This window comes from Pomacea canaliculata, linkage group LG2 (genome assembly GCF_003073045.1).
Source record: "Pomacea canaliculata isolate SZHN2017 linkage group LG2, ASM307304v1, whole genome shotgun sequence".
NCBI classification, from domain to species: Eukaryota; Metazoa; Mollusca; class Gastropoda; order Architaenioglossa; family Ampullariidae; genus Pomacea; species Pomacea canaliculata.
In genome coordinates, this window is record NC_037591.1 from 14,695,556 (window position 1) to 14,755,226 (window position 59,671).

The 59,671-nt window shown below is 38.7% G+C and overlaps 2 protein-coding genes across 2 annotated transcripts; both read right to left on the reverse strand.

Annotated features, from left to right (window-relative positions):
* Positions 1–3,567: 3,567 nt before the first annotated feature.
* LOC112554568 lies at positions 3,568–58,551 on the reverse strand. Its single transcript, XM_025222400.1, has 38 exons — positions 58,464–58,551; positions 57,996–58,064; positions 57,538–57,682; positions 57,100–57,269; positions 56,817–56,994; positions 56,146–56,327; positions 55,750–55,943; positions 55,167–55,302; positions 54,719–54,909; positions 22,917–23,100; positions 22,029–22,207; positions 21,621–21,759; positions 20,975–21,153; positions 20,586–20,748; positions 20,033–20,267; positions 19,727–19,857; positions 19,169–19,183; positions 18,820–18,941; positions 16,812–16,920; positions 16,160–16,326; positions 15,568–15,784; positions 14,081–14,352; positions 13,308–13,551; positions 12,673–12,915; positions 12,354–12,485; positions 11,708–11,905; positions 11,049–11,297; positions 10,735–10,942; positions 8,935–10,046; positions 8,456–8,575; positions 7,922–8,047; positions 7,540–7,668; positions 6,808–6,930; positions 6,151–6,402; positions 5,816–5,932; positions 5,193–5,321; positions 4,882–5,016; positions 3,568–4,441 (listed from the first exon to the last, which is right to left on the reverse strand). Exons 1-38 carry the CDS (start codon positions 58,495–58,497, stop codon positions 4,284–4,286), a joined length of 7,086 nt encoding a protein of 2,361 aa, XP_025078185.1. The 5' UTR covers positions 58,498–58,551; the 3' UTR covers positions 3,568–4,283.
* Positions 40,738–48,078, reverse strand: LOC112554715 (mucin-like protein). The gene is made up of 13 exons (XM_025222691.1): positions 47,935–48,078; positions 47,497–47,740; positions 46,873–47,115; positions 46,552–46,683; positions 45,862–46,059; positions 45,209–45,457; positions 44,899–45,106; positions 43,273–44,381; positions 42,794–42,913; positions 42,221–42,345; positions 41,846–41,974; positions 41,136–41,258; positions 40,738–40,756 (listed from the first exon to the last, which is right to left on the reverse strand). Exons 2-11 carry the CDS (start codon positions 47,699–47,701, stop codon positions 41,846–41,848), a joined length of 2,718 nt encoding a protein of 905 aa, XP_025078476.1. The 5' UTR covers positions 47,702–47,740; positions 47,935–48,078; the 3' UTR covers positions 40,738–40,756; positions 41,136–41,258.
* Positions 58,552–59,671: the final 1,120 nt, after the last annotated feature.

Genomic DNA, 59,671 nt, shown 5'->3' on the forward strand with positions numbered 1-59,671 from the left:
GAGTTTCTCATCTATCGTTTGACACACGCTTCTTGTCGTCATCATTGTTTTGAGCTTTTTGGTTTTCATCTACTGTTCTTTACTTAGTTAGATTGACTGCCAGTCTCTTCTTTAAACTACTACGACGGTTTCTTTGGGAAATTGTTAGGTAAGAAGTATTGCGACAAATCACATACCACCAGTACAAAACGATATATGCAAGCAAATAAAGAATTTTGACAAGTTGAACTTTTGTTTTGATAAAGTTGCATGTGTTTGCCCATAGCTCGGATATGAAGCTGTGCAAGTAAACATTATTATTTATTGTTTATAGTGATTTACTGTTTTGCTGTTTTAGATAACAACTGAGACACATTTTATTGCAATCTTAAGTGGTTAGTTTAGCAAGAAAAAGTGTTATTGAACTTTCAAACTGCCTTTTATCCTTTCACAATTGAAAGAAACCCTACGAAAAAGTGCAAACCACTTAACTTAGCTGACACTAGAGATAGGATTGTTCAGCATTAACAGAATGTTTAACCTCCTCCTACGTATAAAAGGGTGCGCTCTTCATTTTTGACAGCAGGCATTCATAAAGCCATTCATTATACCCCGCTCCCGCTTCAATACATTCACGTAGATTCGTTACATGTAGACAGAGAAGAAAGTAAAATAAAGTTCCCCTTACAAGACATATTATACAAAAGATGTCTGGTTTCTAAGTAGCTTTTGACATTTCTTACCATAACTCGGAGATAAGTTTTTGGGGGTCTCGATACCATTTGCCCTGTGTAAAAGTTATTTGTACTTGTGAGCTGTCGAGCACGTGGGGGACTCGGGGGACTGTCGGTCGGTGACAAGGGTCTTACCTGTGAAATGAAGAATGCATAGTCAGTGCTGGTTAGGTAATCTCCTTAAGATCTGCGTTGCTGAGAAGCGCATGTGAATTAAACTTTAGAATGCTGTAATGTCCACAGCTTTCTACAGACATGTGCTCAGTTTGCTTTAAACTTGGGGAGTCGAATGAACAAAGTGGCTGTTAATGCAGAAGGGTGTGTCTCTTGTGTCTATGGACATGCACATAGATGTTATGTTTATATATATATGAGAAAGAGAAAGTGAAAAAAATGATATATTCCGTCTCCGCCAATCTGTCTATCTGTCTGTTTGCCCTTCCAGTTCCTTCTTTCTGATTTTATTTGCAAATGTTGCAGTAGTATTAAATTAGAAATCTGTGTACAGTGTCACTGGATTTATTTTCTTAGATTTACTTACCAGCATGGTCATTTGAATTATTTTACTTTATTCATACGTATCTCTAAAAGTACAGCAGAACTTAATGAGAAAGAAGGACAAACACACGTACACAGTCCAAATTATAGAAGTTGGTAATTTTTACTTTATTCACAACCTTCCGATCCTCCATCCTCAAGTCTCAGATCCGATATATTAATAGTTCTGTCTTATTTTAATAGCATGGACACGAGTTCCACTTGAACATGAACTATTTTATCAATTCCAGGTGAAGGCATTCTAGAAAACCACACCTATTACTAGTTGTGCATAGTTCATATTGTGCATTGTCATAATGTCACATAAAAATATTTGAATCCAAAGACATGAGAGGCCCCAAGTGTCCTTATCTAGAAATTTTAAGTAGACATTGCCAATCCCAACGCGCAATAAGCTGCCTAGAATCAATGTAGGCTGTTATCATTAGATTGATTGAGGAAGTGCACTTTCATGATCAATGTCCCTCCAAGCATTTATCTGATAACAAGTGTCACACATCAAATCTCATGTTTGTTCTGTCCGTTGGTGGTGCCTCTCCTACTTCTTCTACATATCTGTTGGTGTGTTATTTGTACACTGATATCTGCGTTTGTCGTTTAGTTTCTGAACATTTTTTAAAAAATCGAAGCCAATAAAGTTTGATGCCTCAAAGTATTAATACACAAAGTCTAATAACTTTCATTCTCACATCCAACATGTGCTACAACCGTCAAGGATTGTTTATACAGCCTACAGTAATATACTACAACCTTCAATGGTTCTTTTTAAAGCCTCTACTATAATCGCGTGTCTATTCGTTTGCTTACTTGTCTGCCTGCCTACATTATTGGACAGACAGACCAACTGTCATTGCTTCAAAATTACAACAAATTATTTTTTGTTTATTGCTATATGAAGCACGTGATGTGAACAATTTATGGACCTCGCCTCTACACAGATTGTACTCGTGACAATTAATCATGAGATTTTGTTATCTTTTCTGTAAGTTTGATGACGCTTGGCAATCAAAGCATCGAAATATTGTTTGTCTAAACAATTTTTTTATGTAATGGAGGAATGGAAAAGAGAGATACATTACTCAATGTCACGCCACACTAAACTGGGAAGACAATGTCATCACGTGATCTGTCATGTACCAAAACACAAAAAATTGCCAGGGGGTTCGCTGTATCTTTATGCTCTACCCAAGATTGAAATTCGTTCTACTTTCTCTTTCTTTTTGATAGTGGGTAAACATTTAGTGGGCTCAACATTCAAGAGTCAACGATACATATTTGGATACGTCAATGTTCTGATAACGATGGCCGTTGCAGAATACATTATAGATGTTATCTCCCTTGAAAACACATCGCCGCACACAGTCTGAAAATCCGAGACTAAATGCTCACACTACAAGTCTAGTTTTCGAACATATGAATATCTTCCTAGTCGAGAGTTCAAGGTTAAATAATTCGTCTAATTATCCAATAACGATACACAAAGATTCATTAATCATTACTAATAATACTAATCCTAGGTAGAAAATATATTGCGATGTTCGCTTGTAGAATCGTATCAGCAGCGGGTCTGTTGCCTTTCTTAGAAAAGCTCCAAAATACAACAGTTTTATTAACTACGACAGATCAGGTCTTCCTTTAAGTCAGCTACAAATTAACCTTCCTGTGAAGTTGTACCTCGAGCCGCTTTGTTGATCCACACAGGGGTGGAGGTTGCACCAACACGTATTCCACAACTTTCCATCCAATGCAAAAAGTACAGACAACGACGATATTTCACTCCTACTGATGGGTGTGTGGTTTAAGGAGGGTTTTCCGTTCACGGTGAAAGTTCAGGCTTGGTCAGGGCAGGGCAGGGCGGACTCACCAATGCTGATAACATCACTTTGCCAAACTCCAGCAGGTTGTCATGTCCCAGGGTTGTACAAGGGAACTGAGACAGATGTTCAGCGACTACCACTCGTGGTGAGCTCAGTAAAGATTTTCATTCATTGACGAGTGTCACGTTCATATTAACTAACATTTAAGCAAATATCGCTAATCTTTCCACGTCAATACATAAAGCAGTGTCATACAAGTATCTCTACCCAGAGATACAAGTATTTCTACCCGGGGTTGATAATCCAGCAGTCATTTTGTATCTACCATGTCTTACTCGTAGTCATCAGTACATCCTGATTGAGATAAAGTGTAACCTGAAGTAGTAAACTAGTAGGTTAACACTACAGACACATTTCTTATCTACAATCCCCTGACATACGTACACACAATAAATAACACAAAGTTCATAGTGATTAAATTTTTATTGTAAATTTCATTGAATAATTTTGTATGACATCATTTCATTTTCTATATCTACAAACACTTATTTGTTATGACAATTTTTGATTATATACAAATGTTAAGAAAAGTCTAAGAATAACAATTTTATTACAGCAAACTATGAAGTGCTGAATATGTCGATATTGTTTGAATTTGTACATTGATTGTATTGTGTGATTTACATTATTTATTTTTAACACACGTAAGTCTACAAGTTCATTATAATATTAAACATCTGTGTATTATGTGAAATTTTTTTACCACTGACACAGAAAACTGAGTAAACAAATTTAGTTTACTTGAAGTCTAGAAGACACACTATTAGACTTCTTTTGTATAATTTCACCATAATTTCTCCAATCACCATTTTACAAGGATACAGCCATTTTGATAAAAAAATTAAGACGTTTTGCTTTGATCAACACTTTATAAATACTTTATTTAATATTAGTTTATTAATAATTTATAATTGCATTTAATACAAAATGAAAAAGCATCGATTTGTGTGGGCCGTAAGTATATGTACGTGAGTGCAAAAAAAAAAAAGTAAAAAAAATGGTAAAGTTACTTTTTGTGTTTCCTTTGTTAAAGATTTGAATATATTCATTACCTTTTTAGTTCATGTTCAAGTAGAATTAAAACCAGACATAACAGTCGAGGTAACATAAGTCTCTCAATGCCCTGTCACATCTTTTAATACAAAACCATCAGCACAAAGACCAGACAGGTTATCAAACTGACTTGCTTCCACGACAAAACAGTCCGTGAACTTGATCCACTTGACAGATTTACTGATTCCGTAGTTTGCTGTCTCAGGACAGTGGTTGTGTCAGCTACAGTGGTTGTGTCGGCTGTAACAAAGATGTAATCATGAATAGAGTTAATTTATAACTTCAATGTGTCGCGATATAAACCTAAATGAATTACATAATACAGTATGAAATACAAGCTTTCTAAATATATTTTTTTAAAGCAAAAAATAAAGTGCTGCTAACCGATATACATGAAGCCTTTAAAGAGATAACAACTAAGGCAGCCATACAAATTAATTACATCTATTTGCTTTTGCTTTACGATCATATGCCTTTTATAGCTGTAGTATATTACAGACTGTCATTATTGTGTATACTAGTTCTGTAGAATTCAATAAACATATCAGTTGCCTCCTTTCGAATATCGTTTATTCCCTCATTTTCGTCAACAATCTATCAGGAAGCAAGTTTTCGGAGTACCACCAAAAGCCAGAATATCTACATGTAGAGAAAGAAATAAAGATTCGCAAATCAAAAACCTGAGATCAAGGCACATGATACACCGTCGGGTAGAAGATGATAGTTTCTGTTGCAGAAGCAAGTTTCTTCTCCTTGTGTGACGGCACATCCGCCATTTTGCGTGTCACAGTCAGTGCGCTGACACTCTGTCAAGGCTGCAATCATTGACACAAGACCAGATGAACGCTTCCTGACAATAATTGTCCTAATAGGGCTTTAATAAAAACTTGTGGGCTTCAGTCTGTGAAAAAACTAACGGTTACTTCAGGATTATTTTTAAATCTTTTCTGAAATTATTAAAAAGCCTTTTTTTGTGCGCATGTGCGCTGACCTTTGCACGTGAAGCCGTCGTTGTTCAGGATGTAGCCTGCAGCACTGCACGAGCATCTGTAAGACCCCGCCGTGTTGTCGCAACGTTGTTTACACTTGTTTGTCTCGTGTGAGGCGCATTCGTCAACATCTGTGAGCCACAAGGATGGTCAAATATTCACAACTACAGACAACCGAACCAACAGCTTTCTCAAGATTTTTAGTTATGATGGGAATTGTTCCTGCTGTCTACAATAAAACAACTTAACGCTCTTTTTTTTTAATGTGCTGACATGAGAGCATGATGACATTTTGCCTCTACTATCACCGTAAATTCCACATGTGGCTACTAAATATTTTCTCCTGTTCCAAAAACTAGAGTAACTCTGGAACGGCCAGTGTGATGAAGTGGTGAAGTCTGCAGCGAGAAAATGTTTTCTTAAGTAATACACCGACTTAGAAAAAAAAAAATAAAACCTAGTGCGAAGTCTGAGAAAGTGTATTAAAGTGTATTTTGTAGAAGAAAATAGTTTCTTTTATCTCAATACGATATCTTTTACTGATTGGTTTTTTATTTAAGTGGAGGAAAACCTTACGAGACTACTTTTTTATTTCAAATTTTGCTGGATGTGTCTTTGTACTTACCTGTACACTTCTGGGTGGTTTCGTTCCAGGTAAACCCATCGTCACAGTAGCAATGAAAGCTACCAATAGTGTTGGCACAGTGCTGGTCACATACCGAGGCTTCACATTCGTTTATGTCTGACAAAAACACATGACAGTAATCTTGCTTAAACAATTCTAGCTTTGTGCATGGCGATAAACGTAAAATTAGCATCCTGAGGTCTAAACTGGATCGAGAAATAAGATCGGAAATGCTCCAGTTCGTTCAATAATAATAATAATAACAACAACAATAATAACAATAATCATCATCGTCGTCATCATCACGATTTATCATCAACCAATGTAGTCTTTACCTTGACAAACGCTGTTGATCACAGCAAACCCTTGAAGACATCTGCATGTGTAGTTTCCGATAACGTTGACACATTCCACATTTTCCCCTTTACAGATGTCTGCTCTCTGACACTCGTCCACATCTTGGTCACACTTGTCCCCTTGCCAACCATCGCGACACACACAACCGGATGTGACGTTACACTGCTCTGCACCTTCACCACATGCGCAGACTTGAGTACAGTCCGGTCCGTATGTACCATTGGGGCAGACTGCAGTTGGACGGATAGTTATTTAATATGTTCAGGGTTCATCGTAAAAAAAACCTTATGTGGTATTTTTCCCCTTAGAAAATATTTTTAGTTCCTAGAAACAAAAGTGTTTCTACTAAAAATAAAATAATTTGAATGAATTACGTTTATCTGATTATCAAATAGACGTCTGGACTTAAATTTCTTTGGAAATGTTTCCATTTCAGAAACGTGTTCTCTAATAAAGAAAACTGATCCATATCTACCTTTACACATATATACTTAAATTTTAGTATACCTCCTTTGAAAATATATTAGGTTCGATTCCTGATGCCGAGTTATGAGATTTGTGTACAAACCTAATTCTATTGTTACTAATCTTTTCCACTCATCGAAGATTATTCAGAAATAATAAAGAGTGATTACCAGAACAAGTCAGCCCGTCATTGTCCAGCTTCATACCCAGAGGACAGCTGCAGTGGAAGCTTCCATCCTCATTGTGACAGTCATGTGAGCATTTGGCTACACTGGCTTGACATTCGTCGATATCTAGCGATAACAGAGCAAATACAGTTGATAACAGAAGATTTATTGTATCACTTTGCTGGTAAATAATCCTATATATTTATCTTCTGTTTAGGTTTGAAACCATTTAAACTTCTTCTCACTTAGAGGCCCAGCATCATATTCTATATAGTCGAAACAAAGAGGAAAAAATACTTTATCTACAGTACAGGAATATGTTGATTGCAAATATTCACAATGCAGTACTTTTTTTAATAATTTTAATTACAGAGAAAAATTATTAATAAACCGCTTTCTTAATAACGACAGCACTGACACCTACCCACCATATCAACTCATTTAATAAAAGAAGAAAAGTGAGTCTTTTCGGAAGTATGAAAAGGAAGAGCACTCATAACAACTCAAACTGATTTAGAGGTTTCTTCCCTTGGACCAGCATTTGACACGTTGAAGAATGTAGATTAATTCAGATTGTTTCTACTTGTCTCATTTTAACTACAATGTTTGACAATGTATGTGTTCTTCCGTATAACTGTTGGTTTACTCTACATAGGTTGTTAATGAATTTTTTTTTATAATTTTGAGTAATATTTTAAAATATATTGTCTTTCAAAGGACTTTCTACTAGATTACCTATGCAGGTGTTGTTAGCGGCAACGAGATGATATCCACTATGGCAGAAGCACTCTGGGTTGTTCTGTTTGTCAAGTGTACAACCGTGGGCTTGTCTACACACAGTTCCATTGGTACAGACCTCTTGTACTAACGGAAAGATGAAGGGATACACACATAATTTTCAAATGATCCACTAATCATTACCACAGACGGCGGTTTATTAATGCAAAGGAAACTCAAGCTGCGGCTTGTGACCATCAGTCAGGGTTAGGGTTAGGTCGACAGTTTCTTTCAAGTCAGTCACATTAAACACATCCTGCACTCTTATCTTTAAACTTTAAAGTGATTTGCGATGGATATGAGAAAGTGAAAGAGTGTTTATTAACTCTTAAACTCCTACCTTTAGAACAATGTCTCCGGTCAGCATTGAGTCTGTAGCCATATTTACAGTCGCAGTTGAAGTAACCAGGGACGTTGACACATTCTTGCTGGCAGTCTGATATGTTTAGTTTACATTCATCGATATCTGCCAGTAAATAAACAGGCAAATGTGTTAATAAGAGGATTGTACGAATATGCATTTTGCTCATGTGTCTAGGGGAAACAGGGGTATTCTAAGGTGCTTCAGATATTTTATATTGTGTGTGGGTTAATAATAATATTTAATAAACAAATTGTGTGATTTCTAGAGCACATATTCCCAATAACAAGGTTGGGGTAAAGCGTCCTAAAAGAACAAGAATTACAATAATATTCGCAAGAGAAATGGAGACAAGGGATCAAGAAAAAAAAGGAAAAAAAAACAAAAAATCCTAGATGTCACAGAGGAACAATTGGTTGATGTAATTTTCTTGTGTCACAAGAAAAAATTTATTACCTGAGAGCACTGTAGTCAAAGTACATCCCATACAGTGAAGATCATAATGTGAAATACCTGTACAATTTGATCCTATCTTGATGTAACCCACTTTGCAGGTGCAGTAAAAGCCGCCAGGAATGTTGGTGCAGTCTTCTTGCTCACTACACGGATTACTGGTGCTGCATTCGTTAATATCTAAACACACAAATCACTTATTAAAACACACTTTGGGAGGAGATCGAGAGCAATTAGAATCTGTATTAGATAACCTTTTCTTTAATAAAGTAATACTGAGATACTCTGAAGTAGTTCTCATGTTTAGCTGAAACAAATTCATAATCCGGTTACCTTGTCCTCTAATAGAGTAAGGGGTTCTGTAAAACAGGGACATTTACATACATTCGAATCAGAAAGTGCCGCTTTCCAAAGAAGTGAATTTTTAATTTTTAAAAGTAAGAACTGAATATTAAGAACCAGTAATGTTAGAAATAAGTAATAATGAATAATACGTAACAACTACTTTAATATGTCACTGCCATCATCCTACTCAGTACCTTGACACACTCCATCGTCAGTTGTGGCATAGCCTGGCCGACAGACACAGGAGTAGGACCCCTTGTTGTTGACACATCTCTTGTAAGTGCCACACACACCCGGGTTCTCTACACACTCGTCCACGTCTTCCTCGCAGCTTTTGCCAGTCCAGCCGTCCTGACAGACGCAGCCCCGTACAGGATGACACGCTACGCTCCTGCCACTGCACGTGCACGTCTCGCGACACTCGGGGCCGTACTTGAGATACGGGCAGGCCGAGCACGTGCGCTCATCCTTGTTCAGGGCGAAGCCGTCGTAGCAGGAGCAGGAGAAGCCGCCCGCCGTGTTGTTACACACCTGGTCACACACTTTGTCCCGACATTCATCGCGATCCACGCACGTCACGTTGTCTCTGGGGTCCAGGTCGTAACCCTGATAACAGAAACACTGTGGGATGCTGTTGCTGCTGCTGCTTGGGTCTGTGGCAACACCGCAACCTTGCGAACAGCCGCTGGCCTGACACACGCCGGACCGGGAAGAGTCCATGATGCAGTCTTTCTTGATTTCGTCATAGGAGTACCCAGGCTCGCACTCGCATAGGTAGCCTCCCTCCGTGTTGTTGCACACCTGCCTGCAGTCGTGCGTGCTCTCTAGACATTCATTGACATCAGCACAGGTGCGGCCGTCAGTACTGAGTCGGAAGCCCTCCTGACAAGAACACTCGTAACCGCCGTAGGTGTTGATGCATATCATGTCACATTTGTCTAAGGCTTTGTTGCCGCACTCGTCGATGTCAATGCAGTCCTGGGAACCGTTTCTGCTGGAGAAACCCGGGGGACAGTCACTACACCTGTACCCGACGTCGCTGCTGCCCTGCTGACTGGCCGGCACGTCTGCGCATGTCTGTAAAGGGTGGCAAGGGTTGTCGCTGCACCCGTCCTTGTCCAGTTCACAGTTGTTGCCGCTCCAGGCCGGTTGGCACTGGCAGACAGCGTACTGGAAGTAGGAATCCCCCGACACGTCTCGGGTGTCCGACTCATTACAAAGGCCGTGACCTTCACAACCGGAGCAGACGACGAGCGGCAACGACTCAACTGTTGACTGTCCGCCTACCTCGTCTACGACGTAAACTCTATAAATAACAATTGTATCAACGCAGGGTCATTAAATGTAAAAGAACATAATAGTAAAATATTTTATTGTACAGAGCAGTTTAAAGTTTTCAGCTGACTTGAGCAGGATTTTATACGGTGTTTTGTGTGCAGTAGCTCACATAAAACTATTATGGTTCTACAAGTATAAATATCATTCAGCGGGCTGTTAAAAAGCTCCTTCTCTCTCTTCCATCCATGATGGCTAGAAGGGATTTCAGTCCATGAATATGTTAGTTTGACCTGCTAACACAGGTGATGAATTAGTTAATTATTTTTAAATAAATAAAGGAAGTAAAAAAGTTATGCAAAGAAAGTATATGAAGAAGAAAATGTAGTAGTGTGCCTTATCATTTCCAAGAGGAAATTGCTGACTTTGACCTTCTTGTAGGCTGGTGCTGTATATATATATACACACATTAATGAGATGCGCATGAAGTAAGAATACGTAAGCCGAATAGTTCGTAGCCAACAGCGAATTACTATAATGGATTTAAATGTCTGTGTACAATAGATTTCGACAGGTAAAAACAGCAAAAATGTTACGATTCAAAAGACTTAGTTTTTTATCCTGTTAATATGAACATTGTAAAGTTTGCATTTTTTTTTTTTTTTTTTTTTTTTTTTTTTTTGGATTCCATGCTCTATTTTTTCGAATGATAACCTTACTGTATTTTGATAGGGTCCAAGGTTTTCAAAAAGATGGTGATTGCACCAGACGATGAGTTGATGTTGACAGCACCCTTTGCATCATCAACAATTCGATAGGTCAGTCGGTCATTATCATCAGGGTCAGACCCGTTAATGAAAACAGTTTTCTGGACACCCACAGTGACGTAAGCTGCTGCTGGAACTTTTACCGATGGCAAAGAATTCTCTGGAAAATAGTTTGAAAATTGCATTAGACAATAAAATAAGCTGACAAAAAAAAAAACACCAAATTACTGAGTGTACACTGATGAACATTTGCACATCATACTGACTGCTTTGCTTCATGAGATCATCTGACAGCTTCTGCTGGTCTGCAGTGGACAAGGCGAAGTCTTTGTTTCCTGTGGCGAGGAAGTCATAGATGCAGGGAAGATTCTGGGCTCCACACAGACCCTCGGCTTCGCGCCTAACAAGTGGGTCCAACTCGTCCAGAAAAACAGGTTGAAACTCAGGATGGTAGTAGTCTTTGGGACCCATTCTTGCTTCATATCTCATGACAGTGCTACTGTTGTCAACAGCCCCTGCAAAAGACATTGTAACTTAGTCATTTAATCAAATCTGTATTTAAAAGCCCCTATACTTTATCTGGAATTTAAATAACTGATACTAACCAAAACGTTTACTCTCACGGGGAATAACATTCGCAGTTAATCGTTTCATTTTATGACTAAAGTGGTTTTATTTCAGTATTAAACTTTTGTTCTAATATCATAAATTATAAAGGTCGTTATTAACTGAAATAATAATAGAGTTACAAACGTATTAAATGTAAGTGCTTAATATGCTAATGTGTGCTGTTTATGTTAGAACTTCTAAAACATCTGTTAAAGTATAATAATGAGTATTATATTGAACATGTCTGTAGTTGAGTTTATAGGGTAGACGGGTGGTGGGTGAGTAAGTGAGTAATAATGTGTAATACATCGCTTACATTGTAGACAAAACATTTTCAAAATTTCCTTTTCTGTCAAATTGTTTCCCAGCACTTGACCACCAGGAAGAACAAAGTCGTCGGTGTTGTCGCCATTGAAATTTCCCAGCAGCCCCTTCGTCGAGTTTCGGAAAATCGTAGGAAATGAAACACCTATAGCCAGAGCCTTCATGCTCACTGAAATCTGTAGGCCTATGCCTAAAACACGAAAATATTCAGTACATTTCACAATTTTCAATATAAGATAGCCTTTACTGGTGTATTTTTAGTGTACGTGAAGTTCGTGAGTTACAGACACACGCTTAGTGACAGTTTGCGTTTTATGTTTATGTTCGACCGTTATTTGTTTAGAATCTATATCTTACAAACCTCAGACATACTTACTTTTCTCTTCCATCGACGATGGAAGTGTTACCAAGGTATACAAATTTTTTAGATATACAGCCAGTTGCTGGATTAAAACAAAGCAGGTTTTATATCTTAAATAAATTCAGAAAAAGACGGTATTTTCCAGCAGTAGAATTACGCACGCACATGAGCAAGCGATAGACTACACATACACAACTGAATGACTACTTTAAATCTGTCGATCAAACATACTGTGGCTAAGAGAGCATTAGCACCACCTGTATACATGTGAACTCACCTGACGGAAAGGTAACTATACAGGTGTTATTATCCTGCACGATCATCACACCTTCGTGATCGAGGACAAAGTTGTCTCCCTCTTGCTGAAGCTGACGAGTGTAGTCGATGTTATTGGCGAAGAGAATAAGTGCTGACACGACACAAAATACGTGGTAGAGACTAGTGTTGAAAGACACAAATAAATAAATAAACATTCATTTGTTCATTAGAGGACATCGTGGCTTCAAAAGATTTTTATTATTGTTTTTCTGTAGATGTATGTCTTACAAAAAGAAAAAAAAATTCACACGCACGCGCACACACACTGCTCTTCTTACTGGTATTTGTGTTGGGGTCGATCTGCAGGAAGACCCTCATTCCGTTCTCCTCCGCCCCGACCGCTGTAAAGACAGTCCCGTTGGTGGGCGTTCCCGGCCGAAGCTCCGCCCTCTGTGTCCGGGCCTGAAGGGTGAAAGTGACATATGCTGTTCTTACTGTCGCCATGGTGAACTCACCAAGACCGTTGAAGATGTACTGTCTCCCGTCTAGTGTTGTTACATGAGGATCGCCATACAAGGGACCTTGATAGAAACAAAGTACTGCAATACAAATCTCTCCACACGTGCAAACACGTGAATACATTTTTCTTTCACTTGATTATAAACGTTCAGCCTCCATTAGAATATCAAATCAGTTAACCAGACGCACATAGAAACAGATTCTTCATCTTCGTCTTGTCTTCTTCTTTTGTAATGATGATGATGATGATGATAACTAATTACATCATGTCTTATTTACCTTATAATATGTCATAAAAGATTAACTGATTTCATTATTTTTTCTCTGTCTCTCTGTTTTTTTCGTGTTTCAATATTTTTGTTACAGTTTTAACAAAACATTGTACATAGGTTAAGGCTCCTGACAGAGTGATACGTCTCACGTGCATCTCACGACATGACTACCGGTCACTTACTCCACCCCAGCGCGGGGTTAGGGTCACAGTCGCCGACAGGTCGAAGCTGATAAAAACGACGACAGAACCTGTCCGGGGAGTTGAGGCAGCAGGCGACGTGGGCCAGTCTGTCCTCAGTCTCGTAGAGGTGCGTGTGATTAAAGATGAGAGGGTTGTACGCCAGCGACGCTCCGGCGAAAGGACGAGATGTGATCAGCATGTCCATCTGCTCCGGCTTCAGCGGGTCGGTGGAGTAGCAGCACTCCTGTGTGATGAGACATCCATTTACCTTAATCTTATTGATGTCTCTATTCATTTTCAGAGGTGTTCATACATAAATCACAAAGAAATATAACTACATTTTAATGAAAATCAGATATTTTCAATATAGTAAACGTAAAGAGGTCGATATCAAGAGGTCACAAAGGGCAAATAAAGGGGTTCACCCTTTCTAGGGCATGGCATGCAGGGGTAGGAGCCTAAACCACTCCCGTCGTGCGTTGCTGGGTGGGCTCAGATAGTTTCTCGCCACAGAATGGAGCAGACAATGAACTTACAATCTTCAGCTTCGGTATCAAGTGCACTAATCTAGTAAGCTTTCCTGCCTCGTCTTCCCCACAGTATATCACTTAATAAAAAAAAACTTTCATAAATCCATGGTAGTACTATCAGAAACTGATGCCAATACTTTACTCAATAACTGTAAATGTCGACTAAGATTTAGACATGTCTTGTAAACTTGTATAGCTCCAATTTTTATCGTCTAAAAAAGAAATACCAAAAACCACGGCTACCTTGCCAAGGGGAGCAAAAAGCCTTGTACGAGCCACATTAAGAATGTAGCACTCAAAGTGGTTCTCCTCATCACTACGATGGAACCTCCACTGGTTGACGATGTGACGGAAAAAGCCTCGTCTGGAGCAGGGGCACTTGGGTAGGTTAGCAAACCCTGTCTCTCGCTCCTTTCTCTTCTCGTACACCTTGTTTCTGCTGTGCCAGTCTCTGCACACCTGGCGGTAGTCGCTGGGAATTTGTCCCAGCTCGTAGATCCACCAACCCTTATATCCTTAAACCGGAGCCAAAACCACGGATAAGTAAATGATGGCTGAGCTTACATACACTTGTGCAACTATCCGATACGAGAGTGGTTAGTGACGGCTAAAGAATGATATGATCACAAGATACAAAATTGATGATTATCTCTTGCAGACTGGTGATGCACTGTTGCGTGTATGTGCATACATGTATGTGTGTCTCAAGAGAGAGATGGGGGGCTGCATCAAAATGAATACAAATGGATAAAGGGAATTTCAATATTAAAAGATGGCATTAAGAGTTTAAACATCAGTAGCAATGGTGTGTTTGCATCCTTATAATGATGATAAACGTAAATGGCAAAACAGATAATGATGAGGTTCTGCCACGAATGAACCTTCTCCTTTTAGGTCTTTTAGGTCTTTTAGGTCTCTTTTTTGCATTGTTACTAATGTGCCACAAACCTGCTGTGTTACTTTTTTTATTGTGTGTTTTCTTAAAGCTGCGATGGGGACAGGAAACGTAGCTGGAGTGGGGGAGGGGAGGTGTGGAAGGCAAAGATCTGTGCGTTTGTCGGTGTGAACAGTGGTTTTTGGTTTTCGGCGTGCCGAGCCTGTGATGGCCAGCAGCCTTTTTAATCAACTAGTGTTCATAGATTTATTTATTTTTTTTAGAGAGAGAGGAAAGGAAAGAGTGTTGGGGTGTTTTGGATTCTGTTGCTGGGACTAAGTTTTCCTTGACGGGAGCAGGGAGAAGTGGCTGTCTCCTCGGTGTTCTCAGTGTGTCCTGAGCGGACGAGTTTGTAGCAAGTCCTGAAGCGACTTGGAGTTTTAGTCCTGAGTGGGCTGTTATTGTGTGAAAATCCTAACAAGATTTGTATCTAGTGAATTAGTGTAACATTGAACCAGTTGAAGTGAGTGTTTATTTTGTGTTGATATTTGTTAAATCAGTGAGTTTTCTCTTTTGTTTGTTCTTCTTTTATTCATCGTTATCCTCCTGGGGTTCATCGACTATCGTTGGATCATCATTAGCTTCATGAAAGGCGTCGGTGCCTGTAGAGACTATCGTACTAATTCAAGTAGTGTTGTTGTTTTTTATTTTTTTCTCTTCCTAGTCTGAAAGGCACTGTAGAGTGTAGGTGACATAATGCTACGACAACTTATACAATAATAACAATTATAAATGCTGAATATTACAGCATAAGTAAACTATTAATATCATTAGAACGATACTCTAAAATTGATACCTGTATTTCCAAAATAATTGTCAATATTGTAGGCATATTCAGTTCCTGAGTACACGTTTGGTTGGAATAAAGTAGGTGATCCTTTAGCGACTCCCATCTCGATTTTGTACCAACGGCCTGGATAACGCCAGGTCATCTGACCCAGCTGGTACTGGACAATGGCGAAAGACGTCACGCCGTCAGTAACTAATGCCACTTGAAACGTGGCGTCACCCATCTGTGAAAGGATAAGATTTAAGACGAAATTTTTATCTCATTCTTTCTTGCACAACGCAATACAACAAAACTGTCTTTAATATGTTTTACGTAACATAGATAAAGGATAATTTTAAATGTTGCTTAAATGTTGGAAACCCCGCTGATTTACACAAATTCAGTAATCCTAATGTTATTTAAGGACTCACTATAGCTTAGATTGTTTATATTATCGAACTCTTTGTGGTTAGCTTTATTACGAAACTATGCATCTGATAGATAACATTGCATGAGCTATTTTTTAACAATTGAATTTCATTAGACGATCTTTACTGAATGCAATGCACCCTTTTCGGCATGCTGTGAGTACTATTAGTGGCAGTATGAGAGTCCTTACACCAGAAGACCTGTCACTGACAGAAGGGAAGTTTTGCTGTACGCGGTCCCACGTGACCACAAGAACAGTACGAGCGCTGAATGAAGCCATTGCGGTAAAGTCCTGAATCGCAGAAGTAGCATTCACCAGCACATCGCTTTTGTTATTGTACAGATGGTAAAACACACCTGTATATTGTATTCACCAGAAGTAACTATGTTGTAAATGATTGTGCATGACTGTTCATCATTATACACAAATAAATAAAACATAAAACAATCAAATAACAGCTAATTATATATATATATCTTGTAGAACTTTTGAAAGAAACATCAAATGTGACTCTAGATCTTTATCAAATTTAGCGAACCAGCTTCCCTCATAGTGAAACTTAATGAACTATCTGCCAGTGTATGATATTAGATGAAAGAAAGACACGCATATTTCCTTTATGGTTGGAATAATAATAGATGTAACGTGTTTTTGTCGATGTTTGTCACATACCTGGTTTTGAAGCTTGTTAAATAGAATAAATTATTAGTATTTATTTTATAATCAATAATTGTAAACTTATGAAATGATCGAGAATGATTGAGTCGAATTTTGTTTGTGAGAGAGCTACTAAGAATTGGACAAAGAAATAAAGACACACGAATAAAATGAATAAATTCACCTCCGCTATTACTGATGTCGGCGCAGTATACACATAGAGTCAGGCTGCTGGAGTCAAGTCTCGGCCATGCAGTCCCTTTTTGAAAGGAAATGACTCCATTTGTCCCAACCTGGACAATAACATAGAAGATAAAAACCAACGCGCATATATATAATTTATATACACACACGCATCTATTTTGATACATGCTACCACCATTATACCATCAGTCCAGTTTTAGGTGGTAAAAGAAGACAGATTTTTCTTCTCACTCTCTCTCTCTCTCTCACACACACACACGTGTGTGTGTGTGTCTTTCCTCTTTTCTTTAATTCACATACATTTACTTCTATAGACACTGTATTAAAACGTATTAAAATCTGGTAAACAAATGTTCAGAATAGAAGCATATCAAACATGTGGCAGCTCCAAACTGTTCCTAGAATTCAGAAAAAATTACGATTTTTGCAGATGATCCCCTGTGGGACCCCGGGGTATGCTTGCCTAGCGAGCATTGTAAGAATAGGGTCACTGCCATCCAGCCAGGCATGTCGTAAGAGGCGACTAAGGTGGACACCTCACCTAGAGGTAACGTAGGTTGTAGTAGGGTTAACAACCCCACCATGTAAAAAAAAGCCTGTTTCAGAAACTAAAACCAGAGTATTCGTCACGGAAGATGAAGGTAATGAAACACGCCAGGAGACTGGACTTATGACGGACGACAGCCAAACCCGAAAGGGAGCTGGCGCCCCGACAGTGGATTTACTGAAGCCGAGGCAAAAGTTGAGGGTGGGGTGCTGGAACGTCCAGACCTTGTACCAGGCTGGCAGGATGCTCCAATTAGTCAAGGAGTTTGACAACTACAACTTGGACATCCTGGGAGTCAGTGAGGTCAGATGGACGGGCACGGGAAAGAGGAGACTAGCGTCAGGACATACCATCTTGTTCTCAGGAAGATCAGACGCTCAGCACTCTGAAGGAGTAGCACTACTCCTCAACAAGGAAACTGAAAAGGCACTGCTGGAATGGAAGCCTTATGGACCCAGGCTTTTGAGAGCAAGATTCAATTCAAAGTACACCAAGCTGACAGTGCTAGCCTGCTATGCACCAACAGAAGACTCTAAGGCAGAAGACAAGGATGCTTTTTACGATCAGCTCCAGGCAGCCTTGGAGAGCGTTCCAGCCCACGATATGTTGCTCACCATCGTCGACCTCAATGAAAAGGTGGGAAGTGACAACACCTGCAGGGAGCATGTCATGGGCAAGCATGGAATTGGTACCATCAATGACACGGACAGCAGAACAATCGCCGACACGCGACAAATAACACAGACAAAGATATATAAAACTAAACAGCATTAAACTAAATGGAGAAGAGATTGAGGAAGTTGACAGTTTCACCTATCTTGGGTCCAAAATGTCAAACACCGGGGATGCGGGGATGGAGATTTGAGCCCGACTGGCGAAAGCCAACCACGCCTTCGCCTCATTCAGTGGCACATGGAAGGCAAAAAACATCAGCCAGATAATCAAGCTGAGAATCTTCAAGTCAAATGTGATCAGCATCCTCCTTTACGGATCAGAATCATGGAAGATGACCAAAACCATCAGTAACAAGCTTGACGTCTTCCAAAACAGATGCCTCAGGCGCATACTTAACGTCTTTTGGCCAAATACCATCGCCAACGAAGAACTCCACCGAAGAACTGAAACCGAGTCCATCACCACGCAGGTTCAACGAAGGCGTTGGCGATGGATTGGACATGTGCTCCGCCAGCAGACAGCAGACCTCTCCAGAGTCGCCCTAAGATGGACTCCAGACGGCCGAAGAAAACGAGGCCGCCCAAAGGAAACTTGGAGAAGAACAGTGGAAAGGGAGATGAAGGGAAAGGGCTGGACATGGGGTCACCTAGAGCGGGTTTCAGCCGATCGACATCGGTGGCGGACTCTGGTTGAGGCCTTATGTGCAACCTGATGCACGAAGAGGAATAGATAGATGCAGACGATAAACTTGCACATCATGTCTTACATAAACAGCGTCTCTTAGGCTGTCTCCGAATGGAAAACCATCTTCTATTGCAACTTCTGCAGTTTTATAGGGATCTGTTTCAAGTGTGTGATCTCCGTGTTCAATTCCGTATAGGTAGGGTTCTGTAATATAAAAATAATGAACGTTACTGGCTTATAATTTTAACAGACTAAATAATGAAAAAGGTTGATCGTTTTGTGATATCAACACTTGTAATATTGTGTTACTCCAAACAAGGAAAATAAAAATTGATAAATTTAATGATAAGGGTAATCGTTGACAGGAAACTAAATCATTAAACTAAAAAGTAGCAGGAAAAAACAGTAAACGAGAGATTAAAAATAATTACCTCTCGAAAATCCAGCTGAAAAAGACAAAACGTTAACGATATATATATATACACACACCAAACCTAGCTTTCAGGAACACGGGTAAGCAGCTTAGACATCTGCATAATCATGAATGAAACTTTGGTTATGGAACACACGCGCGCTTACACACACACAAACCGTTTACTCATTAAGCTGAGGAAGAAGAAGAAACTTGGTTCAAGGAGTATGAGAGTTTCCCAAAGATTTATTATGGTTTAATGCAGACTAAGCGTGACTTCATTTTTTTAATAACCCCTTTATTTAAGGTTGGAGCTATTTCCCCCCTTTTTTTCATTCTTTCGTAGTTAATCGCTGCATCACGATCATCATCATCCCACATCATCATTAACAAAACAACACACACATCATCGTGGACGACAGTATTACCATCATTGTTGTCAATTAATGAGCACCATTCACATCGAGCCGTAGAAGTGAAAGCAGGATACCTATTTTGAGATGTGAATGTCATTGTACATTAGTAATTTATGACCTTGACTTTGCTACACTTTATGACCAAGTATCAGTAAAGTTACCAGTCGGGCTCCTGCCAGCGTACGTAGCAAGAAATCCGTTGGCATTAGTCAGCGACCCAAAGACGTTGAGTACCACCGTCATGTTGTGACCTTTTGACCTCAGTTTGGGCGGCAAAGTCGTTCCACAGAGCCTGCAATACACCAAAGAAATAGTCTGCATTATTTTAAGGTACAATATTAGTGACTATAATCCAAAGTCGATTATACAAATTTAATGATAAGCACAATTATTTGTATGATTTGTATGATGGTGATGAAGATTACGTTGTTCAGATGGGGTTCTTAAAATTGAAAGTTTGCCCTCACGTTGCCATGACTTTACTTGCATCCACTGTAGCGGCATCGTAGACTCTCACAAAGGCATATTGACACTGCGTTCCTTGAGTACCAACCGAGAAGTCATTGAAGGTCAGTTCGACCTGTTGTTTCGTCTGGTCCAGATTTATTGTCCACACACAGTAGGTATTGCTGGGATACCCAATAGGGAAGCCTGGTGACGTGAAACTCCCATCGATGTCTTTCATCAGACCGCTGCTGCATTCTAATAATTAAAACACAAATAACGTCTCATTGTCTAACGACTTAGTTTTAAACGAAGCATACGTGCAATGTCGAATATTTAGCTGTTACCGATGAAAAACCTATATATCTATATAGATTTAAATAAACTCATCATACTATACTCTTTAAGTGCAATATTAAAAATAAAATAGCTTAAAAGGCGCAAATCAATTGCTTGAGTGAATACAGATGTGTTTGCATGATTTTTCGTGAGCGAGCAATTTGTTCCATGTTTGTATTGTCAAATGGTTCGGTCTTTGGTGTTAGAAGAAACGTCTAAAAAGCAAGATAAAAATACCTTTTGGGTGTGAAGAGTAACGCAAGCTAAAAGAGTTTTTGCCAGTCTGTGTCCCGAACTTTAGCAAGACAATGTTCTGGGTGGAATTCAAAGTTGGTGGAAGTGTTTGACCGCAGTAACGTTCGCCAAGCAGGGGGAACAAATCTGTGCTGCCATCATGTATCTAAACCATAAAACGTAGTTTTTTAGTCCCAACAAAGAAATTAGTTATAGACAATATTTTAACGCAGTATATGAATTTATATTTTGTGTAGCTGTAATAATAATGATACTACTACTATTAATTTATTTTATTGTTACTATACCATTGGAAACTAAATAAAATATAAAGGCCCAAACCATGGATACAGCATAATATTTAAGAACACACACACATACGAATATCTGACCTCTATGTAATTACTGCATCTCATGTCCCTTTCGAAGTTGATTGTAGAAAACTGTAATTTAATGTAGTAGCCTGGCTGTTGTCTAATGATATAAGTACAGTCAGCTGACGCAGAGTCAAAGGTTGGGTCGTTAGGAGACATAATGGATCCAGAGGAGGCAGTAAATACCTGTCGGCACTCTGTAAACGTAAAACCTTCCGTAAACACCCACACATAATTATTGATTCATTACCGAACACACTCATCTGTCTAGTAGATAATTCTGTAAAACAATGTTTTCGTACGAAAAATTGTGAAAATAATTTATCAGATATAGTCTAGGAAAGTCAGTGACCAGTCTGAGAAGCAGCCAGTAGAGGATGAACTGAGGTCTTGTCCTCATTATCACAGCCATCGTCACCATTACAACTCGAAGTACAACGAAGAGCAGCATCGTTAACGCTTTTTTCTTCGGTAAACCACAATTATCATTTCATATTATGTAAATAATCTTTATGAGCTGTATAAAAATTTTATAAGCTTTATTTTTTAGGATAACACAGAAAATATTTTTAAAGGACAAACATACGGTCGGCAGTCTCGCTATGAAACAGGAAATGGAAGTAAAAAGAGCCATGCTCCAATTTGACATTTTGCAGTGTCTTACCCGTTATCCAAGATGCATTGATTACATTCATTTCGTTGTCCAGTGAGGATTTCATTGTTACTTCCACAGAGTTTGTGTCAGTGGCAAAAGAGGGAATATTTCCGCCGTAATAACTGGTTGACCTCACTTGGTCGTAAATCTTAACGAGTAAAAAGCAACATATCACGTGAAATGTATGCTTCCTTAAACCTTATAACGAATAAATGATCTATATAATGTGTTGTTTATATTCAGCCTTCAATAATTTACCAAAATACAAGGCAGCTTGGCAGGTAACATGCAGTTTTATTATTTTTTTATATTCTTAAAGTAATGCGTGAATTAAAGTTAAATACTTTATGCAAATCAGAATGTCTCTTTGTTTATGGACTATGTTGCTTTAAGACCACATCAACTTTGCGCTCTTACCGTAATATAATCATCGCAACATCCTTTTAGCTGAACTTGATGAAAGTTAATAGTAATAGTCTTGTAGGGCTTTGTGGTGATGGTCCAGATGACGTCTTCTTCGCCGTTGTAGACGCTGGGGTAGCCGGGAGTTGCGAAGGTACCGCTGTCTTCAGTGTAATTACCAGGTCTGATCGGATCTGTTTTGAAAACAAATGTTGGAAATAGGGGTATAATTATTTCACATTTTTCATCAGGTACACATTAGGTGTACAGATATGAAAGGGATAAAACTATCGTCATGTGAAAAACAGGGACATTGTATGGTCAAATCTCAATTAGAAGATAATTATAATTTTTATTTTTTTATTTAATATTTTTATAGCTATCGCAAATCAAATGAAGGGCAGTCGACAGCAGTACGGAACATGTACAGCCAGCTTTACTTTCGGACGTACCGATATAACATCCGACATGTCACAATGCTTATTGATGTAAAAAAAAAAAACTTCTGAAAAGTCAAAAAGTTTTTGGAAAGGGCACACAACACATGTTACAATGAGACCGTATGGGTACAGTGAGAGTGAGCGAGAGAAAAACAGGTGTTATTGTTTAGGATGCGCGTGCCCACAATTCCTTGATTCACGAACATGCGAACTATCCTGACGCTAACTTTAAACTTGAATCCAGTCCTTACGAGCTACTTTTGAGCTTAACAAGTTCATTCCTGTCTACCAGCGTTCGTAACTCGAACGTTTGTAAGTAGGGGACTAACTGTAATTATGTATGTACAGACAATTCTCCAAACTCTCCCACACACACTCTCTCTCTCTCACACACACACACAGAGAGAAAGAGAAAGAAAGAACGAGAGTTTGTGAGGGCTGAAAAAAGACATGACGGACCTACCTGGCTCCACTGAACTAAAATAAGCTTCAAATCCATTTTCAACTGACGTATTAACAGCGTCTGATGTGAACTTCACGATGACCTTTGTAGAATTCACGTTGGTGGTTGTAATGGTTGCAGGACTTGTCGTGTTACACATTGGGCCACGGATAGATGGCGAGAACTCTGTGTCCCCATCGAATACCTTCAGAAAGTCATGATGCAGAGTTAACAACAATAACAACAATAACAACAGAGTTTACTAATCCCAACGGGCAATTTAAACATGGGAGCCGTGCCCTGTTTCCAAAATATATTTATATGAAAAAGAAAAAAAACAACACACATGAACACCTACCCATCACACACACACCGCTGATAGTTCATCTATGATTGAGTAGCTGGACTGCGGATGGCACAAAAGATTTCATATGCCTATTGCTTACATTAATTTTAATACTTTAAGTGACTTCTTATTATATCTTGCATTCTAGGCCCTTTAGTACTAAATACCTTGCTTTTCATCGCTATTTAAGAGAGGAACCAGAGTTGTCTTTATTTTTTCCCTGTCTGGTGATTTAATAAATTTCCTAATATTAATTAAATTTCTACTAAAAGTAGAAAAAGCCGCAAAGGAAAACGTGATTTCTAGAAGTGATAGATCATGGCGGGTATGATGGTGGTGATGTCAGGAACATCAATAAAGAATCTTCAATCAGACCTTTTTCAATAGTTTAGCCTCATGATGTCATGCTACCTTTGAAGACTTTCCGCACATAAAATAAGAAACCTCTTTCACGGCTATTAGTTTTACTTGTATACATAAATATTTTTGCACCTGTAAAGAATCTCCACAAACTCCTTGCACCATGTTGCTCAGAGCAAAGTTCCTGAAGCTTATACTGGCGTGTAAACCTCTCCTCTTCAGTAGGTGATATGTGCAGTTCAAGTTTGTTGGGTATTGCTGTGGGTAGCCCGGTGACCGGATGTAACCCGAAGAACTTATACTTTCGAAACACGGTGCAGCGTCTGTTGATTATGTCAAATATTAAAATTAAATTAAAGCAAAAAACGGGAAGACAAATTTTCCATCTCTTTTCCGTTTTGACAATCTGAATATGTGCAAAAATACTCTTATCGAAATCAATTTGGTGATCTTTCTCTGTCTTGCTGTATCTTGATTGTCCTGTATTTTAATTATGTTTATTATGATTTCCATTTCCTATATTCTCTTTGTTTTCTACCTTCTTCATTTTAAACATATACGTGTACATGTACCCCAGTTAGCATGGAACTGGATTCCTTTTGAACCAGCTGGAACCTTCAGCCACACGTATATTTCACTGCTGGATGATGTCACGTTTGTGGATGATGTTACTGATGAGAGGCTCAAATACCCATTACTGTCAAATACCTGCAACCATTAGAGACATGACCTTAAACCATATTTTCTATCGCTAAATCATTATCAATACTTGCTTAAAATAGTCGAGAAAGATTGCACTGAGGTTCATTTAAATTATTTCAGTTGTTTTATTTTTGCAACGCATTTCTACAAATAATTTCATTACATCCATGCATTCACACACAAAATAGTCCATGCATGCATGTTACCTCTAGACGGTTTGATGTGGTCAAGGTGCTACCATTGAAGTCAACTTTTGTAAAAGACAGGCGAATTTTAGCGACTTTGTTGACGATTTTCCACACGCAGTCTGTATCAGTAGTGTACACTGTACTTTGGGGGTAGCCTGGTGACGTCAGGTTTCCAGTGGCAATCTCTAAGTACCCGTTGCAGCCTTTGGGAACTGAAGGAAAATAATTTACTTTAACGTAAATAGTTTTTTTTTACCCAATTACGTCAAGAACTGTTACTAATATTTGTAATAAATAATACCCAGATATATTTAATGTATACCTTCTCGATGTTGTGGTCCTGCTACTAAAACCACTTTTGCTAATAATAAAGTTTACTTATATAGTGTAATATTCCAGCGCTGCGGGAAAGCTCGTGGAGCTTAAAAACCTATAATCAAAGCTGTAAATGTTCCTATTCACAACACTGTTTCAGTCACAGAGTGGGTCGGATAGGTGCGAATCGTTGTTTTATTATTTTACTGCTCGAAGGATTGTTTTTGGAATACCTCTTTGGAAAAAAGTTTACTAATCAAATAAAAGGAATTAGTGAAAGTCCATTCACCCAGTACTTTTGACACAGCATCATAGATCATTCTTTTTAAACCAGTGTTCTTACGTGTATAGTTTTGTTCTGGAATTGTATGAGTTGTCAAACCCGACTGTAATTTTTTGCAGAAAATAGTAGCACTGAAGGCTATTTCTTTTTTGCAAGGATAGCAAATCAGTTAAACTGATCACAACAGTCCAAAATGACAGCAGCTTTTCACATATTGGTTAGGAGTTACAGTTCTATAGCTCGTAGTTATACAAATTTACAAAGTCATTAATAGTCTGCAATAAATCTTTTACATTACACCGCTTACCTGTCTTGCAGACAACAGAAAGACTGTCTTCAAGAGTAGTGCTTGTATAAGTAGTAGACCACTGGCAGTCGAGCAGACTTTTTTCGTTACCGTTGCACACGATATTGTTCATTAGTATTGCCCGTCCTCTCGCTACTCCAAATCGTACAGACGCTTCTTCCTTCGGGACCACCGATCCACCATAACTGTTAAAACAAATTCATTAGTGCAGTTTGTTTGCTTGTTTGTTTTTTTTGTGGGGTGTTACAAAGTGTAGTTCTGGATTAACTAACTGAAGTGTCCTCACCCTTCAACTACCACCAGTTTCCTTTTATTTTTTATTTTTTATTTTTTGAATAAAAGAAAACTTTATAAGGTAAATGATAAATTACGACAAAGGAGAGAACTGAAAGCCTAAAAGAAAAAATAAACGCCGCACCATGCTGGCTTTAGAGAAGAGAGAGGGGGTGTAATCAATAGAATGAATGAAGGACTGGCACTTCGCTTCGTGATTGCGGCTCCATGAGCTGTTCACCAACGACGAAACGTGAGTCGTCGTGAAATTTTCATGGCAAAGGAACTCAGAGATTCCAAGATATTAGCAACATTAGAGGAGGGCTGCTCTTTTTTACGATGGCGTAGAAAAGTATTGTGGCTTTCTAAGTACACCATTTCAAGACATTAGAGAGTAAACTATTTCATCACCGATAAAAAATATTCCGACAGAATCTATCCTTGACAATTACCACTTTTCTGGATGATTTCTAGAGCATTTCAGATTTTCCAGGACATGTATAATAGCCATCAAATATGAAAGCGGCTTGCGAATGTTCCGAAATCTTGGTTGCACATTTAGTAAGCATATGCCTAGTTCCAAAGATTAATTAGTTATAAACATTAAAATTCAGAGACTTAAAAAACATTATAGAGAATGGCGATATAGTTGGTCTTTACATCCTTTCTAATGTGTTTTGGTACATGTACAGTTGTGTCTTAACTACAGGAGATCAACGGTACCTGCTACATGCTCTTATTATATGAGGTTTCTGAAGCTTTAAAAGAAAACCCGCAATGTAAGTAGAGTTATAATTTTGCAAGGCAATGCGTCTTCCCCCGCCAGCTAACATTAGCTGTTGTCATACTTTGGAGGAATAAGAAATTTGTGACAGAAATAAAGCAAATGTTTCTATGACACAAATATGATGACAGTGACGAAAGGAAACAATACTAATACATAAACAAAACTAAGATACAGAGCCTGAAAGGCGTGATAAACTTTAATACCAAAAAATGTGCATACCCAGGACCAAAGAGAAGCCTGCAGGCAAGACCGGCGGCAATGGCGTTATAGAGTGGTCTGTCAGGATAATAACTGTAGTCTGTGACTGAGCCCCATACACCCTTGGTGAAGACCTCTATTCGACCTTCATAAGGTGTTGTGCCATTAACAAGACGTATTGTTGTGTTCTCATGGTCTAACCCTGAAATAAAATACCATTATAGACGATGAATGAATTTCAGTAATGTTGTCACAAGAGCGTGCAGCTATGCTAACTGTTTACACCGTGTGTATGTGAACAACCACTTGATTATATGCTTTTGAGTAAAAGGAGTGGGTGTGCTGAAAATATGGCAGTTTGGGAGGGGGAGGGGGAAGTAAAAGGTGGAGGGTTAAAGGAGGCAAGAAGACTTGCCTGTATCACAGCTGACTCCAAGAGTTTGTAGTGGGTCGCAGTTTCCATTCTGACTGGAAAAAGTGCATTCTGATAGCGTAGCTTCCTTTCCAATGCAGGATATGTAGCCTCGGAAAGTTTCCCCTGGGGCTGGGCCATAGGAGTTTGCATAGTAGAGAGAGGCACCACCTCTGACAAAAGGCAAACATGAGATAACAAAACATATATGCATGCATCTCTCTCTCTCACACACACACACAGACACACAATCCCACGTGGTATCGACGTCCTATCAGATCCACTTGAGATCTTACTTTTGATGTATGCTGATGATATTGTCATTGTTGTTGATTCCTCTGTTGACCTTCAACGTAACATCTACTCTCTAGAAACATTTTGTAACAAATGGGGACAGTTAATATGGATAAAACAAAAATATAAGTTTTTAAAAATGGTGGTTTTATTCAGGATTGTGGAAAATGGTACTATTCTGGAAAGAAGATTACTGAAGAATATCGCTACAATTATTAGGCGTTACATTCACATCTACGCTAAAGTGGGTCAAATGTACGAATAATTTATTGGTAAAGGCATTAAAAGCCTTGAGTCAAGAAAATGTATTTTAGACTAAAGAACCTTCCAAGAGACATAGTCCTCAAAATATTTAATACAAAAATAAAGTCCATTCTTCTGTATGGATTTGAGATTTGGGGATGGAAACAACACAATGATATAGAGAAAGTTCAAATAAAACTCTGTTAATTGATTTTAAATGTCGGCAGTCTTCACTCGTTTTTAAGAATTATCCAATACTGATGCAGGTTACTAACGTTACCTGAACACAGGTACCCAAATTATTATTACAATATGCTATGTTTACAAGATTAGGCAGGCAGGTCTAAGTGGGCTTCTCGTTAGAATTTTACTATGTAGCTGTGGCTTTGGGTATGCATGGGAATGGCAGATATTTGGTAATTTTCCTTATTCATTACCACAGTAAAAGAAAAATTCAAGGAATGTTTTCGTCAAAAATGACACAATTCAGTATCTACCTGTGATTATTGTGACTATCATCCAGACCTAATTATAGCAACATACATAAACCAGGTATCACGATGTGAACACAGACGTGTCCTGTGTTTTGTTAAGAAGCAACTGTTTACCGGATCACTCGTTGTGATCACCAAACCAGCAATAAACCTGGAGGGAACAGTGTGATAGTCAAAGTGTAGAAGACCTGTACCATGATTTGCTAATATGCCGCAAATATACAGCCTTACGTAATAGATATCTTCCACTATTTCATCATAAATTCCTCTTACCCTCTAAGGTTCACCGTTTGTGTAAGAACTTTAAGGGAAAAGAACCCAGATAATTTTTTTTCATTATTATTACACACAATCACAATCACAAATTCATTAAGTGGAAACACGCCCACGCTTAGAACCTACGTGTGTCAATGTGACATCAGAACATTTGGACACTGAGCTTTAGTGCATAGAATACTTTTAATAAGCACAAAGAGAAAAAATTAAAAGCAGGCTCACTCGGGATAGTTAAGCTGTCTGCAGATGACATCACCAACGAGGGTTGAGGTGTACGAACGACAAACACTAAACCAGACTCCATCCTTAAAGATTTCCACTCGTCCTTCATGGGCATTAGAACCGTTCATAAGCCGGACGTCGTTCTCCACTGTTAAGAAATAAAATAAAGCAGTCAGCAGAAAATAGAAGAAAATAAGAAAAGAGCGATATGATAGAAAGCGTTATCTTAAGTGTATATTTAGAAAAAAAAACTATGTGGAAAAAGTCTGTATAATTACTTAGCTTGGAAATCTAAATTTTTATATTGATGTGCCAACTAATATAAAGAGCTGATATCTATTTTTGCTTTCTATTTTTTTTTATTTCTCCTTCATTCTCTCTGTTTTCTGTCTCTCTCTCTCTCACTGACACACACGCGTTTAAATAGTCTCTATAATCATTAAACTATATTACATTATAAATGTTAATACTGCAGTTAAATATATAGTCGCTTAATCTGTTATTTCATACACCCCTTTATATACTAAAACAAAGAATCTGTCTTTTAAAACCTCAAAAAGAAAACAAGACAAAGAAAACAAAATGCTGTAAAAATGTAAAACAAGCAAAATTCCCAGCCACACTAGAAACGGGCACGCTAGATACTAAAGATTTGGAAAGACTGCAAACGGATTGGTATCAGCGAGTGACTAAATTAAATTTTCTGTTCATGAAACAACACAATGACTACAAAATAAGCTGGGTTTAGAATTTTAAACACCATTGTTGCGTTAAGCAATCAGGAGCCACACGTTCCACTCTCAAGATTCAAGATTCAAGATTCAAGATTCAAGCACGCTCACAACCACACAGACTCAACAGGCACTCAGACCTGGGGACGCGCACCTGCTAATAACATTGAAAGGAAAAAATCAAGCTTGACAGACGTGGCGAGATTCCAGGTAAGGGCTGAGCACTAGCCGGTAGCCTTGCACGGGGAGGTGCGAGTAAAACCAAGTATTACAAAAAGCAGGCGGCAGTCAGCGGACAACGGTGCTAGCGGAACTTTTTAAGGAACGCACTTGGTGGGCCTGCTAAGCGATAACATGGGAGACGGGGGAGTTGGCTCATGGCCCAAGGACTTTGAACTATATTGTGCATAGTTTTTCTATAGGTCCAGATGCCCTTCCGCGATGATTTGACGATGAACGATTGATCCTATTGAAGACAGTTGAAGAAATGTTATTAGAGGCGTCGAATGAAGAAACGATGAATTGAAGTAAGGACGCAGAAACGATAAGTTGAAGTCTTGACGGAGCCCAGCGGCTCGTGACGTGGGTCCTTTTGTCGCTCACATAAGATTCGGCTCAGAGACACCAACAAACAAACGGCGCACAATGTCCTCTACGCCATTTTTTTCCTATCCATCTGTTTTCCAACCGAAAACCCTCCACCATCACCGCACGTGGCAATTACGTAAAAAGGAAAGAAAAGCTTACGTAAAATGCGGTGATGTAGAAATTCCTCCCCCTCCGGCTACCTTCTCTCGCCCCCACTTTTACCGACAACCTTAATTAAGAAACTCTCTCAAAATAATAACCTAAATTAAATGTGATTTTATTAAGACAAAACTACTATCCGTTACCGTGTTATACGACTTTGCTAAGATGTGATTAACACCTATTGATTAATTATTACTTTTGCAAGTGTTTGGAGACTCATACAAGTTTGCAAAACCTTTCAACTGTTCAGACCGTTTTGGCCGGCTCATTTTTAAGCCGATAACGCTCATAGAAAGAAATTACTTTTTTGCACGAAATATTTACCGTTCAGCTTATATCTCATGACACCTATCATTACTGCAAGTAGAAACATTTGTAATTTTTTGGCCTTATCCCTTATCCTTGATCTGTAATTGTCAATTTATTTCTTAGGTTTATTAGATTACTATTGTCTGACGTTTGCTGTTCAACAGGCACGTTTGCTTTTTTTATTCGCCTTGTCGGAGTGAAGCATCCGGAGCTGTGACACACTGCTGTATACGACAGGTTGTGACAAACTTCGAGACAGAGGCATTTGGCTAAGGTGGTACAAAATGATCGTGCTAAAATGGGTGATTAGTCACGCCTGATAGTTTTCAGTACCACAGCATTACAGTTGTGCTTGTCGTGTTAATATCCTGTATATTTAGATCTTAAAACAACTAATTCAAACCTTCTAAAGCATTAGTTTGAGTAAATATCCAGCTTATGCGAGGCTGTTAACGGTACCAGCTTTTAATTCAATATTTGAGTTACATCACAGACTGAAATTCAACTTCCAGGTAAAAAAAAAACAACAGTTAACCAGTGCAGATAATATTAGCTAGAACAACATGAGAAAGATAGAGAAATAAGGAGCTGAAAGCTACCCTAATTGTAAATTTCGGAGATGTAGCCTATAATATTTTCATCTTATCCCTTTTATTGTAATTTATAGTCATTTACCTAGTTTGTACATATCCAGCTTCCATTATTATTATTATTATTATTATTATTATTATTATTATTATTATTATTATTATTATTATTATTATTATTATTATTATTATTATTATTATTATTATTATTATTATTATTATATGTCCAGCTCGACAAGTTCAAAGATACTCGAGAAACTCATTCTTGTAGGAGTCTTTACTGACATTGAGCGCTTGCTGCTGTAAACATGAAGACGACAACGAAGACAGCTGCACGTCGCTGCCATGATGAGCCTGTGACGAGAAGATAATCAAAAGTTATGAGAGCTCGAAAATTAGCACATAGCAAAGTCATAAGACTTTGGTCTTTGTGGCCAATTTTTGACCCAATGACCAGCGTTTAAATACACTACAAAGAAATATATTTTTTCAAATACACACACACACTGCTTTGTATTCACTTACCAGTGTATATTCTCCGACTTCCACGCATCGAGAGAACGGAGTGGAAGAGTTTTACAAACAAATAAAAAAGGACATCAACGTTGTACTCGATGATTGGAACGCCGAGTTCTCCTAACACTCCTACCCGCTACAGGTAGGAACGGTGGGGAAATTTGGCCCCTGTAAACCACAGAACCATTGACTCACCTTCAAGTTCTAAGGCGACAAAGAAAAAAAAAACAGCCATGAGTCACGAATGATACTCTAGATCTCTGTGACCAAAGGATGGACTTGAAATAAACCCGAAGCAGCTTTCAAATACAAAGAAGTGAGTTGTGCATCAGGAAAGGGATAAAGGCAGCTCGGGAGAACTGGATTGAGAGCCAGCGCATGGACATGGAGAAAGGAATGGCACGAGGTGACAGCAAAATGGCCTACAAATACTAAGATACCTTATTAGGACAAGCCATCACAAGACCTCAATAATAAAAGACAGCAAAACATCTTTTCACAGAAAGCAATGTTGTACTCAACCGACGGACTGAATACTGTAAAGACCTGTATAACTTTCAGCTGAAGACAGACGCTGACATCAAAACAACCAGATAAGAAACAGTGAAGCTGAAGACTTAAAAGTCTTACGGCTGCCACCTACGAAAATAAGTAGAAACAGCTGTACGCAGTCTGAAGGGGGCAAGTCACCAAGCGTTGATAATGTGCTTGCTGAGCTGCTCAATCAGGGTGAGGACAAAACTACAAATGCCATCACTGTTCTGTGTCAAAGAGTCTAAGAGCTCAAAGAGTGACTAAAAATGAACACAGTCAATAGCTATAAACCTCCTCCCAAAAAACGGGAACAACAAACAGTCCCAGAAACACATAAACTTTATGAGTTACTTATGCAAAGTCATGATAAAGGTAATGCAGAACCGCATCAGCACCACCGTGATTGAACTGCTTGTAGAAGAACAGGCTGGCTTCAGACCATATACATTATACAAGCACAGATATACAGATCTTCATCTGTCACATCCTTATAGAGACGCGGGACCTTTATCACTTCATAGACTTTAAGAAGGCATGTCAAATCATCGAACCACTGTTTGATAGCTCAACGAGTCCAGTACTGTTGGATAGAAGCTTACTTTCTCACCACAATAGGGGTATGTCAAGGATGTACCCTATTATCTGTGCTATTCAATATCTTTTTGGAGGACACCATGCGCGAATCCCATGACTTTCAAACTTCCATTTCCATTGGTGTAAGGTTGATCTGCAACCCAAGCTTTGGAGACGACAAAGATCTGTTTGAGGCATTTACAAAGAACTGCAAGACCTCAACAACAGACTGTCAGTTCGGAAGCATATGGACTAAGCACTATGCCTTACGAAGAAATTGATAAATGTCTTTAAAGTTCGGCTTAGGTGATCGCAACCAAAAACTAAGTCTTTTACATTGAAGTTACTGATTGTTTGTCTATACAGCGCATTTTCAAAAATCAGAAATAAATCTTTCATACCAGGCTCCAAATGTATAACTGCTGCACCAGACATTTCGTGCTGAAGCAACACCAACAAAGTGGCTTCTTAACAAATCTGTTTAGATTATATAGCTTGTAAAGAAAGGAAGTCAGATGGAATTTCACCCGCCACCCTGAGCGTTTGATTTGTGGGTGCCAGACCAATGGCTTATGCCTGCGGTGTACGGTAAATATAATTTGTTATCGCTGTTTGACAGGTATAATCGTTTTAATCTCACTAGGATCATGTCAGATTTATAGAACTTTACAAACATAAATTTACAGAGATAACTTTAACTTACAAATGACACATGTATCGCAACAAAAGTGAGAATGATGGGAAGAAAAAGATTTCTTAACCTTTTTCCATCAAGCATTAATGGTTGTAAAACATTGGTGAGGGTTTTTCGAGTATCGCTTAACGTAAATCTCGTCTAGGCTTACACACACTTACCGGTGTCACGAAAGAGTGGGGATAGGGCTATAGTGTGGGTTTACACATCTGTTCTTTTCTCTAGAAATGACGTAACTTTTCTGTAGAAATGACGTAACACACGCAAGAGCTGATGAGAACTTAGTCTCGTGATAGCCGTCTAGCGTGATTGGTTGTGGTGTGTCATGTGGCGTGACTGACCAATTGAACGCATGTTGTTTTGGAAAGATCTAGATGCAAGCTCAGCGCTTTTCGCTGGAGACTTTTGGGGACAGGACATCAAAGTGAATTCGCAGTTCAAGTCTTCGCTTGCTCGTGTTCTACCATTAGCCTCAGACGACAAAAAGATCTTGAAGGAATAAGGACACAATCCAAGAGAGTGATTAAAAGGGATTCTAAAGGCAAACTAAAACTGCTTAGAATCGCGTAAAGAGTATGATAAATTCGAATCTCATCTATTTATAGGTTTTTATGTGGAAAACGTTGAAGGTGTTTAGTAGAATGTTGTGTTTAATAAGAGAAATTACACGGCACTCTTTTTTTTGCTTCCACGAAATCTCGTTCTCCATCACGTGACCCTATGACGTGTGGTTTCCATAGTGAGAACCATGCCTCGAGAATGTGCTCTACCCGATTGCCACGAAAAGATGGAAAAGATTCAAAATTTTATTTTCATCAGTTTCTGAAAGACAGAGCCTTACAAGCCTGACACACAGAGTGCGTCATTAGAATAAACAGACGTCAAATCTTCGCAATGACGTCAGACACTTCCTGTCAGAGACTGACGTCCCAATAAGACTGACATCAGAAGAAGACTCGTCTGATTGATCACCTCGGGAAGCTATCGTGGTTACTCGGCTGAAGGACACAGAGGGTGATTTCACTGGATTTTTTCAATTTTTATAAACATCGGCAACCGAAATGGTGCTAATAAGTGGTAATTAAGTGAGAAACGAAACTTTATTTCTCCTGTATTGCTCTCGTGCTCTGTAATTGTAACTAAATATAGGTTTGAAACGTTTGACCGTCGCCAGAGCCTTATCATAAGCCTTTAGAATCCCTTTAAGCCCGCGTACCGGGAGAGCAGTCTTCGACCTGCATAACAACGTGAGTTGCTCTGGCCACCGGGAGCGGCACTGATGTTCGTGTGAGGAACGTCAGGCCTACTGGCGACCGTTCAAGGTGCACAGGGTCCCAACCTTCTTCTTCGTACCTCTCTCGACGCGTACCCGACAACAGAAGACCGACTTCCTAGAACACTATTTCTTCTGCTGCACGATGAGAGGGTTCTCCCTACGAATGATAGCCATTGGGCGAAAACAAGTGACAGAGTGTGTGTCCTGCAGAGACTAAGACTCCACACAGCAAAGGCACTTGAACAGCGATAAGTGGCGAGTGCATGAGAATCGTACGGGAAGAGTGCTTGTGCAGTGTTGTGAGTGTGACAGTTAAAGATAGATCTGACTCACTAGTTATCTAGATTAGGATTACGTCAAGGAGTGTAGTTAGTAAACGGGACGACCTAGGTAATTCTCCAAGTTAGGGAATCAGCTCATTTCAAAACTTGCCTGTTACGTTTACGATTATAACCATGGCAGCGATAGATGGTGCCTAGGAAACAACTATAATATTTATAGTTGACTGAAGCTTTTGAACAACTGCGACTTATTTCCTTTTTTTTTCTTTCTCTTCGTCTCTTCCTTTTTGTCCTTCTTTTAAATAATCTTCATGGATTAGTCATAAATAGCACGCTAAAATTACCTAGAAAATTATCTGCGGGAAAACAACTGTCAACCGAAAACTTTCATACACTTTTGAGAATAGCAGGAGAAGATATGTTTCCGAGAAATAAGAAATGGACACCATCCCCGTGAGAGTGTGGTTTCTTACACCTCACTCCCCAATGCCAGAAAGATAAAAGAACTACCTTTACCGTATTTTAAAACTTGATCGTGTCTTGAGAGTTTACAAAACTATAAATTTTGGGCTCCATGTGTATGGCCAGGACAGAAAATCGTTTGTTTGGAGGCAGTGTGCCAAACTTAAAACTTCTACGACCATATTTTTACACGGTGTCCAGTCACTTAATCCCCAGATACTTAATCCCCGACACTTAATCCCCAACACTTAATCCCCAGACGCTTAATCCTTTATTTTCACGAAAGAGTGAGGATAGGGCTGTAGTGTGGGTTGGCCTTCTGTACCTCCGATCATTAGCTTACCTGTCATATTGATTAACAAAAATTACCTCGCGGACACTTAAGAACAATTTTCATATCATATTGTTGAAGAACATTGAATTTACTAGCGTATATGAACTTTAACTAATGTTGTAGATGTTCAAAGGACGTTGAAGTTAATAGTATGATTTAAATATTATTTATGTATTTCAATATTTATTTTAACTGTAAAACTTTTTGTGATGTTTATGGGAAATAATTATTTGAATTTCAATTAAATTTTTCGCTGACTTCATAATTTTTATAGTTAAGGTTTTAGTTTATGGATTAAGTGTCGGGGATTAAGTGTCTGGGAATCTTTTACACACCCTTAACAATCACGACTGTCATAGTGCTGTTGTCGGGGTGTTCATCTGGTCGATGCATCCATGCAACTCCACAACCGTTATGCTAGGCAGGTGTCGTAATCAAGGAAGAGATAAAAAAAAATAAATCATGGAGATAAAACGTCAACTGTGATACTTTGGTCGTGCTGCAAAAGTGCCAATCCTTACTGTACTGGGGATCGGCGATAACCGTTCCCCCAACGGAAATATGTTTTGACTTGTTTCCCATCAGTCACCACTCACACGATTAGCAATGGAGCGCAACCGGTACAAACAGAAAATCACAGGCGAAAAATGTGGAGATTTCACTACTAGTTATTCTCGATATGTTCACTTTGGGTAGGCAGGGGTTCACGTGTGAAGAGTACACATGACTGTTGAGGCTTTTTGTGAGAGTTTGGTACTCTGGTACCAGTCATTGAAGTTCGTGCGCGTCGTCTATAGTCATTGTCAGACGACCTTCCAGTGTGTTCTTAGAGTGAAATCTAGTCACTCAAATCTCGACGTTGAAAGAGTAAGGGTTAATTAAAGTTGATTTACTTTGCTGTATCCTTCTCCCACTTATCACCTTGCCAGTCAGTAAGGCCACTCTAAACAGGGCTAATATGGACAGAACTTGCCGCTACCTGAACTAAGGGACGGTAACACTATTGTTAACACTCCTCGCGGGTGTTTGAGTTACACACCCTACTTGTAAATAAAACTGTGACTTAATTAAAGAAAGTGTGCATTTCAGTTTAAAAATCACTGTTTTCTATTCTTCAGTTACCAACCAAAGAGAAAAAAAACTCATGTCAATTTCCTGTCATTTGTCAATTATGCCACATGTTTGCAGCGCTTCAAAGAGGAAGAGTATTGTTATTAAATGGCATGACATATTTAATGACAATGACTCACTGTCTTCATGACAAGAGACACAAACATTTTTATAGTACACAACAGCATGTATAACATATTCATAGAATTTGAACCGAAGTATATAGTTATCAGGAATATTCTCCTTTTTAAGGGACATAATTAAATAAATATATATATGTTAATTCTACTTCCATCCATTTATGCATACACACATATGTAAGTAGAAGAAACATTACTTGTTGAATATCATCTAAGTATACACGAGCAAGCAGCTGATTCCTAAGGATAGCGTTCCTTTAATCTTTAGTTGTAACGCCTCCTACAACTTTCATTTAAATAATTATAGCATTACTTTTGCATCAAGGAAGTATTTTATACCACAAGACATTGACCAACTAGGCTATTTCGTACTCGATGCACCCGCTGTCTTCCCCAGATGTGTAGACCATGCAACTGACCCGTACTTGTCGCAAAAATACCAATGCTCACCTGGGCAGTTTCTGCAAATCGTGACCATACCAACCCTAAAACACACGGTACCCTTACAGTGACCAAGAAAATAGCCTTATAAACACCTAGTTCTAAAAGCACCTGGTCCTGGTAACGCCTAACCTGGTGGGTAAGAGGCACATGTAACTTTTGTAAAAAGGTATCCAATGCTTGTTGCTGTTGTTGTTGTTGCTGCTGCTGCTGTTTATTTTTGCAAAATCCTGGTCCCGATTATATTTCACAACTCTCTTCAATACTTATTTAAATTATTTTTATTTCACTTTTGCCTTTTGCAGGTTGTAAGAGTAGATTCGCAATGAAATCAAAATTGTTGAAACAAATTTTACTTATCCCGTGTGAGCTAATCCATATGGGTGAAAGGGTTTCAAAAGTGCAAGACCATCAAAATAAGATAAAAACTGTATGGTAACCACTGCATAAGAAATTTTTTCAAGCTCTTCAGCATGCTGTCGTGTCTCCGGTGTTCAAACAATCTGGAAAAGGTGACTCAATAAAAAACCGCCAAATGTAGCAAAACCACATATGACTATTTAATGCTTGCACACAGTATAAAGAAAATAAAAATCAACATTGTTTACATTTTTATTGTCAATTTCTTTCAACATACCACATTAGATCGTGTTTGTGTATGCACAGGCACTTTTTATATTATATATATATACTTTTTAAGTAAAATTTAGAAATTAAAATATAACAATTATATATGTAGAAATTATATATGAAGAAAAACAATAAAAAGAATTTCTATTTCAGAAGACTATAAAGTGCTTAATACTATGTTGACATTACACGACTTATTTTCACTGAAAGTCTAGAGGACTGAGTAGAAGACTTATTCCGTCAAATTTCAGTCTAATTTACTAAGGTTGGTTTGTAAAGAAGTTTAGTGATTTTGCGGAATCTACCAAATAACAGTGGACAAAGATAATGTACATTTTTTATGATGTAAGTACAATATGGTAATTTGATCAAATTGTTTCTCAAAGAATTAAAGAATGTATTTATCAAAAACAATACTAAGGCATCTCGTGTGTGTGCATGCCTGTGTGGATATTGTGTGTGTGTGTGTTTGTGTGCGTGTGCATGCATATAAGGAGTGGTTACGGTATTTGAGCGTGTTGTTAAAAATGAAAGTACACGTACATTCAGTTTCTGTTTAATTCACATACACATCTAAAGATATATATATATATACCAATTAAAGTAACTGTGATCTCTCAACGTCTTACGAAATCCTTCATTTCACAACAATCAGAATAAAGACCACACTGGTTAGAAAACCAATTTCCTTCCACGAGAAGACAGCTCGTAAACTTGACCCAGCTGAAATCTTTGCCGACTCAGTGGTCTGCTGTCGCAGGACAGTAGTTGCGCTACCTGTGATAAAGATGTGATCATAGATACAGTTTTTTTGTATGATTACAATGTGTCAAGCTATAATATTTTTCTCGATTTCCAATGAAATGCAACATTCGTAAAAAGAAGAGTAGTAAATCTACACGTCTATTGAAAGCAAGATAAAGGATTACAATATTTTTCTCCCCGGCACACACATTAGGCATTAAAAGAGATAAAAACTATTAAAACATAAAAAACTTAAACAAAGTAATCTGTCAGCTTTTGCTTTACAATAATATTATTTTTATTGCTGTAATATATTGTTAGGAAACTAGCGACTATTACGCATAATTGATTTGTAGAACTCAGTAGATATGTCATTTGCTTGATTTAGTTCAAACCTTTTCCCCACCAGTCTAACAGGAAGCGCTTCTTGAGGAGTGCCACAAAAAAACCAGAATATTTACATAAAAATGAAGAAATAGAGATTCGCAAAACTTAAACCTGAGATCAAGGCACAGGATACACCGTCGGGTAGAAGATGATAGTCTCTGTTGCAGAAGCAAGTTTCTTCCCCTTGTGTGACGGCACATCCGCCATTTTGTGTGTCACAGTCAGTGCTCTGACACTCTGTCAAGGCTGCAATCATTGACACAAGACCAGATGAACGCTTCCTGAGAATATTTGTTATAGTATGACTTTATTAAAGACTAATCAACTTAAATCTGTGAAAAGATTAACGGTTACTTCAGCATTATTTGTAGAATTTTTTCTATAATTGTTCTAAAAAAAAACCTTTCTCTTTGTGCGCATGTGCGCTGACCTTTGCACGTGAAGCCGTCGTTGTTCAGGATGTAGCCTGCAGCACTGCACGAGCATCTGTAAGACCCCGCCGTGTTGTCGCAACGTTGTTTACACTTGTTTGTCTCGTGTGAGGCGCATTCGTCAACATCTGTAAGCCACAAGGATGGTCAAATATTCACAACTACAGACAACCGAACCAACAGCTTTCTCAAGATTTTATTTATGATGGGAATTGCTCCTGCTGTCTACAATAAAACAACTTAACGCTCTTTTTTTTAATGTGCTGACATGAGAGCATGATGACATTTTGCCTCTACTAGGACCGTAAATTCCACATGTGGCTCCTAACTATTTTCTCCTGTTCCAAAAACTCTGGGACGGCCAGTGTGATGAAGTGGTGAAGTCTGCAGCGAGAAAATGTTTTCTTAAATAATACACCGACTTTAAAAAAAAAAAAAGAAGTAAACCTAGTGCGAATTTTGAGAATGTGTATTAAAGTGTATTTAGTAGAAGAAAATAGTTTTGAAAACAAATTGATGTGAGTATATTTCTTTTATCTCAATACGATATCTTTTACTGATTTTTTTATTATTATTTAATAATGGAGGAAAACCTTATGAGACTACTTTTTTAATTAAAATTTTGCTGGATGTGTCTTTGTACTTACCTGTACACTTCTGGGTGGTTTCGTTCCAGGTAAACCCATCGTCACAGTAGCAATGAAAGCTACCAATAGTGTTGGCACAGTGCTGGTCACATACTGAGGCTTCACATTCGTTTATGTCTGACAAAAATACATTACAGTCATCTTGTTTAAACTATTTTAGCTTTGTGCATGGCGATAAACGTAAAATTAGCATCCTAAGGTCTAAACTGGATCGAGAAATAAGATCGGAAATGCTCCAGTTCGTTCAATAATAATAATAACAACAACAATAATAACAATAATCATCATCGCCGTCATCATCACGATTTATCATCATACAATAGAGTCTTTACCTTGACAAACGCTGTTGATCACAGCAAACCCTTGAAGACATCTGCATGTGTAGTTTCCGATAAAGTTGACACATTCCACATTTTCCCCTTTACAGATGTCTGCTCTCTGACACTCGTCCACATCTTGGTCACACTTGTCCCCTTGCCAACCATCGCGACACACACAACCGGATGTGACGTTACACTGTTCTGCACCTTCACCGCATGCGCAGACTTGAGTACAGTCCGGTCCGTATGTACCATTGGGGCAGACTGCAGTTGGACGGATAGTTATTTAATATGTTCAGGGTTCATCGTAAAAAAAACCTTATGTGGTATTTTTTCCCCTTAGCAAATATTTTTAGTTCCTAAAAACAAAAGTGTTTTTACTAAAAATAAAATAATTTGAATGATTTACGTTTATCTGATTATCAAATAGATGTCTGGACTTATGTTGGAATGTTTCCATTTCTCTAATAAAGAAACTGATCCATGTTTACTTTAGACTAATATTTATAAGATTAGTCTTGAAAAAATATATTAGGTTCGATTGTGGGTGCTGATGTATGAGATTTGTATTCAAACCTAATTCTATTGTTACTAGTCTTTTCCACTCATCGAAGTCTCTACAGAAATAATAAAGAGTGATTACCAGAACAAGTCAGCCCGTCATTGTCCAGCTTCATACCCAGAGGACAGCTGCAGTGGAAGCTTCCATCCTCATTGTGACAGTCATGTGAGCATTTGGCTACACTGGCTTGACATTCGTCGATATCTAGCGATAATAGAGGAAACACAGTTTATAACAGAAGAATTATTGTATCACTTTGCTAGTAAATAATCCTATATATGTATCTTGTTTTGGTTTGAAGCCATTTAAGCTACCGAGGACTTAGAGGCCCAGCATCATGTTCTGCGGAGTCGAAACAAAGAGGAAAAATACTTTATCTACAGTAAAGGAATCTGCCGATTGAAAATATACACAATGCACTACTTTTCTAATAATTTTAATTACAGAGAAAAATTTTCAATAAACAGCTTTCTTAATAACTACAGCACCATGTCAACTGATTTGATAGAAAAAGAAAAGTGTATCTTTTATGAAGTATGAAAAGGAAGAGCACTCATAAAAACTCAAACTGATTTAGAGGTTTCTTCCCTTGGACCAGCATTTGACACGTTGAAGGATGTAGATGAATTCAGATTGTTTGTAATGGTCTTATTTTAACTACAATGTTTGACAAACTTTGTTGCCTTCCATATAACTATTGGTTTACTGTACATAGGTTGTTCATGAATTTTTTTAATTCTGAGTAATATTTTTAAATGTAATGTCTTTCAAAGGAATTTCTACTAGATTACCTATGCAGGTGTTGTTAGCGGCAACGAGATGATATCCACTATGGCAGAAGCACTCTGGGTTGTTCTGGTTGTCAAGTGTACAACCGTGGGCTTGTCTACACACAGCTCCATTGGTACAGACCTCTTGAACTAACGGAAAGATGAAGGAACAAACACGTAACATTTTCAAATGATCCAGAAATCACTACTACAGACGACGGTTTATTAATGCAAAGGAAACTCAAGCTGTGGCTTGTGACCATCAGTCTGTAGGTCGACAGTTTCTTTCAAGTCAGTCACATTAAACATATCCTACACTCTTATCTTTTAAAATTTTAAAGCAATTTGCGATGGGTAAGAGAAAGTGAGAGTGTTTATTAACTCTTCAACTCCTACCTTTAGAACAATGTCTCGGTCAGCAGTGAGTCTGTAGCCATATTTACAGTCGCAGTTGAAGTAACCAGGGACGTTGACGCATTCTTGCTGGCAGTCTGATATGTTTAGTTTACATTCATCGATATCTGCCAGTAAATAAACAGGCAAATGTGTTAATAAGAGGATTGTACGAATATGTTTTGCTCATGTGTCTAGAGGTGTGATTTCTATAGCACATATCCCCACTATCAAGGTTGGCGTATAGCGTCCTACAAGAACAAGAATGCACAATAATAATATTCACAATGTAGTCAATTCTGAAAGCGAGGAAGTATGGGTGATGAAGAAGTAGCTGACAAAACGAGAAATGACCTTCTGTTGCGAGTGAGGTCGACGTCGTGTACACTTATTATTGAAGAGAAATGAAGACAAGAGATCAAGAAAATAACCTGAAAAAAACAACACAAAAATTTCAGATGTCTCAGAGGAACGATTGGTTGATGTAATTTTTTTGTGTCGCAAGAAAAACTGTATTGCCTGAGAGCACTGTAGTCAAAGTACATCCCATACAGTGAAGATCATAATGTGAAATACCTGTACAATTTGATCCTATCTTGATGTAACCCACTTTGCAGGTGCAGTAAAAGCCGCCAGGAATGTTGGTGCAATCTTCTTGCTCACTACACGGATTACTGGTGCTGCATTCGTTAATATCTAAACACACAAATCACTTATTAAAACACACTTTGGGAAGAGATCGAGAGCAATTAGAACCTGTATTAGATAACCTTTTCTTTAATAAAGTAATACTGAGATACTCTGAAGTAGTTCTCATATTTAGCGGAAACAAATTCATAGTCCGGTTACCTTGTCCTCTAATAGAGTAAGGGGTTCTGTAAAACAGGGACATTTACATACATGCGAAGCAGAAAGTGCCGCTTTCCAAAGAAGTGAATTTTTAATTTTTAAAAGTAAGAACTGAATATTAAGAACCAGTAATGTTAGAAATAAGTAATAATGAATAATACGTAACAACTACTTTAATATGTCACTGCCATCATCGTACTCAGTACCTTGACACACTCCATCGTCAGTTGTGGCATAGCCTGGCCGACAGACACAGGAGTAGGACCCCTTGTTGTTGACACATCTCTTCTGAGTGCCACACACATCCGGGTTCTCTGCACACTCGTCCACGTCTTCCTCGCAGCTTTTGCCAGTCCAGCCGTCCTGACAGACGCAGCCCCGTACAGGATGACACGCTACGCTCCTGCCACTGCACGTGCACGTCTCGCGACACTCGGGGCCGTACTTGAGATACGGGCAGGCCGAGCACGTGCGCTCATCCTTGTTCAGGGCGAAGCCGTCGTAGCAGGAGCAGGAGAAGCCGCCCGCCGTGTTGTTACACACCTGGTCACACACTTTGTCCCGACATTCATCGCGGTCCACGCACGTCGCGTTGTCTCGGGGGTCTAGGTCGTAACCCTGATAACAGAAACACAGCGGGATGCTGCTGCTGCTGCTTGGGTCTGTGGCAACACTGCAACCTTGCGAACAGCCGCTGGCCTGGCACACGCCGGACAGGGAAGAGTCCATGATGCAGTCTTTCGTGATTTCGTCATAGGAGTACCCAGGCTCGCACTCGCATAGGTAGCCTCCCTCCGTGTTGTTGCACACCTGTCTGCAGTCGTGCGTGCTCTCTAGACATTCATTGACATCAGCACAGGTTCGGCCGTCAGTACTGAGACGGAAGCCCTCCTGACAAGAACACTCGTAACCGCCGTAGGTGTTGTGACATTTCATGTCGCATTTGTGTAAGGAACTGTTGCCGCACTCGTCGATGTCAATGCAGTCCTGGGAACCGTTTCTGCTGGAGAAACCCGGGGGACAGTCACTACACCTGTACCCGACATCGCTGCTGCCCTGCTGACTGGCCGGCACGTCTGCGCATGTCTGCAAGGGGTGGCAAGGGTTGTCGCTGCACCCGTCCTTGTCCAGTTCACAGTTGTTGCCGGTCCAGGCCGGTTGGCACTGGCAGACAGCGTACTGGAAGTAGGAATCCCCCGACACGTCTCGAGGGTCCGACTCATTACAAAGGCCGTGACCTTCACAACCGGAGCAGACGACGAGCGGCAACGACTCAACTGTTGACTGTCCGCCCACCTCGTCTACGACGTAAACTCTATAAATAAAAATGGTATCAACGCAGGGTCATTAAATGTTGAACAACACAATAGTAAAATAAACATTGTACAGAGCAGATTAATATCCTTTAGAGAGCTGTTAAAAAGTCTTTTAGCTCCTTTTCTTTCTTCCATCTAGAATGGCTAGAATTGCAGTCCATGCATATGTTATTTTGAATTGATAAAGAGAGCGTTAAATTTATACAAGTATATAAAGAATAAAATCCAGTAGTATGCTTTATTATTTCCAAAATGAAATTGCTGCCTATGATTTTCTTATTTTCTTGTATTTGGTTGATTAATAAGAGGAATATGGAATATGAACATGGAGTATGTCGAATAGTTCGTAGCCAGCGGTGAAGTATTATAATGGCTTTAGATGTCTGTGTACAATGGATTTCGACAGGTAAAAACAGCAAAAATATTGCGATCCAAAAGAATTAGTTTTATTATCCTTTTAATATGAACATTGTAAAGTTGCATTTTTTGCTCTATTTTCTCGAATGATAACCTTACTGTATTTTGATAGGGTCCAAGGTTTTCAAAAAGATGGTGATTGCACCAGACGATGAGTTGATGTTGACAGCACCCTTTGCATCATCAACAATTCGATAGGTCAGTCGGTCATTAACATCAGGGTCAGACCCGTTAATGAAAACAGTTTTCTGGACACCCACACTGACGTAAGCTGCTGCTGGAACTTTTACCGATGGCAAAGAATTCTCTGGAAAATAGTTTGAAAATTGGATTAGACAATAAAATAAGCTTACAAAAAATACAAAAGTTACTGAATGTACACTGATGAACATTTGCACATCATACTGACTGCTTTGCTTCATGAGATCGTCTGACAGCTTCTGCTGGTCTGCAGTGGACAAGGCGAAGTCTTTGTTTCCTGTGGCGAGGAAGTCATAGATGCAGGGAAGATTCTTGGTTCCACACAGACCCTCGGCTTCGCGCCTAACAAGTGCGTCCAACTCGTCCAGAAAAACAGGTTGAAACTCAGGATGGTTGTAGTCTTTGGGACCCATTCTTGCTTCATATCTCATGACAGTGCTACTGTTGTCAACCGCCCCTGTAAAAACTTTGTAATTTAGTCATTCAATCAAATCTGTATTTAAAAGCCCCTATACTTTAGCTGGAATATAACCGATACCAGCAAAAACGTTTACTCTCACGGTGAATAACATTAGCAGTTAACTCGTTTCATTTTATGACTAAGTGTTTTCATCAGTGTTAAACTTTTTTCTAATATAATAAATCATAAAGGTAGTTATTAACTGAAATAATAATAGAGTTACAAACGTATTAAATGTAAGTGCTTAATATGTTACTGTGTGCTGTTTAGGTTAGAACTTCTAAAACATCTGTTAAATTATAATAATGCGTATTATATTGAACATGTCTGTAGTTGAGTTTATAGGTTAGACGGGTGGGTGAATAAGTAACTTGAGCAATAATTTGGAATACATCGCTTACATTGTAGACAAAACATTGACAAAATTTGCTTTTCTGTCAAATTGTTTCTCAGCACTTGACCACCAGGAAGAACAAAGTCGTCGGTGTTGTCGCCATTGAAATTTCCCAGCAGCCCCTTCGTCATGTTTCGGAACATCGTAGGAAATGAAACACCTATAGCCAGAGCCTTCATGCTCACTGAAATCTGTAGGCCTATGCCTAAAACAGGAAAATATTCAGAACATTTCACAATTTTCAGTATAAGATAGCCTTTACTGGTGTATTTTTAGTGTACGTGAAGTTCGTGAGTTACAGACACACGCTTGAGTGACACAGTTTGACCGTTATTCGTTTAGAATCTGTAACTTACAAACTCAGACATACTTTTCTCTTCGTTGGACTATGGAAGTTTATCAAAGTGTAAACATTTTGGAGAGTTACTGCCAGTTGCAGGATTCAAATAAAATAGGTTTTACATCTTAAATGTATTCAGAAAAGGACTTTATTTTCCAGCAGTAGAAATAAATGCCACCTCGACGTGTGTTACACTTGCACACACGCACATATACGTACACACAGGAGCACACGATGGCCTACACATACACAACTGAATGACTACTTTAAACGTGGCTATCAAACATATTGCAAAAAAGTTAAAACAAAATCGATGCTAAGAGAACATTAACACCAGCTGTATACATGTGAGCTCACCTGAAGGAAAGGTAACTACACAGGTGTTATTGTCCTGCACGATCATCACACCTTCGTGATCGAGGACAAAGTTGTCTCCCTCTTGCTGGAGCTGACGAGTGTAGTCGATGTTATTGGCGAAGAGAATAAGTGCTGACACGACACAAAATACGTGGTAGAGACTAGTGTTGAAAGACAAATAAATAAACATTCATTTGTTTCTTTATTAGAGGACATCGTGGAGTTAAAAGGCTTTTGTAATGGTTCTTCTGTAGATGTATTTGTTATTTCTTACACACAAAATAAAATATTCTCACACAACACACACACTGTTCTTCTTACTGGTGTTAGTGTTGGGGTCGATCTGCAGGAAGACCCTCACTCCGTTCTCCTCCGCCCCGACCGCCGTAAAGACAGTCCCGTTGGTGGGCGTTCCCGGCCGAAGCTCCGCCCTCTGTGTTCGGGCCTGAAGGGTGAAACTGACATGGGCTGTTCTTACTGTCGCCATGGTGAACTCACCAAGACCGTTAAAGATGTACTGTCTACCGTCTAGTGCTGTCACATGTGGATCGCCGTACAAGGGACCTTGACAGAAACAAAGCACTGCAATACAAATCTCTCCACACGTGCAAACACTTGCATACATTTTCCTTTTCACTGGTTTATAAACGTTCATCCTCCATCAGAATATCAACTCAGTCAACGAGATGAACAGAGTAAAAGGTTCTTCATCTTTCTCGTGTTCTCTTCTTTTATAATGATTACCATGATGATGGTAAAAAATTTACAAAATGTATCATTAACCATATACGATGTTATAGCAGATTACTTGACTCCATTATGTTTTTCTCGATTTTTTCCCGTGTTTCAATATTTTTGTTACAGTATAAACATTGTACATAGGTTAACTGCTGACAGAGTGATACGTCACACGTGCATCCCACGACGTGACTACCGATCACTTACTCCACCCCAGCGCGGGGTTAGGGTCACAGTCGCCGACAGGTCGAAGCTGATAAAAGCGACGACAGAACCTGTCCGGGGAGTTGAGGCAGCAGGCGACGTGGGCCAGTCTGTCCTCAGTCTCGTACAGGTCCGTCTGCTCAAAGATGAGAGGGTTGTACGCCAGCGACGCTCCGGCGAAAGGACGAGATGTGATGAGCATGTCCATCTGCTGCGGCTTCAGCGGGTCGGTGGAGTAGCAGCACTCCTGTGTGATGAGACATCCAGACATTTACCTTCATCTTATTGATGTCTCTATTGATTTTTACAGGTGTTCAGACATAAATCACAAAGAATTTAATGAAAATCAGATATTTTCAATATAGTAATCATAAAGGAGTCAATATCAAGAGGTCACAGGGGCAAATAAAGTGGTTCACCCTTTCGAAAAACAATGGCTACCTTGCCAAGGGGAGCAAACAGCCTTGTGCGAGCCTACGTTAAGTATGTAGCACTCAAAGTGGTTCTGCTCATCACTTACGGTGGAACCTCCACTGGTTGACGATGTTACGGAAAAAGCCTCGTCTGGAGCAGGGGCACTTGGGTAGGTTAGCAAACCCTGTCTCTCGCTCCTTTCTCTTCTCGTAGACCTTGTTTCTGCTGTGCCAGTCTCTGCACACCTGGCGGTAGTCGCTGGGAATTTGTCCCAGCTCGTACATCCAGGATCCCTTATATCCTTAAACAGGGGCCAAAATCAAAATCATTGAATGCACCTTTAAACCCAGACATGTTAAAAGAACGTGTACAGTACAATAACAGCCATTCCCAAATGTTTCAAACTATTCGTGAAATATCGACAAACATGTAGTTAGTTTTCAGAAACTGCCAGATGATGACGTTCGGCCACAAATGAACCTTTTCCTCGTCCACTTGTTTGTATTCTTACTATATCCCCTGCTACTACAACTACTTCTACGGCAATATCAGTTGTAAATGATGGCTACTACAGCAGAAGTGAATGATTTACGTCAACAAAACCCTTCGGGATCTTTAAAAAATATCCAGCAATAGCATACCCGTATTTCCAAAGTATTTGTCAATATCGTAGGCATATTCAGTTCCCGAGTACACGTTTGGCTGGAATGCAGTGACAGATCCTTTGGCGACTCCCATCTCTATCGTGTACCAACGGCCTGGGTAGCGCCAGGTCATGTGACCTACCCGGTATTGGACAATAGCGTAAGACGCCGCGCCGTCAGTAACTAATGCCACTTGAAACGTGGCGTCACCCATCTATGCAAGGATAAGATTTTAAAATAAAATGTATATCTTTCTTGCAAAATTCACAACTACAAAATTGTTCAATATGTTTTACATGACTTTATCTGATATTCGGATGCTTTAAAAACCCTGCTGATTTTCAAAAATTCAGTTCGTGTCATTTATTTTATTGTTATAATCCCAGGGGCATTTTTAATTATTTAAAGTTATATAATAAATATAGGTACTTCAGATTGTTTGTACTCTTCCAACTTTTCATGTTTGTTCGATTACAAAACTATGCATATTAATAAAACAAACGTGATATCTTTTCAAAAATTACATTTCATTAGACAGTCCTTATTTAGTAAAGGCATCCTATTTTCCCCAAACATGTTCAATTTATCAGTGACAAGTATGAGAGTCCTTACATCAGAAGCACTGGCACTGAGAGAAGGAAAGCTTTGCTGCACGCGGTCCCACGTGACCACAAGGACAGTACTAGCGCTGAACGAGAACATTCCGGTAAAGTCCTGAACTTCAGAAGAAGCTTTCTCCAGCACACCTCTGTTCTCACTGACGTCATTGTACAGGTGGTAATACACACCTGTACGTTGTATTCAGCAAACGTAGGGTATGGATCATTTTTATGACTGCTCACCGTTATACCCACATTGGGTTGACCGTTTTAAAAATATATTTAAGAACAACTATCTAAATATTTATCTTCATTAACTGCTCCAGGAAAACTCAGATACGACTTTAAATGTGCTTGCGTTGTCTATAGTCATAGTAGTAAATGATATAGTGTGTTTCTGTAGACTTTCTTAAGTACAAGAAAGTACAATCTATATTAGTGTTAGTTAATGGATTATCTCTAAATACTCGTAAGGATTGAATCAAGTGTTCTTTATTGTGCTATAGCTACTAAAATATTAAAAACTAAAGACAGAAATTAGATGAATCAGGTCCACCTTGGATATTACTGATGTAGGCGCAGTATGCACACACAACCAGGCTGCTGGAGTCGAGCCTGGGCCATGCGCTTCCTTTTTGAAAGGAAATGATGCCATTTGTCCCAATCTGGACAATAAAGTTAAATATTATGAACATATGCATAAAATCCGTATTCGTTTATAAATTGTATATATATAAAACCAGGACCATTATACCTTCCTTACATTTTTAGATCGGAAAAGGAGACAGTGTGTGTGTGTGCGTGCGAGTAAAAGACAGGAAAAAACCCTCCCTTTGTATTAATATATTTCTTTTTAGATGTTTTCCTGATCTGTGTTTGCAATCTTACATTTTTGCTTTTTTTTCTTGTATTATTTTTATTCTTTGTGTGACTTTTTCTTTCTTTCATTCTCTTTTTCTTCTGTTTTTAACTCCAATACACTTAACTCCCATAGACAATGCATTGAAAGAATTTTGACCTATCTGGTCTACTAGCGTTTAAAATAGAAACCTAACTACAATTAGAAAATCCCAAACGACCATGAAGCAAGTAGATGATACACATTCACGTCATGTCTTACATATACAGCTTCTCGGAGGCTGTCCCCAAATGGAAAACCGTCTTCTATGGTAACTTCCATTGTTTCATAAGTATTCGATCCAAGTGTGCGATCTCTGGCAGCAGTTCCGTATGGGAAGAGGCCTGTAATGTCGAAATAATGAATGCTACACACATTTTTAACATTATCAATAATAAGACATGTTAATTCTCTAGTAATATCAACAATTGCACAAAAATAATTTAATATGACAAAGTAAAGGAATTGGAAAATTGATGATTATATCATCAGGGTAATCGTTTCAAGAACAGGGCAGAAAGTCGGATACAAAATAAAAAAATAATTACCTCGTGGGAGTCCACCTGAAAATAGATGAACGATATATATATATATGAAAACGTACTCGTTGAATTACAGGTAAGCAGCTGACGTACACACACCATCCCAAAGATAAGAAATTCTTGCTATAAAAACGCATGCATATAGAGTACCTAGCTACCTACCCGTTTACTTTCTAAAAATGGAGAAAGGAAGATGAAAGTTTCATTATGACTTCATTTCCTTAAATATAATATTTAATTGAATGGATTTTTCAGATGTTTCATACTTGTGCAGTTAATTGAAATGCATGAGCTTAAATCGTCTTCACAATCATCATCATCCCGCGGCATTAAGAACAAACCAGTAAAACCATTATTATTATCTATAACAGTAACACCATCATTGTTGTCATTACGATGAGCTCAATCCAAATGCTACAGCAAAATACCTACCAGTCATTTTACGCGAATTATTTGTGACCTTGCTATTATTTGACTAAGTAACACAAGTGTTACCGTTTAACCTCCTGCCAGCGTACGTAGCACGAAAGCCGTTGGCATTCGTCAGCGACCCAAAGACGTTGAGTACCACCGTCATGCTGTGACCTGTTGACCTCAGTTTGGGCGGCAAAGTCGTTCCACAGAGTCTGCAATACACCAGAGAACTCGTCAGCATATTTTCAGGAGGTACACTATTTCTGAATATGAACCAGTGTATCCACCCTATTTTATGATAACAATGATATTATGGCGACGATGAAGGTTGTGTTACTAAGATGGTGTTCTTGTTTTTTTTTAACATGAAAGTTTGCCCTCACGTTGTCATGACTCTACTTGCATCCACTGTATCGGCATCGTAGACTCTCACAAAAGCATTTTGACACTGCGTTCCTTGAGAGCCAACCGAGAAGTCATCGAAGGTCAGTTCGATCTGTAGGTCCTTCTGGTCCAGATTGATTGTCCACACACAGTAGGTATTGCTGGGATACCCAATAGGGAAGCCTGGTGACGTGAAACTCCCATCGCTGTCTTTCATCAGACCGCTGCTGCATTCTAATCATTACAAATTAATAAGACAACCCATGCAGATCGACTTTGAAAAAAAACCAACTCAGTGCAGTATATTCTTTAAGTCTATGCAATATTTACAAAAATAAAATAGCTTAAGACAGCATCAATCAAATCTTATTGTAAATCCATATGACACAAATGCTTGTGCGTTTTTACTTCAACATGCAACATAAGTTTAGTGATTTTATAATAACAAGGTTTGTGCATTCAAGTGTTACCAGCAAGACAGATTACCTTTTGGGTGTGAAGAGTAAGTCAAACTAAACGAGTTTTTGCCACTTTGTGTCCGAAACCTTAGCAACAAAATGTTCTGGGTGGAATTCAAAGTTGGTGGAAGTGTTCCACCGCAGTAACGTTCGCCAAGCAGAGGAAACAAATCGGTGCTGCCATCATGTATCTAAACCATAGAAAATGTAAATTTTTGTCTTGACAAAGAAATCACTTGTAGACAGCGTTTAAACTTTATATATTTATATAGTAATAATAATAAAATCGGTTATTTTGATTTTTCAACACCATTGTATATTACTCCAAGTGAGCTAAACAACACAATACCGATGTAACACACAAAGATGTAGCATTGTAATAATGCATACGAACCTCTATGTAATTACCGCATGATTTGTCCTTTTCAAAGTTGATTGTAGAAAACTGTAATTTAATGTAGTAGCCTGGCTGTTGTCTAATGATATAAGTACAGTCGGCTGAGGCAGAGTCAAAGGTTGTGTCGTTAGGAGACATAATGGATCCAGAGAAGGCAGTAAACACTTGTCGGCACTCTGTAAATGTAAAACCTTCCGTAACCATTCACATATATATTGATGAATTCAAGAAACAGTTTTTTGTGTGGTAAACATTTCAGTAAATAAATGTTTACATACAAAAAATAAATCGCGACGGTACTCAGTGACTGGTCTGAGAAACAACCTATAAACGACAAATTTATTCTCACAACCACCCTCACCACTACTACTGTATGTACAATAATAACCAATACCGTTAACACTTTCAGCAAAACATTGTTTATAACTTGACATTATGGAGATATGTTTATGAGCTGTATAAAGATTTTATTAGCTTTATTTTTCAAATATTTCACACAGACAATATTTGTGAAAGAGAAATGTAAGATTCAGCACTCTCGCTGTGAAACAGTAAAATGAACACAGCAAATTTCCATTGAAAATTTATTGTGTCCTACCCGTTGTCCAAGATGCATTGATTTTATTTCTTCTGTTATCCAGTGAAGATTCCATTCTTATTTGCATGACGTTTGTCTCAGAGACAATAGAGCGAATACTTCCGCGGTAGTAATAGGAAGTCCTTCCGTCCAAAATCTTAGAGAGAAAAAGACAACATAGAAGATTAATGAATCTTTGTTCAAACTTCCTTAACGCGGATGATCAATGGAATCTATTATTCGCATTCATCCTTCTTGAATTTAACGAAGATAAGGCAGGTAGTAAGCAGTTTCATAATTAAGTTGCATTCTTGTATTTATTTGTGAATTAAAGCGACTGTAGAGAAAGTAAAGCTAGCTTATGTAAATCAGATTGTTTCTTTGTTCATGATCTGTATGTGCCTTAAATACAACATCTTTTATTATCTCTGGCCTCTTACCCAAATATCATCAAAGCAACATAGTTTTAGGTCAAGATGATGAAAGGTGATAGTAATAGTTTTGTAGGGCTTGGTGGTGATGGTCCAGATGACATCCTCTTCACGGTTATAGGCGCTTGGGTAGCCGGGAGTTGTGAAGGTACCCTTGTCCTCTGTGTAATTACCAGCTCGGATCGGATCTGTTTAAGAACCAAAAGGAAGAATTAAAGGTATTATTTTACAATTTCTCTCAATTTATAAAAGCGTCCATATTGTATACAAATTAAACTTTACAGGTGTTAAAACAATAAAACTGCTAACAACTTAAAAACGTGTCTCTTGAATTGTTATTTATAACTACTAAACTGCATATTTTTGTTAAAAATCTACTTATGAAGTATGAATGACCCGTTTATATAATCACTTTGATATTTTCATTTCTCGCGAGAAATCTCCAATAATAAACACACACATTTACAAATAACCGTCTAAATACTTATTAGAGAACGCGAATAGCCTAGTAGAATAGGTAGTAGCATCCAAACTCAAAGGCAAGCAAATCTTGCCTCGAGAAAAAGTTAAGCCTAGAGCAATTCACTCAAAAAAACCGACAGGTTATCGGACTACCTTAATCTGTAAGGTATTTTATAGGTAGCAATAGGGCAGACCGGTTTTATAGCGCAAGTCGAATGCAGGGCAGTCGCCAGCTGTGTCCGGCTGGTGCGAGAAGGATGATAAGCTATCTAACTTAAGAGAAGTACCTAATATATAAGTATACATGTCCATACAATTTCTCTAACACAAACAAACACACAATTTGTGAGAACTAAGAAACGATGAGGGACCTACTAGGCTCCGATGTACTAAAATAAGCTTCAAATCCCTTTTCAACTGACGTATTAACAGCGTCTGATGTGAACTTCACGATGACCTTTGTAGAAGTCACGTTGAAGTTTGTAATGTCAGCGGGCCTTGTCGTGCTACACATTGGGCCACGGATAGATGGCGAGAGCTCTGTGTCCCCATCGAACACCTTCAGAAAGTAATGAGGCAGAGTTTCATAGATTTTAATATTAGAAGCGATTTATTAATATATCTTGTATTCTGTGCCTTTTATTTACTAAATTCTCGGCTTCTCACTGTTTTTCGAGAAAGCCGTCAGAGTTGTCTTTATTTGTTCTTGTTTGGTGCACTCAACAAGTCCTGTAAACTTAAACGTCTACTAAAAGTTTAATAATCCGCGAGAAGGGGGAAATAGTGAGATCAAATAAGAGTATGGGGATAATGAGATGATAATGGTGTTGATGATGGTGGCGATGTCAGGATTAAGAAGAGAGAATCTTCAATCAGACCTTTTCCAATTGCTCAGCCTGACGATGACATAAAGGTTATTAGGCTGCCTATGAAGATTTGAAGCAGATGATAGGAAACATCGTTTACTCCAATTATTTTAACGTGTAAATAAAAATATTATTGCACCTGTAAATAATCTCCACAAACTCCTTGCACCATGTTGCTCAGAGCAAAGTTACTGAAGCTTAAACTGGCGAGTAAACCTTTCCTCTTCAGTAGGTGATATGTGCAGTTCAAGTTTGTTGGGTATTGCTGTGGGTAGCCCGGTGACCGGATGTAACCCGATGAGCTTATACTTTCTATACATGGTGCAGCGTCTGTAGGTGTAAATCATCAAAGTAGTTTATTTATATTTAGTTAAAGCAGAAAATACAAAGACAATACTTTAATTCGTCTTGGTTCTTAACTGAATTTGTGCCAAAAAAACTTTTATTGAAGTTTCTTCCTAAATATCTATTAATCTGGTGATCTATCATGATGGCTGTTTTATGGTAATTTAATTATGATTATTATTATGGTTTTTTAGTTCAATATTTTTACCACCTAAGTTTCAAATCTATACCTCTATACTTACCCCAATAAGCATGGAACTGGATTCCTTTTGAACCAGCTGGAGCTTTCAGCCACACATTTATTTCACTACTGGATGCTGTCACAGTTGTGGATGATGTTACTGAAGCGAGGCTCGAATATGCATCACTGTCAAATACCTGCAACGGTTAGAGACAAGACAAGACCAGTTAAGAATACTTTTCAAAATAGTGTAGAAAGATACCATTGAGATTAATTTAAAATACTTTAGCTTGTGTTCAACGCATCTCTGTGTAAATGATTTCATGTAGAAATAAACGAAAATAATTTTTTTATAATCGAAAAACAGGAAAAGAGAAAGAACAAAACAATACTGGGATGGCTTTTGAATATTTATGCCTTTCGTGTTTTAGTGTTAGAGGACTAAATAGAAAGCTTAAAGCAACAGAATCGCGCCTCTCCCCACACGTAGACAAGCTCAATAGACTTAACAATGGACAGTATATCATGATGCTGCATGACGGAGCGGGGCATCACGAACAGCAAATCACACAAACACAGTGAACATTGGCAGAAGGGACGCAAAGAGAAGAAGGTTGAGAAAGTAACAAGAACATGCATGATACCTGTAGTCTGTTTGTTGAGGTCAAGGTGCTACCATTGAAGTCAACTTTTGTAAAAGACAGGCGAATTTTTGCTGCCTTATTGACGATTTTCCACACGCAGTCTGTATCAGTAGAGTACACTGTACTTTGGGGGTAGCCTGGTGACGTCAGATTTCCAGTGGCAGCCTCGACGTACCCGTTGCAGCCTCTTGGAACTTAAGGTAAATGCACAGTGAGTTCACGTTAACATTAAAAAATATATACGCAGTTAAGTTAACGCTTCAAAAATACATTTAAAGAAATATTTTGACTATTTTATCATTTATACTCATGTATGCGTGTAGGATGTGTTTAATGTACATCTTGTCGGGGGTCTGCAACTAAAATCAGTTTTAGTACAAGCATTACTACGCGCACCTGTTTTACAGACGACAGAAAGGCTGTCCTCGTGACTAGTGCTTGTATCAGTAGACCACTGACAGTCGAACAGACTTTTCTCGTTCCCCTTGCACACGATGTTGCTCATTAGTATTGCCCGTCCTCTCGCTACTCCAAATCGTACAGACGCTTCGTGCTTAGGGACCACAGATCCACCGTAGCTGTTAAAACAAATTCAGTAGAGGAGTTTTCTTCGGTGAGTTAAAAATGTTTTGCATCAGCTGGAACATAATTCCGGAGTATCTCCGGAAGTTCCCTCTTCCTTCAGCGACCACCCGTTTTATTTTTTTAAGACTAAAACTTAAATGAAAACTGAAGAATTTTACTCCCTCACGATTTTTTTCTTTTCTTTTTTTTTTTGTTTTTTATTTTTTTTTTGGGGGGGGTCTAGTTTTGTTAATGACCCTTAGTACTTTGAGGGGAAAAGCGTGCACTATTTGTAAGCAATAGCCATTGTCAGTAAGTTAGAGTTTTATGACAGCCATAAAGCTCATGTTTATATGGTACAAGTATAATAATCACGACGATAGAAATTTATCGAAGTAAAAACACTGACAATTTTAACATTAAAGAAAAGCAAAGGTACACAGGCTAAAAAGCATGATGAAAGTTGATAAAAACGGAAAACAAAAAGAACAAAAGACTCATACTCAGGACCGAACAGAAGCCTGCAGGCAAGACCGGCGGCAATGGCGTTATAGACTGGTCTGTTAGAATAACTGGAGTCTGTGACTAAGCCCCATACACCCTTGGTGAAGACCTCTATCCGACCTTCATGCGGTGTTGTACCGTTAGCAAGACGTATTGTTTTGGTCTCGTGGTATAACCCTAAAATAAAAAAAGATATATAGACGATTAGTTTGTTTAACAATACCTCAAATGCTTTGTCGGTGTGTGTCTACACCATGGGTAGAGACAGAGAAGAAGACTTGCCTGTATCACAGCTGACTCCAAGAGTGTAGATTGGGTTGCAATTTGCAGTTTGACTTGAGAAAGCGCATTGTGATAGTCTGGCTTCCCTTCCAGTGCACGATATGCGGTCTCTGAATATTTCTCCTGGCGCTGAGCCGTACGAGTTCGCATAGTAGACAGAGGCACCGCCTCTGAAAGTAAATGACCATAGGAAAACGTGAAAAAACAACAACAAAACCCCAAAACACGCGTGCATACTTTTAGACACTCCCAGAGACATATACTCGCACAGATACACGCAGAACATGCACTTACCAGCAAATAAAAACAGGGCGAGATTGCTTGTTCTTCAAAACTTTGCATGTCATTGTGATATTGTAACAGTTCCTAGCTGCCGAAGCTTGCTGCATATATACTTTCTTTTAATAGAGCGAGAGAAACTATAAGAAGCAGGCTCACTCAAGATATTTGAGCTGTCTGCAGATGACATCAGCAACGTTAGATGTGTACGAAAGACAAACACTAAGCCAGACTCCATCCTTGAAGATTTCCACTCGTCCTTCGTAGGCATTCGGTCCGTTCACCAGTCGGACGTCGTTCTCCACTATAAGGATATTGAAAAAAGCATCATATATATATATAAGAAGAGATCAGTGTGAGATAAAATGTTATTGTAAATATATCTTCATCATTTCAACTACCAACACATATAACTTTTGGACTTTGAAATCTTATGTTTTATCTTGAGGTGCCAACAAATACAAGCAGTCTGAAATCTGCTGTTTTTTCTGGTAACTCACTCACGCACTCACAAACAAACAAAAGTACAAACACTTTTCTCATTGTATCTATGCTGCTTGCTCGAAACTTTTTAAAAGTTCAATCTAAAACACCGTTATTATCGTGATTCCCCACACCTTGACCTCTTGCTGCTGCAAACACAGAGACGACAATGACGATAGTTGCAAGTCGCTGCCATGATGAACCTGTGACGAGATGATGATCAAAAGTTAGAGGCTCCAATATTAGCGCATAGATATTTGGACTTTAGTCTTTGTGATTGCTTTGTATTCACTTACCAGTGCTTAAATAACTATGACTATTTTTCAAATACACATATAGACACAAAGAGAAACACAGTCTCTCTCTCACACACACGCACACACAATCACGAACGAAGGAAAAAAGATGGGAAGGTAGAGAGAGAGACCGATAGAGATTTCCAATGGACAGTCAATACGTGTATAAAGAAATGTGCCTCACAAAGATATCAATAAGTGCATTTAAAATTCTGCTTAGGTGATTATAACTCACAATTTAGTCTTTTATACTGAACGTGTGTCTACACACCTCACTTTGCAACATTAGAAACAAATCTTTCATACCAGGCTCCAAGTGAATGGCTGTTGCACGGGACATTCTCTGCTGGAGTGACACATGCAAAGTGATTTCTAAACAAATCCGTTTAGTTTATATAGCTTGTGAAATAGGGAAGTCAGACGCCATTGGGCCCGCCATCGTCAGCTCTTGATTTGTGGACGTCAGACGAACGGCTTATGTCCGAGTGTACAGTAAATACACTTAGTAATCGCCGATTGTGAGAGATTGTGATGTTGATGTCAATAAGATCAGGTCAGATTTACTGAACGAGATAAGCTATACTTACGCATACGAATAAACGCCACGCGTTGTCTCAAAAGTGAGAAGGATCTGAAGATAAGGATTTCTTACAACTTATTCTACCAAGTATTAATCATTGGCTGTAGGACACTATCGCAGGTAGTTCCGGGTTTCGCTTAAAGTATTTCTGGTCTAGGCTGATACACACCAACAGATTTACCGGTCATCAGCCAAGTGAACTTTTGTCTCTGTATGAGTTTAGAGTCAAATAGTATCATTCTTCAAGAAAATGTTGTTTGCTAAAAATATGCAACAGTTGGCTGAAGCTTTCAAGCAGCTGTGACTTATTTTATATTTACCTCTTTGCTTTCTTCTTCCTCGGTTTATTTTTAAGACATCTTCAATGATTCGTGTAATAAACACGCCAAAACAAACAAACAAACAAACAAACAAACAAACAAACAAACAAACAAACAAAAACGCCTAGACTATCATTCGCAGTGAACCATTAATGTTGATTAAAAAAATTGTGAGACTGTGGGAATAGTAGGCAGCTAAGGATCTTATGATCCGATCTCGGTCAATAATCAATCACTTTTTGTGTTTGGGTGCTACAAACGATCTGTTCCACTTAAAAAATATCAAACAGTATGAGGACAATATTAGTTACAATAGCCAACGCCCATTGAAAACACTCAGAGACGGATCTAAAAGCAAGCACACTCCAAACATTATTTCAGACTGAAGATCTGTCAAACGAGCTTTATGTGGAGAGGTATTAGCTACCTTAATCTTAGCAGTTTAAAACTAACTCGTTTCTTTTTTTTTTCTTTTTTTTTTTTGTTCTTGTTGGGGTAGAGATATAAATTGCTGAAAATAACTTAAAGCATTAGTGAGATTAAAGGCTATCAGCGCCAGTACTGGTTTCTTGCCACTGGAATCACGACACAGTCTGGATTTGGGACAGCTTTTA

What these genes read in the sequence shown, in the direction of transcription:
- LOC112554715 (XM_025222691.1), bottom strand. Translation starts at nt 47,701, where the DNA reads ATGGACATGCTCATCACATCTCGTCCTTTCGCCGGAGCGTCGCTGGCG. An exon ending in TGTAGTTACCTTTCCTTCAG is followed by an intron (nt 46,060 to 46,551) that starts GTGAGCTCACAT and finishes TTCCTGTTTTAG; the next exon opens with GCATAGGCCTACAGATTTCA. An exon ending in TGACGATGGAGTGTGTCAAG is followed by an intron (nt 42,914 to 43,272) that starts GTACTGAGTACG and finishes TTGTGTGTTTAG; the next exon opens with ATATTAACGAATGCAGCACC.
- LOC112554568 (XM_025222400.1), bottom strand. Translation starts at nt 58,497, where the DNA reads ATGTCCCGTGCAACAGCCATTCACTTGGAGCCTG. An exon ending in CGACATCAGTAATAGCGGAG is followed by an intron (nt 16,327 to 16,811) that starts GTGAATTTATTC and finishes TACAATATACAG; the next exon opens with GTGTGTTTTACCATCTGTAC. An exon ending in ATCATGTGCCTTGATCTCAG is followed by an intron (nt 4,442 to 4,881) that starts GTTTTTGATTTG and finishes TCTTTGTTACAG; the next exon opens with CCGACACAACCACTGTAGCT.